A 72,089-nucleotide genomic window follows, 5' to 3' on the forward strand; every position below is an offset into this window, starting at 1 on the left:
AGAGCAGCAACAAGGAAGCTGAGGACAGTGTCTGGGACATCAGGAAGACACAAAGGCCTTGGTGCAATTTTGTTGCCTCACATAGGGAGCCCACTTTAGGGGTCCTCAAACAAAAAAGCTGGTTAAGGGCATACAGGCATAGAGCTCTCCATTTTTCACATGGAAAAAAAGCTGAAATCACATGAAGGGTGTGTGTGCTTAGCCATCCTGAGAATACAGAGAGGGAATTACCAATTACCCGTGCCACCATTTTGTCCCTCCTCTGGGCATGGTTTCCCTCTGGGCCATCCATGCACTGACGGGCAACAAAGGCATGTTCTTAGGTATATGCTTCTATTACTGTAAAGGTTCTCATAATTTGGCCTGGCCATCCTGAATTTCTGGGAGCTTGCAACGGGTCTCTGGGACTACTTCCCTCCGACTTGTGTTGCACTGACCTTTCTATTGGAGGGTGCCTTGAGGCATAAAATGAATCTGGGATTGTGGATACAGCCCTCGATATTTTACTGGTTACCGCACCGGAAACGCTCTGTCAGGAATTCCGTCTCATCCTCAACGACATCCACTTTAGGAAGACAGGGTCCAAAGGTTGGCGCTGTGGGCAATCATCAAGCTTGATGCATTCGGGAGGAGTTGGGGAGCCTTGGAAAAAGGATGTAATGCAGGGAGTATTCAATTTATTGCTCCCACCACCCTGTGGTTCTATGGTTCTTCCATGGATTCTTTTTATTACTTTCTTGCAACAGACAGGATACTGTGAAAAGAAAACTGAAAAGAAAATATGGCAGACCGCAAGATGCCTTGAAAAGTTAGTAATGCCACAAGACAACGTGCAGTTCCATTTGCACATGAATTTCAAAGGATGATCTAATAGAGAAGAGGTGTGTTTTTTACTTTTAGTGTATTAAAACTACCAGGATAAACCAAACTTTAGATTTTGCTGCCTGAAAAACTGCAACAAGGATACATTTAATATACATCTTATAAAGAATGTTCTTACTAGATATGGGGGAATTTGTCTTCGTCGACAAACATGAATCCTGCCAGCACATGTGACTGGCCAATTAACACCTACCCCCAGAACCTGCCGCACCACTTACTGTGCGGCACATGGCACACGCGGCCAGCATCACTGACAGTAGACCAATTGCAGCAGTAGCCTAGCTGGCACAGCCCCACCTCCCTGCTTTGGCTGGCTACTCAGGGCTGTGCTAGCCAGGCTACTGCCATGACTGGTGCGCTGTCAATGACATCAGTCACGTGTGCCATGCACCATGTGGTCAGTGGTCTGGTGGGTTCTGGGGGGCGAATGTTAATTGGGCCAGCCACCTGTGCCCGCAGGATTCATCTTCATCAATAAAGACTAGTTCCCCCATGTCTACTGCTTAGACAGGACACAGGTTAGGCACTACCAATTGTGCTTTCCCATTCCAGAACTCCCTTTACATGTCATGTGTGAAACCCATGGTATCACACGGTGACAGGGCAGTGAAGCAAATTTTTTTTAGATATCCCATGACATCTGAAGAGGAAGTCCTGCGTGTGAACTGAGTCATTACACAATTCCTTTTCATTAAAGTAACCTGCGAAATGCACGGTTGCGTATCACAGAAAATATTTAAATTTGTTCCTAGTTTCATTGCACTTTGTGAGTGAAGATGAAACAGAGAAAAGTTGATGGGTGCACAGTTGAGAAAGAAGACAAGGTGATCATTTGGATGACATATGTCTACATCTACTTCTTAAATGACCCACAGTCATTTGTTTTGACAGTGAATGATTTGGGCTCCCTTCTCTGCATTTCAGGTTTGCTTGTGAAAGGCAGAGTACCAGACAACAGTGAGGCTCGAACACATCATCTGTAACTATGACCTCACATAGGATTGTGTTGGTAAGACTAGTATGAACTGCATCATATCCAAAGACAATAAGGGGTGTATGTGTAAGTATTTCAACTTCTCACTTGGCCTCTTTGGATTGCAAACCTGTCTTCTTCATTAGCTTTTTGAAAATAAAACCTGCCTTCTTTGTTACGAACTCACAAAGCAGGTTCTGGCCACCAGTGCTGAGAGTGGGTGCAGAAGAGACTAGGAAATCCCATGAGTCTTGGAAAGGTAAGCAATGGTTCCTGAGTCCAAATATTCTGGAATAAAAGCTTTATTTCACACCTGCCTTCTGATCTGGAGAGGAACTGAAGCCCCCCTCCACTAAAGATAGCAAAAAAACAGCTCTCAGGAAGATCAGGAAAAACATGGCATCAGAACCACGGACACTCCACATGTAAACTCTTTCTATTGCAGGGAGTGTATTTTAGTAACAATCTGGGAAAAAAAAACAGGATGTCTTCCCAGAAGCTCAACAATTCTTTTTGCCTTGGTCCACTTTGCAGGTAATCCAGGCCATTCTGTTTGTACAGCTGCTATTTGCTTCCCACTGTTGGACATGCCAGTTTGTGATGGACCCACAATAGCTATCATAACACTCCAATTCAGAGTGCAATTACTCGGCAAGGGATATGTGAATCTACTCACATTCACTCGCTGTGAACTCACACCAGGGAATTCGGATCTGTTTAAGTAGCTATACAGGAGAGACAGAAGAAATGCTTTGTTTGGTCCTTGCTTGCAGCCCCGTTGAAGCTCTGTAAGAGGTATAGTTCAAAAGAACTGCCTAACAAGCTGTCTCCTTTCCTCCTCTTGTTAGTTTTGTATGTGTGTGTGTGTGTTCAAGTGCCTTAGTACAGTGGTGCCTCGCCTAACGACGATAATCCGTTCCAGGAAAATCGCCATTAAGTGAAAAAATCATAAAGCGAAAATAAAAACCCCATTGAAACACATTGAAACCCATTCAATGCGTTCCAATGGGGTAAAAACTCACCGTCCAGTGAAGATCCTCCATACGACGGCCATTTTCACTGCCTGTATAGCGAGGAATCCCTAAACACAGCGGGGAGCCATTTTAATCACCTGGCGGCATTTTGAAACCGCCGATCAGCTGTTCAAAAAAGTCGTTTTGCGAAGAATCGGTTCCTGAAGCAGGGAACCAATCATCACAAAGCGAAATTCCCCCATTAAGACAATCGCAAAAAGATCGTCGTTCCCCCATTGCGACAATCGCAAAAAGATCAGCGTTAAGCAGTTTCATCGTAATGTGGGGCAATCGTAAAGCGAGGCACCACTGTACATCAGTGCTGGCACTTTAAAAATAGTCTTGCCAGCTTTGCAAACTGTTTCTAGGCTGCAAAAAAAAAAAGCTTCCTGAGAGAGGTTTGCTTGCCCTTAGATGTTAGAAAGAAAAAAAGAGTGCCAAGACTTTCCAAGAGAAGCTTTGCTTTCCCCTTAGCTGTAAAAAACAGGAATACAATGTCTTGTTGATGGCCTTTGTTTGCTGTCCCTGACTGTGAGCCAGCACAATGGCTATTCTGCATTGGTTCAAGCAATCACATGCATGAACCACTGTGAATTGATCCATTTTTAAAAGAAGCTTCAGCAGTGGAGAGAAAAATTAAGATTTTTGGGGGGACCCCCCCCCCAGGCTGATTCACATTTCCTTTTGCATTGGGTAGTCAACATGAAAAAATGCAAATACCTACTGCTGCCCCAAATCCATAGCATAGAGAACATGGGCTCTCTTAAAGGATAGCCATGGAACTGAGCGTGCAGATGCACCTGTTGGAAGAGAATGTGCTGGTACTAGAAGTAAAGAGATCGTGGTTTAGCTGAGGTAACTGCCAACTGATTGGAAGGTTCTGGCCCTTGCTGCCATACCCAGGGTAATACTGATCGCCATTTCTGGGGTCGGGAAGGAATTTTCCTCCAGGACAGATTGGTCAAAAACCCTGGAGGTTTTTCACCTTCTGGGCATCCAACAGCAGTCATTGCACATTAACTTTTTTGAAAATCTAAATGAATTTTACAGTCGCAAAATATTTGACAACTGAACTCATTTTAAAAAATAGTCTTAATTAAAAAAATAGAATCCACAAATCAGATTTTTGCCTCTTTTTTGTTTTTTCTGTTCTTATCGTAAATTGGTGGTTAACATCTTTCTCTCTCTTTTGATGGAACTACACATTACTTTAGGAGACAGGAGATCCTCAGTCTTTGATGCTTAAATTACAGTATGTGCATTCATGAGGAGTCATTCCCAGGAGAGAAGCAATAGGATGGGAATAGATTAGAAATGTTATCTCTATGGATTACAAATCCCACAATCCTCCAGTCCACATGGTGGCCATGCTGGCTATTGGATTTTGTAGTCCAAAAGGTAACTTTCAAAAAATCTGGATTGGGAGGAAGGTGTTGAATATCTTCTCCTCAAGGCCATTTCGTCTCCAGCCTCCCTGTGGAAACAGAAATAAATTTGCCCAGAGAGGAATTATCTTGGAGGAGAATCTACAGAGGAAAGTGTTGGGTGAGGGAAAAGTTAAATACCCAGCTTCATTTCAAGCAGGTGCCGGGAAGAATCCAAGCTGAAACAAGGAACCTTTATCTCCTGATGTTATGGTCGAGACTACCCTTCAACCTATGGACCTAGCCAAAGCAACTTCAGTCAGGAGCTGTGTTAGGAGAGCTACAACACATCGCAGAAATTCCACAACTTGGACAGCTGTCCTCTCTCACAGCCTTGTGTTTGACGCCTTGAGTAACAGCAAAAATAGTTTGTTCCTTTGTTCCTCGTGCTGGTTGGCCTTGCCAGTGTTCTGCATTTCTCTTAAACCTGGATTGTAATTCTTGTTTTGCACAAGAGACCATTAGTGCTGAGAAATTCTTAAAGGTGAGACTGCAGGATTGTCTATGGAGGGAAAAATTTATTCACCACTTTTCTTCATACTTTTCAAAGTGGCACACAAAATACTGTATTTAAAAAATCAAGCAGAATTAACAAATTTTAAACTTTAATAATCCTTACAGAACTTTCGGTGTTCAAGCATTTTCCCCACCTATTTCCCCCTACTCCCATTTGAATCCACCTCTTTCCCAGGTAGGAGCTAAAAGGGGAGATGAAAACTCTCCAAAGCCACCAATGATGATTTTTCCTCCCTTAAGGAAGGATATACTGGCTGACTGGATTTATACCTTGGGGGGCATCGAAGCACTTCAGGTTTTCAGAGGGGCATCATACACAGGAATTAAAATACATGGCAAATCACCAAATTTACACATCAAAGTATATTAATTGCATGTCATTAGTAATTATACATACATAGAAAGGTTAAATGAATTACGTATTGTAAAACCCTTGCCAGGGCCAGGAAGCTTATGTAGGAGTGCTGTCGCTCCCGTCACAATCTAACACAACTCAGACCTCCCCCCCACCTTCCCCACCTAGAAAAGAGAACAAGCAGGTGGACACCAAGGAGTTGGAGGAGATGAGAGAAAGAGAGGGTCACAGACATCAAGGGGTGGATACCCGGGATCTGTTACAAGTGATGAAAGGGTTAAATGTATCGGGACAAGCCGGTGGAAAATTGGCTGGAAAAGAGGGAGGTTGGATAGAGGCGGGGGTGGGGGATATAAGAGAGAAACGGGAAGAGATCCCGGGCGGTTGGGAGTTGATATGGGTCCAAGATCCCTGAACAGGGAAATGGGAACAAGTGAAGGTTCCCCATGAGGAGGCGGAAAGAAGGAGACATAAAGGACAACAACCCCATCCATCTTATTGGGGAGAGACCAAGATGAAAGAGTGGAGGCGTCGCCTGAGAGCGAGAGGCTGTGGTGAGAGAAATTGAAGCCAAGAAAACATGGCATCTCACAGAGCTCCAGAAGATGGGGGTCTTCCCGGACCGTGGATGGACAGTCCGAGAGAGGGGTCCCCATTCTGGGGCTGGAGCGGAGATGAAGAGACCCTACCACTACTAGGTCCTGAAGGCAACAACGGTGAACCACCGGTCACAGAGAAGGTTATATCTGGACCGTGGAACTTTGATGAAACCAATCCCTTTGTTAATAATGTTTGGACACCCTTGCAGTCGAAGTTCAGACAGCCAGAGACTTGAAACCCCGCTCAAAGTAATGTTAGTGTTAATGTTGGACTGTTAATAAATGAAGACAATGTTGAAGAGCTAAAACCGTCTCATGCTTTATTGAGTGGGACCGAAGTCCATAATACCGAACCCTCACATCTGAAGTAAATACATGTATACATTTAAATACATGCCAACAAAACTCCAAATATATATTTTAGGTAAGACAAATGACAACATAACCCTAAGAATATGCTGAATTTGCTTAATTGTTAATCCAAAGCTGAGTAGGGCCATGTACTGGCACAGGGAAAGCCCTGCTAGAAAAGGGAGATCTCTAACGTAGGACGAACTTACAATGAACATTCTTCGAAGTCCTCTCCTTCCTGAGGACCAGCGTCCCTGGTGCAGTGCCTTTGCCTTGAGATACTCCCACGTGGTTTGCAAGAGACCACCTATTTGCTCTCCTTGGCTGAAGGAAAGCTTTGCAGCGGATCTTCTGTTCCTTTCAGGTAAGCAGAAGGAAGCAAGAGATCTGTTCCCACCAAATGGAAGGAAGCAGGAAATCTGCTCCCGATCTTTGCTTCTATTCTTACTGATTGTCAGGGGTGCTGGTAAGTCTTTGGACCTCAAGTCCAAGTCCTTGGTACCAAATCCCAAGTCCGAAACCCAGCCTTTGGTACCAAGTCCTGAGTCCCAGGCCTCAAGTCCCCAGTCTCAGGCAGCAGCTGGGAGGGGACATGTTCATGCACTTGGCTTCTCTTTCTGGAGAAGAGCATGCCTCTGTGTGTGCTTAGAAGCAGTGGGCCTGGATCCTGTTCCCCCACTGCACTGCCTACCTGCTTCTGCCACTGCCCCCCCCCTTCCATCACCCCACTCTCCTGTGCTGCTGCCACACATCACTGTCCTCAGAAGCAAGCTGTAGACTCAGCTTCCCTTCCAAGAGCAAGACCTGCCGCTTACGGCGATGGCCAGAAGCAAGTGCCAAGCCTGCCACTTCTGGGCATGCTCAGGAGCAACGGGCCTGCTCCTGAAAGGAAAATGAAGCCTGCTGCTTGTTTCTGAGGACAGTGCCATGTGGTAGTGGCCGCAGGAGCAGAGAGGCGCGAGAGGGGTGGCAAATCATGGGGGGGGGGGAGAGTCAAGTGCAAGTCTCAAGCTGCAAGTCCACATCCCTGCTGTTTTTCGCCTTAAATATTGTATTTTAATGATGTAAGCCACTTTGGGTCCTTCTTAAGGAAAAAGGCGAGGCAAAAATATGTTAAACAAACAAATAAATAAACTTCAGCAAGCAGTTCTTGAATCATTAGAACTAACTTAGATCACAGAAGAACTTGAGGTGAAGGAAATTGGTTATACAGTCCCTATTCCCAATTGCCAATCTTCCTTTCTTGGTTTATGTCAGAAGCACCACAGCACAATAAATAAACATCGCACACATTTTTCACCCAAAAACAAGCAACATCAAAAGCATCAAAACATTCACGGTACACTTCAGGGACTTTAAGTACACTGGCGAAGGTGTGGGATTGCTTGATTTTCTATGCGCTCCCCAAGATCTATGTTGGTGCAAAAGCCCAATTTTCTTAGGTTTATTTTGGTTCTGCCAACTCCAGTTGGTCACCTATTAACTGACTTCTGTCCTCTCTGTGACCAGAAGCTAGGCTTTCCCGGGTTTCCATCTATTTTAAAAGGGGAGGAATTGTTTCTTTCCACATTATGGTCTTCACATCTCTGCTGTTTCTTCAATATTTATAGATGTTCTGAAAAAAAACTTTTTCTCAATTTTAATCTGAGAGGAAGGTATTTATTCATTGCAGAGAGCTTTTACTTTTTATTATGGCAGTGTTTCTCACAGACCTGCATAGGTTCCAAAGTACAGTACTGTAACACCTAGATATTTGGTGTGGCAAAACAGTGATGAACTATGAAGAATTGGCACGAAGGTTAGGGAAATATTAGACACTGTAGTACACAGTTACAGGATTCATTCCTGAAATCTGAAAACATTCCTGAACACTGGATTAATAAGATTTAATAGGAACCATCACTGAAATGCTGCTGAAACACACCTTCATTACATTATCAAAAAAGGAAAATGTCAAAGCTTCAGGATAGATTTAATGAGCTATTTGTTTAAGGTCTTCTTAAAGATAATAAATAGCAGGATTTGTAAGAAGCATCAAGAAGGAAAAGGTGACATCCCAAAGCCCCACACCATGACTTCACCAAGATCCACCCCAGGCATTAGGCCCCAGATACAATGAGGGGATGGGGAAGATAATCCCGTGACAGCCCCTGACAAACAAGACAACACTTCAAAACCATTCTGGAAAAATTCTTTTATTGGTTTTGGAAAAGAGACTAAACCGGTATCCTCAGCAGAGACAAAGGCCTGGTTCAGCTCCAGCAGAATACCTGCTTTTTGCTCCCTCACATCCCCCTGGGGAAGAGGAAGCTTCCGGCCCTGCAAGAGAAAGAGAAAAAAAACAACTAAGGGGCGAGCTCGTCCACTGCCGTCAACTGGCTTCAACCCAGGCGTATCCACTGACCAATGTTCTGGCAACTTCATCCCGAAGTTCTGCCTGCTAGCATCCACCAGGAATATCCACCCGTTCATCTCTTCCACTCCTTTTCTGAAGCCAGCCTCTGCCAGCTCCCAAATGCTTGGGTCACACTCAGCCCCGGCGACATCCCCACAGAACGCCAGCCAGCCCATTCATACACACACAGGCACAAACCAACCCCCCCCAACACACACACCCCTTCACTCCACCAGCCATTCACACACAGGCTCAGGCTTCCATCCACCGATATCCACCAAGCTTCCCCAAGCTGGTTTCAGGAGGCTAACATCCACCACTGGCTTCATTAGCCAACCTCTGCCAGCCTCCGCCTTGCGGTCCCAGCCAGCTTCTGCAAACAGATTCCATCAGCTTCTGTCTGCCAATGTCCATCAGCTCCCCCCCCCTCCGGTCCATCGCCGACATCAGCCAGCTTCAAGCAACGGATCTCCGCCAGGCTCGAGCTGTTAACTCGCCAGCCCACTTAGCAAGTTCCTCTGCTTTCAGGAGAGAACTTGCCTTGGGCAGAAGGGCTGGGTCCCCTTCAGCTGCTGCTGCTCCCTCTGCCAGACTGCCCTCTGGCCTCCCTTCTGGTCTCCTTCTCTACCCAGAAAGCACCTTTTATCTGTCAGCAGAGAGGTGTGGCCCCTGTGAGGTCACAAAGACATAGGAGAAAATGGGTTGGGTTGCCAAGGCAGCAGCAGCAGCACCCTTGGGATTGGCTGAGTCCTGAAGATGATCTCAACAGTCCCTATGATCATGTGATTCACCCACTAAAGCCTGCATTTTGCATGATTTTTTTAAAAATATATTTTTTATTAGTGCCCTATAAATGTATCCCCTGTCACCAATCCCTCTGATTGTTAAATCCTCCGTGTTAAATCCTCTTGACAGGATTCTAGGCTGGTGTTCCAAAAAGTTATCTTCCAGCATTTGCACCAAAAGGAACTTTCCTAAGCCCTGAGTGGGGGGGTGGGGAGAATGAAAGTAATAAAAGAATAAGGATGGGCACAGTCACACGATGCAGCCTTTGACCCTTTTGGGTTTGTTTTTTGTTGTTATTGTTTGCCTCTTTTTGGACATGTTTTTCTTGCCCTTGCCATGAAAAAGCTATTATAAGGAGCCCATTAAGAAAAAAAAACATAGTACAGTGGTGCCTCGTATAACGAGTGCACCGTTGAACGATGAATCCGCATTGCGATGCGGATTTCCCCATCGCTAATGCGAGGGCACGCTCGCATTATGATGGGGGAACAGCTCTTCTGCGGCCCCAAAATGGCCGCCGGAACACAAAAAATGGCCGCCGGTACACCCAAGATGGCCGCCGGAACAAAAAATGGCCACTGGAACACCCAAGATGGCCGCTGGAACAAAAAATGGCCACTGGTACACCCAAGATGGCCGCCAGAACACAAAAAAATGGGCACCGGTACACCCAAAATGGCCGCCGGGACACTCAAAATGGCCGCCGATACACCCAAGATGGCCGCCGGAACAAGGGAAAACATTGGAGAACGGTGAGTTTTGGGCCCAATTGGGGTTTTTGATCCGTTTTACAATGTTTTCCCATAGTGAAGGTTAATCCGGAACGGATTAACCTCGCTATGCGGGGCACCACTTGTACAGTGGGGTCTTGACTTAAGAACGGCTTGAGTTAAGAACATTTTGACTTAAGAACCGCTCTCATAGGAAAATATTGACTTGACTTAAGTACTTAGATTTGAGTTAAGAACTGAAAAAAACCCACGTGGGAGGCAGGGAAAGTGCAAAAAGTGAACTTTCAGTGAACTGTTGGCCAGTGAAAAGGGTGCCTGTCTGCTTCCTCACTCCTCCCAGCATTTAGAGAGTGGATTGGGAGACAGTCTTCGGACTGCCTGGTACTGGACTGCCTGGACTGTATTTTCCCTGCCTTCCCTGAACCTTTCTTGACCTAAGAAAAAAAGGAACAAAATATCCCCCTCTAGTGGTCGAAGGCGGAATAGCAGCTTCCCATTAGTTTCTATGGACGGAAAAGAGCAGATACGGATCAAATGGTTTTTAATGCATTCCTATGGGAAATGCAGATTTGACTTGAGAACGTTTTGACTTGAGAACCGCCTTCCAATACGGATTAAGTTCTCAAGTCAAGACCCCACTGTATTTGAAACACATACCAGTGTTTTAACACCATCCCTGCACTATCAAAGATGCAGCTGTGTTTCAAAGGCTCTCCCAGCCTTTGGAACTCCCTCCCACTGGAAGGCAGATTTGCCCCATCTTTGCTGTCGAGGACGTTCCTCTTCAGTCAAGTTTTCCCTTATGGATGGGCTGCCTGGGTTGGGATCTTGAATGGACTGTTTTGCCTTATTGCTTTGAACGCGTTTTTGGTGTTGCTTTTGTTTACTGTTTTTAGTGTGGTATTTGTTCCTGTTCTCCCCTCAATTTTAGCCTTCCAGTGGACAAGCTAAATCCCTACACAACACTACTCTTTGTGACTCTTAGTAGATCATGATTAAGTTTGGAAAGTAAGGAAAAAAACTACCAATGATTACTAAGAGTCTGGACAATAAATTAATAACAGTGGCTGTGCTTTGCATGCCTGTGTTTTCATTATAGCTGATGTTGTAGGCAGCTGGCCCAACTGTCTTGTTCCCGGGGCTCTATATTTTAGGTAAATTCACATTGACCCATTTGCTGGAAGAACTTGCTTTGTAGCTAGACATTTGCGAACCTAAACATGTCTCCTTAGAGTCCAACTGAACTGAATGGAACACGCTGCTGGGTAAGCAGACACAGGACTGCCTCCCCCCGCCGCCCCCAGAGTGTGCTTCTGGATCAGGCCTTTAGTACCACTGCAAACAGCAGTCATAGAAAGATGTATTCTCAGTATAACAGTTATGACTGGCACACTAGAAAGAGATCTTGTGAATGACAACACCACATGCAAATCTTAGCACAGGTCAGACTTTTGCCCATCAAAGCAAGAATACAGGAAGCTTCTCTGTATGACTAGTAAGTCGGCAGAAAATTCAGTGCCTTAGGCCCCAATGAAAATGAAAGAACACAATTACGGCTCTCTCTAAACTGAGAGAAATCAAGGCTTGCATTCATAGGCACCTGAACCACAGCCTAGAGGTTGTGAGGAGTCCTTTGCTAGCATAATGGGTTCAGCTAGTTCAAGCCAACTGGTAGCATAATTCTTGTTGCTGCAGATGCATTTTGAGTACTTTGAAGAAGGAAGTCATAAGAGTTTGAAGCAGGCAACTAAAGGATGGGGTGGATCTGGGATCCATGTGAAGAGCTGGCATATTTGAGTTCAAAGATGAGTATCTGCCAGAAGAATCTTGAAATTCTCTTTATTCCTTACATTAAATCTTATGACCCAGGTGTCATATGAAATAAAATGAATTAGTTTGAAGCTCTACACATTTTACAATTTCATGGTAGTTTAAAAAAAAACAACAACAATACACCCTCATTCTCCAGCTCCAAGCCATACAATGTAGTAGAGATTTAGTAGAAATATTCAGAATCTTTAACCAAAACCTATTCCAAAAAGGATCACATTTTACACTCAGTCTTCCAAAACATTTCAGAACATGCAAAAAGGGAAAAAAAACTCGTATCCATTAAAACAAAATATTGTAAGGTGTGTTTAAATCTGGTGTTAGAATGATAGTCAAGCTTTAAGTATTCATTTACCGTGGCCCAACTCTGTTTTTGAAGGCTCTCAGCGATTTCCTCATAATCGGAGCAATTTCTGTGACAGAGATGGCACAAACAGTTTATTTAGAACCACTATCGTTAATATTAGAAGCAGGCCAACAACAAACTGAAAATGTTAGGGAAATACTTGGCGGGTCAGATACAAGAACAGCCTCCAGACTTATCCTCCCACTTTGGCAGAATGCCAGCACTCCAGAAACATCTCTGCTGACTGAGATGTTGACCTTCCGGCTAAATGGAGTGGCCGGTGATGCAGAGGGCCAAAGAGATCACTCAAAGTCATGCTAATGCTATTTTCAATCCATTATTACAACTGTAATAATGGATTGAAAAGACTGGAAAAACGGAAGTAAACGGAGAAGAAAAATACTGTAACCCAACTCTATTAATTGGGAAGACCCTATTTAGGTTAAAGAAAGAGAACAGTTAAATGAAGGGATGAGGACTCAGGTTGAAGGACTCGCTGTCAAGTCGGACTTAACATTGCTTAACGTTGTGCCAGACCATGGCTCCATGGTCTAACGTTGTGTCAGGCCAGTGACTCAACTCAGATTCGACCTGGGTGTAGTTTTTCCCCCCCAATGACTCTGACTCAACTGATGACTTTGAACCCAGCTACTCAATTGCTTTCTTCTGGGGGAAACAAAAGCTTGTTTTAATAGGGACCCAGACTTGGGGTTTGGGACTCGGGACTTGGTACCAAAGACTCCGACATGGACCTCGGACCCAAAGACTTGCTAACACCCCCGATTAAAAACCCTTCCCATTACCTGCCATTCTGCCTTGAACTCAGCAAGCTCTTCTCATTTCAGCAGCTCAGCAGATTCAGGCCTGGTTAGTGTTTGGATGGGAAGTCAGAATAAAACTAAAAATATGAGGAATTTCCTCTTAGGAGTAGGACAGAATCCTGCCTGAAACCACAGAGAGCCTGTTGAAATGGGCAGTGCTGCGCTAGATGGAGCCATGGTCTGACACAACTTCCAATGGTCCCACTAAAAAGTGCACAACCAGATGATTTCTGATCAGAAGGTGTACTGCCCTAAGAAAAGCCACACACGCAAAGAATCAAACAGATTTGGAAAAAGAGAAGGCAATGTTTCTCAAAGTGGTGGGCCACCACCAGCAGTCCATGGAGTGTGTTTTCAAATGATCTGCAAACCTAAGGAAAAGGACCCACTGCAGGGAACAGCCAAGGTGCAGGGGGGTAATGTTAGGTTCAGCTAGATGCCATGTCACTAAGGGAACAAACTAGAAGTGAAATAAATTGCATGAATGTAATTAATTTGTATGGTTTTTTAAAAGTGTGTTTTTGAGACAACAGGGAAGGGGAAAGGGGGATAATAAGGACTTGGCAAGAAAAGGTTAAACACTCTCACCTTCTTACGGTCTTTCTGCTTCATACCTTGGGGGATGCATATCTTAAAATGTACACACTGAGTCCATTCACTAAATTAATGTGCACGTTTCATTTAGTCAGGATGGTTTTCGTGCTGAAAGCAGCCTCAAACGTGAACAATCTAGGATGGAAATCCCTTTTTTGGGGGTCTACCTTAACTGAATGGATATACTGTACAAGCCTTTTTGAAAATTGACCAAGTAGAACCAAGTAATATTTGGGACACTTAATACTATCAGTTAGGGCACTGTCAGATGCTTAATAATTGCATTTTGTCAAGTAATTTTGACTTTTGGTGACCCTTTTCAGGATTTTTGTAGGTCGAGTATAAAGAAAAGTGTTTTACCGTTCCCTCCTTCTGAGGGCGCCCCGGGACTGTGCAACTTGCCCAAGGCTACACAGGATGGGCACAGTGGGGAATCAGACTGCCAACCTCAGAACCTAGGTTGCTCACTAATAATTTACAGTAATATTTATGGTATGACTTCAACAGCAGCCTTGCTTACTTTTGGGAGGTTTCTTCACATGGTGACCTGGTCCACTCCTGAAAATGCAAGACCTAGCAGATGCTACCTTGATGCATTTATTGGAGTCTGAAGATGTCTCACTTCTCTCTTTGTTTTCTGAATTCTTTGATCTAGCCAACAGCAATGATATAGACAATTTATAGACATATAAAAAGGGATCAAGTCTCAAAGATATGTAATAAGTCCTAATCACCTGCTTTTGCCAAGTGCAAAGAAAACAAGGATAGGCTAAATTATCTCTGTCCTAGAGAGCCCAAAAGCTATGTGGTCTGGCAACTTCTTTTCATTTAAAACTAGAGGAGTTACAGAATTAGGACATTGACAGAATCTATGCTTATTCTACTATCTGAAGAGGCCCCATGCTCACCCTGTCCTTCAAGTTTCTGCAGCACTACTAGTCATTTAATTCATTTAATTAGACCAGGCCTCAGTCATCTAGAAGACTTTACACCAGAATATTTTGAAATGCTGTGAGGGGATCACTACCAGTGCCCCAGGTGGGCCATCTGCCCTCGGCCCTGCAGCCCTTTGGAAGGCCACAGTGAGGATGACAATTCCTGGACACCAGGAAGGCACGGGGAAGGGAAGACAGGGTCCACCGAGGAGCTCAGTGACAATGGACTAGGGCAGCCATTTTCAGTGGGGGTTGTGTTGCCCCTTAGGGGGACCTGGTGCAATTGAAAAATGTGAGAAGGGAATCATCTATTCATCTTTTTGTGTTGTATCCTTGTTTACGGGGGGGGGGCACCTGGAACCTGAGAAGAGCTCAAAAAAGGCCTACGGCCAAAAAACAAAAACAAAAAAAGCTTGATAATGGCTGCACTAGAGTACTGTACTGTATGTTGATTAAACCAGAGGGGATTTAGTGAGTCCACTCCTCTGTAAGTTCCATTGATTCAATAGGCCTATTCTAGTACAATATATTATGCTAAGCAACAGGATTTTGGCCATTAGGCATTTAATGTATAGATACATCAAGAGAGGGAACATACACTTGGTTCGTAACACTGAAATGTCAGGATGACCATTTCCCCTCAGTTTTAGGGAGAGCTTAACAGGACAGCAGCAGATCTATTCCAGTACATGGGAGTAGGGTGAGGTGCCCGGAAGCATAGCTACTAACCTTCTTTTTCCGTTTTACCATCTACAAAACTTCCTTCTACCTAGCTTTCCCATACACAGACTCTGAAACCAGGCTCCAAGAAGACAGGTAAGGAGAACATCAAGAGAATAGGGTTGAGGTGGGAAAATCCAGCCCCATACAGATTTCCCCCATCTGCTTGAAAAACATCCTATGTCTCATAACCAACTCTAAAATTGAAGCCATGCACACACTATCACAAAGTCTAGCTCTATCCTAATTAGACTTATTAGTGGCACTTACTTAGACTGAAGTTGAATAAGAGGCCCTGAGGTGCCATAGATGTCTTGCTGACCACGAAGACTTCTGGGTGACTTTGCCATGCCATGTACGAAAGCCATTTTGACTTGGCGGCCTAGTATAAAACAGCAAAGCCTTCTTCAGAGGCTGGTCTGGACCAACCTAAAGTATTTTGCTCAGAAAAATGCAACCATAGCTAATAGTCGTTAGAATCTTAGTTTTCAGAGGAATTAGAGGTTGAAATAGACAATAAAATGACACAGATTTAATGCCAGACTGTGGTTTGCAAGAATGTTTTAGGCTGACTCTAGACAAACCATGGATTGTAAGTAGCAGCCGAATCAGTTGCTGAAGTCACTACAGTACTTTAATGCTGACTTCAACAAGCAGTTTGAGACAAACCAATTTGGCACTGCATCCAAAATAACAAAATTGATTTTGGATATTGCTCCACCCTCAGAAATCACTGCTAGAAAAAAAATTGGGAAATCTTAGGTTAGCTAAGGGAAGCAGAAAACTTCATGTAACCATAACTGTCCTGTACAGCTGGAACATAAGTTATGGCCAGGCATCTGAATTTCATTTGCCTCCAATCATACTGTGGTGATATGTCTAAACCAGCCAAGGGGCTTCAGTTTATTATCTGGTTAGCAAATTAGTGCCTCCATACCACACCTTTAGATTTGTCAGACTGAGCTGAAAGAATGTTTTTGGTGAGAGACTTCAGTTTTTCTTCTCTTTGATTGAAGAGTCTCAGGTACATTTCACGCCATGATTCATATTCCAAAGGCTGCTCATTTCTGAAGTATTTTTGACAATGTATCTTCCATAAGAGGTCAGATTCATCCACAAATTTCTATTTTAGGCCAAAAACAAAGTCCATTAAGATATTTTAGTTTAGGATTAGAGGAGGGTAGGACATCAGTTACTACAGAGAAGTGGGAATTTCAACAGATGCAGCTTTGCACCTTGTATGACAAAGTGTACCACCACCACCACATACCCTATTCTACACAATGTCAGAAATTGTTTCCTTCTTTGCACCCAAGCATCCTGATTTATGCCACAGTCACTTTAAGGAACTGCTATAAACATCCTTTTTGAACACCATCATCATGTGCCATCACGTCAATTATACTTTAGGGCAGCTCTTTCCAGGGTTTTCCAGGTAGCGAATACCTTGAAGTTATTTCCCATGCTCTCTTTCTGGGGGTGTCCTGAAACTGTGCACCTCACCAAAGGCCACACAGGTTGGCTGTACTCACAGGAGGCACAGTGGAGAATCAAACTCCCGACCTCTGATTCTACAGCCAGATACTTAAACCAATGAGCTATTAAGTCAGCTCTTTGGAACACAGGCACAACCAATAACAGATAATTCACCTCACTTGTATTTTTGTTTACTTTAAAAATTTGCTTAGAATTTTCATCCAGTTTCCCAGTTTAGGGTACACATACCATTGGCCAAAATCCTATTAGTTATGCCCACAAGCATAATGCAAACAGTGTAACTATCATAGTCAAATTACCTCCAGTTATGAAATCAGTGTAGCCCTCATCAGTTGTGCAGCCAGTAGAATAACTCAGCGCACACAACAAATAATGACTTGGGACTTCTTGATTTGAGTCAATCTGCCTCCGAAAGTCATGTCATTTGCATTATATCAGCGTAAAACCACAACAAGATTTTGGCCATTATAAATAGAATGAACCAACAGTGTTTCTAGGGTAGAATTCAAAACAGTTATTGAAAGGACCCCTCTGCTATAGAATGAAACTATTTTTTTCTTTGTTGGTTAATGTTTCATTCTGTAGCTGAGGAGTTTGGAGTTTTTTCAAAGCTGTTGCATCTGTTTGGAGCTTTTGTCAATCACATGTGAATTCTGACATTTATGGTAGAGGAAAACCAGCGCGATGTGTGGTTACAGTCTGAGACTGGGACTTGGGAGACCCAGGCTCAAATCCTGGAACCACTGGGTGTTCTTGGGCCGGTCTCTTCCTCTCTCTTCCACCCTCTCTCTCCCTCATGCCTGAGCAACAGGGCTGTTGTGAACATAAACATGAAAAAGAAGAGAGTGTGCTGCCTTAGGGTCAATGGAGGTAAAGCAGGACATAAATGTAACCATTAAACAACTAAAGCCATGACATTCTTGTGTCCCATGCTGAGTAACATGGATTATCTCCTCTAGAGTTCATGACATCTCCCCACCCCCATGTTGATCTACGGAAGAGAAAACTGAGTCCTATTCACACCCAGACAGTGTGGAAGAGATGCACAGATGGGATGGGGGGAAACCCCATCAATACTGCGTGGCCTCCTGACATGTAAAAAAGCAAAAATAGATGTATCATTTACTGGATTGCAGTCCTCTATCCGAAGCAACTGTTCTGGTGTACAACAAGTCAAAACAGGTTCTAGCATTTCAAAGGGGACTCCTCCGACTTCATGAAGCACTAGAAAGAAAGAATACCTCCACAGTTATTTCGTTGTGTCAGAGCGCCACCCCACACCTGCCACAGTACCAACCCAGTTTTCACAATGCAGTCACTCCGGAGGAGAAGTAGCAGCAAGGAGAAAGAGGAAGAATACCAGGTGCTTCCAGCAGGACCAACACAAACCGATTGTGCAGCTATTTCACCTTCCCCCCCCCCCCATGGGTTTTTCATAGCAAGGAAGAAAAAGAAGGAAGGAGTGGTTAGATGTAATTGTGATTTGTGAAAACAAGGCAGCAGCCTGGCCATACAAGGAAGTTTTGTTGGCCCTTCAGTCACAGGTTTCTCATTTCCCCCTCTATTGGTATATTTATAAGTAAAGTAAACAAAACAAACACGGCATATGCTTCCGTTGCTGTCGAATGGGAAGGAAACCTGATGCAGGTAAGACCGCCTTGGGCTATCCTCACCATTAGAAGCATGCAATCTTTTACAAGGCTGAAAACCAAGATGGTATGATGCACCCAACCTAAATCCCAAGTCAAGGGTACCGGCATCTCCACTACTTACAGTCAATGTTATTTTGAAGCACACGGATGCATTGTTCATAGAGAGTCAGCATTTTTGAAAGATAGATTGTTTTTGATCCAGAGTTCATTTGCACTTTGGAGTTCCTCCTCTGTCCTAAGAATTGAACACTTTCACCTTTTGGCCTGGGTGTTTCTGTGACTGGTGGAGCTGCAGAAGGGATACAATGGCAGGACAAGCTTGTTTCTAAAGGGCTATTGTCTCTCTAAAGGGCTTCGGGGAAATAAAGGAAGGATAATCTGTCATCTCTCTCTCTCTGTCTCTCTCTCTCTCTCACACACACACACACACACACACACACACAGAGAGACAGAGACAGAGAGAGAGAACTTCATTTGAGATACAACACAGATTAGCTTCATATTAACTTTTCATTCAATATATTTACATTTGTTTGTTTGTTTATTTGTTTAATAGATCTTGACTTTTCCATTCCTGAGTGTCCTAATTTTTCATAGTGTCAATGAGCCTCTTTTTTGTGTCTGCCCTTTCCTCCAGAAGAAATCTAATATTTGTCAAACAAACATATAAACACCTTCTTGCCACATCTCCAGCCATATCTCTATTCTATCTCTTCTTCACTTCCTCTTCCCGAAAATTGTGAAGAAACTATGAGAGTTACATACAAGTGGAACAGTGGAATGTTACCTCTCTGTCATTTTACTCTGAACAATCTTGTGCCATAAACATATTCTAGATCACCTGGGGGGGCATCCATGAAATCAGTTGTCTAGAACAGAGGCAGGTAACTGGTGCTTTCTGAATGTTTATCACAACAGCTTCCATCAGCTCTAGCCAGTATGGGCAGCAGGTGGGGATTACAGAAGTGGTTGGCCAAACCCTCTTGACCTGCATCTGATCTAGGGGTGTTGTGTGGCAAGCAGTGTCACAGATTTATGAAAGGGATGGGCAACTTTAGTGGGCTCTGGGCATTAAATTTGTGTCCCAAACATTCATTAGGCCTATAAGAAGCCAGAAAGTAAGTGAATGGCTGAGTGAGTGAGTGGCTGTCTGTCTGTCTAGACCACCACTTCCAATTTGTTGAGTTTTTGGAAGAGCTTTGGAAAGTATATCTCCTCAATTAAGCTAAAGGAAAACCTTGAAGGCAGTTAGATCCTTATCTACAAGGAAGCTAGAATATAGGAAGCTGGCCATGCTGATTTTAAAGAAAGAAAATGAAGATGTTGGAGGTGAATCTAGGGCCATACCACATGCGAAACACTACTGAGTAGCAGCCTTCCCCTTATTAGAGCAGTGGTTCCCAACCTTGGGCCTCCAGATGTTCTTGGACTTCCAATCCCAGAAGCCTTCATCACCACCTTTGCTGGCCAAGATTTCTGGGAGTTAAAGTCCAAGAACATCTGGAGGCCCAAGGTTGGGGACCACTGTATTAGAGGATTCAGCACGATCCTAATAGCTAAAAGCAGCTTTTTGCCATTCATTTCTCTCTGGAGCAAAGCTGATCCCCTGAGGAATGCGAAGTTCTAGTCCATTAGATTTTGCTGCCTGAAGCAAAGGAGAAAATGACACCTCCATCTTGAGCCACCTATAGAAGCCAACAAGACGGGCAGCTTAATTTTGCTGCAAGGATGGTAACAATGAAAGTGTCCTTCACTGCACTTGTGAGCCACAGATTAGCTTAATAGGTGCCCATCAGAGGAGAACGGCCTGGACATTTAGTTGAAAGAAGATTGGGAGATGGCTACCACAAGCATGCCTCTTACCTGCCCCCACTTTCTGCTGCCTGAGGCTGCCCCTTCACTCTGCCAAATGCAAAGAAGGGCAGTGACCTGTGGTCAGACACATGGTGTTGATTCACAGCTCCCATCATCACTTACCATTGGCCATGTTGGCTGAGGCTGATGGGAACTGAAGTTCAACAATATCTGGAGGACCACAAGCTCCCTCCCCTCATGGTGATCCACAGGGTCCCTTCCAGCTCTGCAGTTCTAAGATTATGATGGCGGTGGTGGTGGAGGAGGAAGATCAGCCATTGTATAACCCTGGGTGTAGACTTTTTGTCTAACATATCTCATGAGCTGGTGAAATAAATCCCTATTCTTAGAAATACAAAACCAAACTTGCAAACTACTTTTTGGGAGCGCCAGTAAGGAGGGGGTGGAGACTGTCAGGACTGCTCCCAGATTTGTTCCACCTGGAGATGATTGCGGCGTTCCCAAAATGGGTGGTGGCCAGACGCCAAGATTCACAGTAAATCCAAAACACTGTGATCGTTGCATAAACAGCAGCTGGGAGAAACAGGCAGGAGGGAGGCAATGAAGAGCAAAAGCTGGAAGGCCATGGTGTGAGGAACGCCAAGGACCAAGGCAAGCTATGATTCCTGGGGAGTGTGGGGAAGGTTGATTCATGGAGCAGAGGGAGTGTTGTCTCTGTCCTGAGCTAGCCCCTGGTGGGCGAAGGTCAAGTCTGGGAGATCTTTCGCTTTCCCACAGACACTAATTGGTTCTCAGGGGGCTTATCAGTCAGGGAGGTTTTCACATTATTATTATTATTGCCATCCAGCCTTACCAGCACTCTGCAGTTACCTTTGAATTCTGCCGCATAGGGAGGAGAGGATATCCATAACTCTGGCAAAGCCTTGGGAAGTGGTGTATTCAGTAGGTCTTGGAGGGATGTCTTGGCCTGTGCAGGATCATAGCAGCACCGTTAGCAAAAACGTGCGTTCACAGAGAATAGCACAGAATTTTCATAATTTGGTTCATGATCATTCTGTACAACTAAATATAAGAATACAGTTAATTTCAACCAATGTTCAATATGTTAATTGTCACTGGATATGGCCTCTCATTCTAACCTTTCATTTCTAAAGAAAAAAAAAAGGTGGCTCTGAAGAATGTAGTTCTGTGCCAATTTTCTCCAACCCAGCACTACAACCCAGCCCAAGGTGTCTCAGACGACAATAACTACTGTACAGTAATAGTGCTGGTAAGTTGCACTCCGACACATTTGGAATGCCTTGGGCAGGGAGGCCATTCCATGCTTTCCTTCTTTAAGAAGAGTTCCCTGTTCTCTTTGTAGATTTAAGTTGTAGTTCAAATCCTGCAATTTCCCCAGGGAGTTCTAAGATTGCAACATAAGCATGGCTCCACTGGCCGTGGTATATGGGCTTTTTGTTTTATGAATGCAGCATAGTATCACCAATTGTTGCTAGCCAGCTGCCTTTATCAATACAAATTCAACCATCCACTCCATCCCAGCTTTAAAATGTTACTTTTCTGAACTAACGCCAAGGGAGGCCCAGAGAGAAAGAACAAGAAACCGGGCCTTCTCGGCAGTGGCTCCTTGCCTTTGGAACAGTCTCCTCTCAGAGATCTGCCTGGCTCCCTCGCTGGGTGTTTTTAAGAGCCAACTTAAGACTTGGCTCTTTAGGCAGGCTTTGCCTCCTGTCATCACTTGATTATTATTTTTTCCCATCTTGAACTATGTTATTATTGTTGCTTTTGATTTTATTATACTGTTTTCATTCTATTTTTATTGTTAGCCGCCTAGAGAGTAGACATGTGTCTAGATAGACGGGGTATAAATTTAATAAATAAATAAATAAATAAATAAATAAATAAATACATAAAGAAAGAAAGAAAGAAAGAAAGAAAGAAAGAAAGAAAGAAAGAAAGAAAGAAAGAAAGAAAGAAAGAAAGAAAGAAAGAAAGAAACTAACTGACTGACTGACTGACTGACTGACTGACTAACTAACTAACTAACTAACTAACTAACTAACTAACTAACTAACTAACTACAAATCCACAAATTCTAGATGCTGGCCAGAGGATTATGGAAGTGGTTGCTTAAAAAGTAACTTTTCTAAGCCCTGACTTTTTCTTCTTTCTGAGACAGAGACCACGTATGTACAAGCAAGTTCCATTCAGCTCATATGGGCTACCAACAGATTCATCTTCCAGAAAATTGTTTAACACTTTAAAAAAAGTGCCCACCCAAGCTGGTGCTCATTACTAATTCTTGTACTTGACACAGGAGTTGTGTACTAGCCAATACTAGTAGCCAGATCCATTCCACTGCACGTGTAGTTCCAGCACTGCACATCCTCACCAGGCATATCCGGTGTACATCCAATACCAATAAGCATCCATGCATGGCATGTTTCACTTAGAAAATATTCCAGATAAAATCCAGTGATCAATGAAGAATTTGGATCTCTCTGTGCTAGATTTTATACATATTTTTGAGAATACACCCGCTTATGAATGTTCTGAAGCACAAGAGACAGAAAACAGATCTGCTGGGGAAGGAAGCTACCATTCTTAGGTCCCATTGGGAACAAGGGAACAAATCCAGGTTAGAGATTGTTCAGTCCAGCTCAAAGACAAATTTGTAGATAGACGTTCACCTTTCCCAGTTACTTGTCTTTAAAAGGAACTTATTTGCACAAAGGCAGAACACTTAGAATGATTTCTATTTAAAGTCAGTGGCTGAAACTCTGTTGCATAGTAAGTCACAAGAGTAGGCCCATTGCATCAGTATGGATTTGGTGAGTCAGCCCCTGTGTAAACTCCATTGATTCAATTTTTCTACTCTAGTTGCAACTTACTATGCTAGGCAACAGAATTTCAGCCAATGTTTCCCAGCATTACTTTTCAAAACATGAATGAATCCAAATGCGCACTTCACATCTGGCTACTACAGACTGTATAACAGTTTACCTTTTTCCTGGGAGCTTCCCATTGATCATCCAGTTTTAATTGTTTCCTTTCTCCTTCCTCAGGGGTTGTGGTTGAACTCTTCCGAGATGCAGTGCTCCTGTTTCCCTTCACCGGCTGTCTGTCACAAGACTTCCTCTTTCTTCTGCACAAAGGCTGGTCATAGTTCAGGTAGGATTCGAAAGATATAGCAGGGGGTCCAGAAACATTCCTAGAGCATGGCTTCACTGGACTTTTGCATTTAGAGCTTGGTTTTAGCAATACTTTCACCTCTGTGCCCACTTGCTTAGTCGATGGTTCCTTGCCAGGTTTCCCTCCTTCTAAGGTTAAGAAATCTTCCCTGCTGCCTGGAGCCCATTTGCTCCCCTTTTTCATTGCTAGAGAGAAGCCATTTTCTTCTGAAGTTTTTTCTTTGCGATCAATTCCTTGGCGTGTGTATTTTAAATTAATTTTCTCTTGGCTACCAGATGAAGCCTCACATGTGTCCTTGCACCTTGCTTTACTTTCATGTCCAGAAAAAGAGCCACAATCTTTACTTCTTTGCTCATTTTCTGAACCCTGTACTTGATTCCGCTTATCAGATGATGAAGAAATATTGCTTGATCTCCTTGATGGTTTGACCTCCTTTGATCCCAGCATTCTTATCTTGCCATTTGAAGTTCCTTTTTCCTTTTTGGTGGTATGTTTCAGGTGTCTAGGTTTGCTACAATGCAAAGAACAAAAATTGCAACCAATTTTGACAGCGAGCAAGACTCGTCTCTCCCTCCCCCCCCCCAAGTTCCTTTTCACATTTTTCAACATGTGCAAACAGTGGAGCATTTGTTTAAAACATGCTAAGCAATACATCATTTTCAGAATACATGCAACAGGACAACCAGCATAGGGGACTTGTTTGCCCTACGAATGATGGTCAAGTCCTCCAGCTGTGACATCAACATGCATCTACTTCCTCCATTGCCTCTGAGCAGACAAACATGTGGATATCCACAAGACTGTAGATGCGGAAGGCATCCACAGGTATTTGACAAGGTGCTGGTCACATGACAGGAAAGGGCTCAGGGAGTCAGAACAACGTTCGGGTTTTTTTAGGTCTTTCAACACATGCCACCTTTCTGAACAGGGACAGACTCAAAGGAAAAGATAGATGCAACCACCACTGAAAATTTTCAACTATAGAGTGGGGTATAAACCTTTCAGATAGCTAAATAAATTCAATGTTCAAACTGAGTGCCTGTTTTCACTCCCACTCCCTCCTTCATTCTCTGACGGAGGAAGTGTGAAGAATGGGATAGAACAATATCAAGATTCAACCATTGTTATGAAAAAAAACCAAAGCTTAAATACAGCTTGTCCTAATAATCTCTTAGTGTACATTCTCAACTGAGGTCAAATGAACAGCATGCGTGATGTCCAAATGTTCAATTTACACCTTACTCTGTGTTTGGCATGCACATATTTAGCTGTGTTTTACATAAAAGGGGAAAGTTATGCAAAGCATCCCAGCTGATCGACTTAGCAGACCAATTGTGATTTCTTGAACTTCTGTGACGGTTATCTCCCATACAGAGATCCCCGAATGCATAAGGCAGAGCATGTTGTTTTAAGCAGAGCATGACTATGCATTTCCAGCAGAGGGCAGCAGTGGCTGAATTACATGATATCTGATGTTCATCACAGCTGCAGCCCGGTTGGGTTAAGGGAGATGGGTTCCTTCTATTCCTTGGTTCAAGATCAGTGCACATGGTAACTCTTGCACAGGTGTAGAGATCAATTCTTAGGCCCTCAACAAAGAACTACTTTAGGGAACACAGTTCTAGCATGCTTAACTTCAGTTTAACCTGTTTTAAATAGGTAATCAAACCTCATGTGCTCTTTTAATAACAAAACAGAAGAGAAAACCACTAGTTCCTTATAGCCTTGGTTACAACTTATTCAGAGACAGATCAAATGGAAGGAATATGGTGACTAAACTGATTGGGATGTCCCAATCCAGAATATTCCTTGAAGGGTTAGTACAGAAAACACTTGTACAATTATTTGTGCAAATGTATTTTAATTTTTAAAAAAACACAATAGATGACATCCCCCCCCCATCACTTCTTTCTCTTGAAATGATCTTGTCACCTGGGAAAAAAATATCAAACAAAAAGTAGAAGGTATCTGTGTTGGCCATAAGAAAAATTTAAAAATCTATATTAGAAGCTTGTTAAAGGTACTGTGCTAATATAAAATATGGGATATAAAGAATCAGGCTTTATAATAAAAGAGAGAAATTAATAAGGTATAGCTCTCTATCTTGATCAGTAAGGAGAATCAGAAAACAAGGTTTTCCTTAGCGTTTCTTAGTGAACTGTTGTGCTCAGAAATATTTACTATAATTTTAATGGCCCTTGTTTTCCATTGAATGATTGTTTGTTTATTTGCTCCTTCCAGCCAGCTTCTGCTTAATGCAGAGACAGAACTGACATCCTCTTGTGGTCACTAGGTGAGCTCCATGTAAGGGAGGGTATCCTAGATTTATTAGTGAAAATGTATAAGATATATAAGTTTAACCCACCCTCTGATCCAAACCCTTCTGCTGACCCTCAAAATATTCAAATCCAGGTCAGAAAACACCCCAGAACTCACTCACTCACATGTTTTAAATTTTATTTTAATCTTTGTGGAGGACGGTTAGTATCAAACATAAACGAAGAGCATACTTAACCTGAAACAGACAACTGCTAAATTTTTAGTTTTGGCTTCCACTTACCTTCCATTTTCTTGAGGAATGAGTTTTTTCCAATGACTTATTAGAGACTGTGCTAGACCACCCACAGTGGCATGTTTTCTAAAACTGTTCACCGTTTTCCCCACTCCTGTTTCCTAGATAAAAACAATGAAAAAAAAAACAGAAAAGAAAACACACCTGCTTCAGCATCCCACTTCCTTAACTGAAGTCGATAAAGATTTTCTACTCCAGATTCCTTGCAAGATATAGTAACCAAGGGCAAGCAAGGAATATTCCCCTGAGGTATCACTCTGCCATCAACATTTTCATGCCAGTGACATCTGAGCTCTTTCCATGAGCTAAACCCAAGATTTAATCATCAGCAACTACATTTTTCATTAACACAGTAGTGCGCCAATAGCTTTGACAGCAATGTGGAGTCCTTTTAAATTAAATAAATAAATAAATTAGGGAGAAAGACAACCCTGCCATGCCCCTGGGAAGAAAAATAAGTGCTTCTCCATTGGTCTAGTGTCACATTTGAACCAGACCGAAACCTGGATCCCTATTGAAGGTTAGGGTGAGTGCTGAATTAGAACCCACACCTCAACAACAAAGCTGGTAGTCCTATAGGATACAATGGTATAAAAATGTGTCCCCCATTGTTTCCTTTGTCTATGCAGAGAGAGAGAGAATGAAACAACTAGCTAAAGAAACATACACGGTGTGATGTAATGGAGAGGGTGATGGACCTGGATTCAAATCCTTGCTCAGTCACAGAAACTCGTAGCGAGAGGAAGGTGGCACTGATAAAACTACTTTTTAAATATCTCACTTCCCTTGAAAACCCTACTAGACTTGCTGTAACTGGGAGGCAAATTGGTGGCACATTTTTTAAAAAGCTGAAGAAATACATGTCAGACATTCAAATGGGGTGTACGACACATCTTGTGTGCTCTGTTTTGATACCAGAGTGAAAAAGCTTGCGTGTGAAGTGATTTTAAGAAGTGTGGGAACTCGTACCTTACCCTCTATTCAGGGAAAGCCACTTAGAGAGGAGAGACTACGAAAGGTGCGGAACCCTTTTCTTGCTTGTCATCTCTCTGCTATACCTAATGCACACAGTTAGGGATGGGTCCTAACTAAATCCTTCAGGGATCCAAGTGGCCACACACCCTTGTTTAATCACTTACCACTAAGACGTCTAGGGATACTTCCAAATCCTGAAGTCCCTCAAGTGCTTCCATGATCTGAAAACAGAAATAATCCACTTAATGTGCTTTACTAGTGGATTGTGCTGGTGTTTCTCTGCAGAACAGGAGGAGGTCTGCTTCCTTTTTAAGGAGAGAGAACCACAATGGCTTAAGTGGTATTTAACAGGGGCGCTTCACAAAATGACACATGGAACAAGTTGTGGACACTGTTGGTCCAATACGAGGGAGTAAGGTAAAGGCAAAAGTAAAGGTTTCCCCTTGACAATTTTTGTCCAGTCGTGTCCGACTCTAGGGGGTGGTGCTCATCTCCGTTTCCAACCCATAGAGTTAGCATTTGTCCGAAGGCAATCTTCCGTGGTCACGTGGCCAGCGGAACTAGACACGGAACACCATTTAACTTCTCACCATGGTGGTACCTATTTATCTACTCGCATTTTGCAATTTGCATGCTTTCAAACGGCTAGGTTGGCAGGAGCTGGGACAAGTGACGGGGGCTCACTCCGTTGCATGGATTCAATCTTACGATTGCAGGTCTTCTGACTTTGCAGCACAGAGGCTTCTGCAGTTTAACCTGTAGCGCCACCACGTCCCTAATACGTGTAAATCTGTCAGTTTTGTTCATGTTTACTCTTTCTGTTTCCTGTTCCATCCTGCTAGGTTGAGGTACTTCCCCTGGCAAATAAAGGAGTTTATTTTCACACTTATCCCCACCCCTGTCCCCCAGCTCAACCAAGTAATGGTGCACTATACCCTAAGCCAGCCAAGTTGTTTTGGTACAGAAAGCCAAAAACCTGTACCAAACACACCTCTTCCTACTCCTGGCAATAGACAGAAAACATCAAAGTAACTAATAATTTGCTGCCGTTTTACACCATCTCATACTTGCCACCTGAGACAGCCACATCACTCGATACACATAGCACAGCTGACCTTGTGCCACACATTCCTTTCCTGTTCCTTCTGTGCTTGGGAACTTTTCATTTTTAATGTACAACAATACTGCACACTTTATAATAAGCAATGTAGGCTTGATTGACTGCATTTTTGAAGTGTGATGAACACCAGGGCAGCTAGACAGCGCCATGCAGAGCCACATAGAAAGATGCTACTACATCTAGAAAGGCCCACCATGAACCACCAAAGGACCATTTTCTAGAAGCTGTCTTGTGTGTTATGTATCATTTTTTTAAAGCCAGGTTGAGCTAAAGTGGCCACATACACATGTGTAATACAGATTACTTAAGAAAACAGGAAGGCATCACAGATACTGTATACACCCAAAATCAGATGCCACAGATTGACTTGAAATTTGCATGTACTGATCTATATCCAAAATCCTGTTGCATAGTGTAACTGACTCACCAAATCATTGTGGATTTAGTGAGTCAACTCCTCCATAAATTCCACTGATTCAAATGGATCTACTCGAATTATAACTTACTTTAACACAGTAAGTTGCAATGAAAGGAGGGCCATTTGAATCAACATAAGCCAGAGAAGAGCTGACTCACTAAATCTCCCTTGATTCAATATGCCCATTCAACTACAATTTAGTATACTGTACAAAGAAATGGGATTTTATGGCCATTATGTGCACATTTGGAACAAATACTATAAACAACTGGAGATGCCTTCAAATATAGGATTGTCCTCTGTGAAACTGGACACTTGGTAATTCTGTATCAAGAGCAATGTTCTGAAACATTGACAACAACATGTTGAAATTAAATCTGTTTACAAAATTTAAAGAGATCAGACTGAATAATCTCAGGAGAACTATTGTTCTGCTATTCAGAGTCAGCTTCTAAACAGAATTATAAGGAAACCTTCTCCCTTGTTGCTTAGTATTTCAGTCAGAAAGTATTTTGACATTTTAAAAAAAGTGTAAACAAGTTAATTACAGAACAAACATTTGGCATAATTTTTTTTTAAAGGCTAGGAAGATGAAGAAAAGCAGAGAGGAGTTTTTCTCCCCCTGGTGGGCAACTTCAGAAAGAAGTGAAATGCCTATTACAGTATTTCAAGAACTAACAACCATTTTTGGAGAGCAACACTATTTCCTAACTGTGTGGCAGCTTTTGCAGTGACTGCAGTATCAAAGCTGATATTCGAATTAGCTCCAGTATATAGATAAGATATTGTACAGCCAGCAAGAGTGCCAGATATATAGTTGTCACTTTAATTTTAGAGCAGAAAAGTATTAAATTTGCATCCTAAAAAAATTCATGTCAGACCCACTCTGCAAATAAATTTGTTCTACTGTTAGTCGAGCACTTGGGAAGAATAGCATTAGCCAGATTTGTCCAAAAGCACTTCCCTGTTTCTGTACAGGGAATACACACAGGGTCAACAACTGGTGGCCCTTAGGCTCAACGTTCATTCTTTCCTACTCTTATATCAAAGGACTCACTGACAGGTACACCGGGTCCCAAACTATCAATACAAGAGGAAGAATAAGAGGAATTGACTCTCATTGTTTTGTTATTATCTGTTTTGTTGTAACTTATAGTGGTTGGTTACCTTTTTGTGTATTTAAAGAAATTAGCTGGGAACCGATAGATTAAATTTTGGGTAATAGTGGCACTAGACACACATACAGAGAGAACACCTTTGGTCTCTACTGTATTCTTCCTTATCAGACCAGTCTTTTAGCAAAGCCAATTGCTAACTGGAGAAGAGGGAGGCAGGAAACACATTCTGAAAACACAGAAAAAGAAAGGCCACTATATCTGTATTCTGTTTTTATCACAATATTAAATCAGGAATGCTGTTCAGTCATTGCCTTTCAATAAGAACTCCCAAAGCAAATCTCCTTAGATCCAATGAGAATCACACTACTATTTATCTTCCTATTAAATCTAAGAAATACCAGGGAGAACCTTCCCACTATTAACACCGCTGGTTAGTTACCCACAGTGATCTGTTATCTGATTTAGCAAGTCCCCAACACACACATAGAATAAACCCAGATTTTGTAGCCATCCTTTTATGGGAAGTGCCTCTGGGCTCCCTCGCTCCCTCTCTCTAGAAAGCATGGAATAGCTGAGTCGGCAATGACATCAGCGCTATGTATGGGAATAGCGCAGGACAGACAGCTCCATTTACTTTGTACTATAAATGGGCAGTCTAAATGCCAGTAGCTAGACTGGGCCAAAAGAGAGAGAAAGAAAAACACTCCTGAATGCAGAAAAAGCCGATACCTGAGAACTATTAAGAGGTAATTCAAAGGTTGCTCCCAGCATAGAAAACCACTTTGACACAGAGAATTGTTCACAATCAGATGTCATCCAAGCACACCTTGGGAAAGTTGCTTTTCTGAACTATAACTTTGAGACTTTCCCAGCCTGCATGGCCTCTGCCAGCCAATACGGTTAGCCCTCTGCCCCATCCCTGAATATTTTGGGAGCTCATTCCATGAGTAGCTGTCTAGATAATGGTGGACCACTTCCAAGTACTCTATACCTAGTAAACCTTGGAAAGGGCCACCATGAATTTGAATTGAATTGATGACATATTATGTAAAAACTCCAGGAACAGTCAATCACAATTATAAAAACATTGACTGGTGTTACATAATAACAGATAAAAGTTTTAATCAAAAATCTAAGTATTAGCACAGTACATATGCTCTTCTAATATTGCCAATTTTTTGTATCTCTGATGATGTTATTTCTGGAATCTGCAACTGCTTGTACTACTGTTTAAAATTTCTTGATATTGTTCCCAAAGCCCCAATGATGATGGGGACCATTGTGGTATATCTCAACCACAAGCGAGATATTTCATCTGGCAGATCTCTGTAGTTTTGTTAGTTTTTTCCCTACTGTTACTGTGTTTATTATTACATTCATAAGCAGGAAATTTGTTACAAATAATTTTCACATCTGTGAAAACAGCAGAGTGCTCAAGTGAACTTTAGTTGACCTTGCCTTTGGCTTTTAAACTTTAGTTGGCCTTGTCTTTGATGCACGCCTTTTTAGAAATAACCCCCACTGCGTTCAGCAGGCCATACTTCTAGTAAGTCTGTAGAGGATTTGGCCCTCTGAAACAGTGATCAGCTGCAGGAATGTTTCCAGCTTGGTGTCCTCCCATCATCCCCAGACACCACAGTCATCCTAGCATGTTTCCAAATTTAAATGTAAATAGAGTTCAGTTCCCCACTGTGTTTCCTGTGAGTAGAGCCAGCCTGTGTGGTCTTGGGTAAGCTGCACAGTCCCAGGGCGCCCCCAGAAGAAGGGAAGGGCAAACCAGGTTTTCCAGGTATGCTCTACCTGGCAAACCCTGGAAAAGGCCGCCATATGTCAAAATTGATTTGACAGCACACTTGTTGTTGTTGTTGTTGTTGTTGTTGATACCACACTAGAGAAAGTACCAGCTTCAGCTGAAACCTTTAATTCCCCTCCTGCACTGTTCTCTCTCCTCCATCTCTTGTCCTTCTTTCCCCCTTGTTTCTTCTCTTCCCTCCATACCACACATTATACACCTTAGTGCTCACTGAGGTGTCTCCTCTCCACACCTCTCTTCCTTCCCCCAATATACCAGGGAGCAGAAACATTTCCTTCTCCCACTTCTGAATCTTTGGAAGAGCTCTGGGGCCTGCAGAGGAAAAAGAGAACATGCAGTTGGCTCAACAGAGGCCCTAGCATGTGAAGGAGTGGGGTTTTTTTAGGGCTGCTTCCTGTCTTGTTATTATTAAAAAAAAGAAGAGGATCAGGTAGTGCCTGAAGACGGCACTGCAAGCTATAGACACACGTTGATTTAAATGAATTCATTTCTTTTAAAAGACAAAATAACCCTGAAACGCCCACCCTTAAAATAACTTTAGCACCCTGCCGACTAGTTTGGTCAGTCGAACTGCAGGCCTGTGTTTTCAGAAGAATGTCGCCCCATCAAGCACAGTTCAAGGTTCATAGCACACTCTATCCAAACAGTGTCTTTGCCTGTAACGTTTCCTCCCCAGAGCTCGCTGGTTTTTCTAAGCTCCCACTTCAGCCTTCTCAAGTCGGTCAGGGGGACAAGGCAGGCATAACATCCAAGTCCACCTAAAACAATGGTTCCAAACTTTGGGTGCCCTTGGACTGCAACTCCCAGAAACACTAGCCTGCCCTAGCCTGGCTTCTGGGAGTTGCAATCCAAGAACACCTGAGTGGGGAAGCCAAGGTTGGGAACCACTAACCGAAAACATTTCTCAGAGGAGCAAATCACTGAAATTTGCATTTCTTCCTCCCAAAGCCACCTGTGCAGCTACTTCAGCACAATGGCTCTGACATTCCTTTGCTTGGATCCCAAGAGGTTATTTCCTAATTTGACTGAACAGTGAGAGAAACATGCAGAAGCCCATTTTAATGTTGTTTCATCTCAGCCACCCAAAGGTTCAGGTTGGAAACCTTGCTTGAACCTGCACCTCGCTCAAGGTTTGCTTGACTGCAAGCCACGGCCACAGAAAATAAGCTTACCTTCAAAACTAAATAAAGATTCCTGTACTTTCTTGAAATATCAAATGGATTTGGAAATGGCCGGAGAAGGAGAAAAAGAACATCATCATTAAATGCAGTTTCTATGACTAGCTGGTTGGTTCAAAAATTTGCTGAGACATATGACATATTAGCCTTTAAGAAGAACTAAAAAAATAAATTCTTACCAGGATAGCACCTTCTGCATTGAGCAAATGAAACATTTTTATTATAGATAAAAGTTCTCTTGGCTTTCCAGCACACATCACTTGAATACAACTGATAACTGTTTTTTTATATGTTTGCAATGGTCTCCCTTCCTACACAGCAGGAAAAAAACCCTACACAATATGATTCCAAAACATGAAAATAAAATGACAATAGCAAATAGTAATAATAAGAAGAATACCTTTTGAGGATTTTGAGTATGGCTGAGATCTTCTTTCAGCGCTAAAACTCTCTGTACCACACTCCCAGTCTCTGCCATGTTGACAGAGTTCCCAGGTCCTACCTAGAGGTCAGCTCACACAGCTAGTGCAGTGAGAAGAACCCGGGAAACCTCCATGGTTTAGCTTCCTTCCAGCTGCCACTTTTTAAAGCGGATTGTTTAATACCATAGGTGTTGCCTTAACTTTTTCCAGCCTCCCTTCAATGAATCAAGGAGAATTTAAGCATTTCTCTGTATTAAAATCAGGTAAGCAAGAGTTTTGACCAAACTCCAGGAGGCAGTGGAAGGCAGGAGGGCCTGGCGTGCTCTGGTCCATGGGGCCACGAAGAGTCGGACACGACTAAACAACAAGAAGCAAGAGTTACAGGTTACTCTTGCTTGTCCACTTCATGATGTATCACTCTGAGAATGAAATGTTTATGTTACTCTGTGGACTTTGGAGTGGTTAAATTTTGCTCCTGCTGCCTCTTCTTACCCTTGACTATGCCTGGTGAGGCCCATAAGAGTTAAAGGCCAAAATAACTGGATGCCAAACATTTTTCATGCCTGGTATAGAGAAAATGGTCAAATAAGGATCAGTAATACTTACAAACATTCCTCTCTTTTTTTCAGACTTCAGCTCCCAGAATTCTCCAGCCAACATGACCACAGATCATACTGACTGAAGAACTGTAGGAGTTATGTAGGTGTACTTTAAAATGTTGATCAGTCTATGACAAACATACGGTACTAAAGCTTCAAACTCCTCTGATATCTTTAAAAATGGAATACAGTTTTTCAGGTCATAATCTTCCAAATAAATTTTTGGTACATGATGAACTGCATATGTTTCCTAAGAGTTTTTTCAGAACCAGAGCCTCTCTCTATTGCCACAGCAGTGGGCTCCATGGCTCTTAAATTGCCCACAGACGTATTTTTTTCCTGGTTCTACTGAACCTCCCATTCTATTGTAGATATAATTTGACATCGTGACATGGGAAGAAGAAGACTCCGCCATTTGTATTTTCCAGGACAGAATGTTTCAAGGTTGCTGCTGTATTACAGAAATGATGCACACTTCCTCAGATAAGCACATTTATAGCAAATCATTTCCTTGGTGAAATGTCTACAGAGCTATGGAGCCAGTCTGGAAAGATATGTGCCAAGGTATGACCAACAGGGCAAGAAACAAGCCAAGATAGACCATACACATGACACAGGGTGTGGTGGTGATGATGGTGATGGCAGTTGCAAAATTAGAAGGTAGGAGATTCTGGACTGTTCTGCCTGGGGAAAATGATTATTTGCCTGGAATCCTGGAAGAAGGGATCAGAGATTGGCAAAATTACTTTTATGCACTATAAGAACTAGAATCTGCTAGCTACTGGCCTTGCTGGCTGGGGGAATTCTTAAAGCTGGTATTCAAAAAAGGAATTTAATGAAGCTCTGGGGAACACAGAACAGGAATTATTGTTGTTGTTGTAATTTAGAAGGTCTTACTTGTAAATTATATTTATGAAGCTAAGGAGATAGTAACTCTATGATTAGACAAGAGATTGAAACCTTTGTAAATTGCCTGAAGAAAACATATGATACAAAAGCAATAAAATTAAACTACGGTTGTGTTCTGTACAATGTGTTCTCTCTCTGTGTGTGTGTTTTTAAATAATATGTTATATGATCTTATTCACTAAATGTTTGGAGCATAGGTGGACAATGTAGCTTCCCAAACAAAGTTTGAAAATAACTAGTTCTTGTAACTAGTTACTTCTTGTGCTATTATTAACTTCCTTATGACTTTCAGATGTTACTTTTAAAGGGGACTTTAAAGTATTTGTAGGGGCATTTTATCTTCATGTTTTCCAGTTTCATGCCATTTCTGATCAATTTTGTGACATATACTATTTTGCTGTGGAGCCAGAGGTTGCAAGTTCAATTCCCCACCATGCCTCCTGCAAATAGAGCCAGCCTGTGTGGCCTTGGGCAAGCTGCACAGTCCGGAAAAAGGGAAGGGTAAACCACTTCTGAGTATTCTGAACTGAGTTGCCATAAGTCAGAAGTGACTTGACAGCGTCTGATTATTATTAGGCCAAGGATTTTTATGATATTTCTTAAATCTTTATTTATTTATTTATTTATTTATTTATTTATTTATTTATTTATTTACAATATTTTTTAGCCGCACCATTGCCAGTGGCTTCTGGGCGGCGTACAACATTAAAACCTAAAAACATTAAAAACATTTTAAGAAACAGTATAAAATACCATATATTAAAATATTTCTTAAAACAATTAAAACATTAAAATTAATGTAAATTAAAATGTTTATGAGTAATCTGATGAGAATTATGTGGGTTTTATTTTGCCTGAAATGTCATATTTTGATCTTTTTAAAAATGTGCTTGTCAATTTTCTGCTTAATTTTGTAATAAATGTTTTATTTTTAATCATATTTTGGTCATCGGCAACCCTCCCAATGAATTCAACATGCCGAAAAGTAGATGTTCAGCAAGTGTAAAATTATGGCGTTTTGCTCAAGAGTTTGGGGAGCAGATTTTCAGTCGTGATGGTGATATTTTGTTTTGTAAATTGTGTGAAGTTAACGTGTCAGCCCAAAAGCATTTTCATATTCAACAACTTTGTGATACCATGAAACACAGGAGTTGTTTAGCAAGATTTATCTTTGCTGAGAACAGGCAACATCTCATTTTTGAGAGAGTTTCTTCTTCAACTGCAGATTCATCCAGTACCCATTCAGAATTTTGTAAGAATCTCTATACAATTATGGTTATGCAAATATTCCTTTAAAGAAATTAGATAGTGTTAGCCTCGGACACTTCTTGGAGAAGTACACCAGTCACCCAATTCCAAAGGAATCAGCTGTAAGGAAAAATGCATTCTCTGCTTGCTATGAAGATGCATTAGGAAATATAAGACCTGCCATTGACAACAATAGGATATGGGTTTCAAAAGATGAAACAAGCGATGTGAATGGAAAATTTGTAGCTGATGTTATTATTGGCACTCTGAAATGTAACAAGCCTGGTGAAATATTTCTTCTAACATATGATACTTTCCAAAAAGTAAACAATCCCACTATTGCCAAAGAGCCCCCAAAAAACCCACAACAACCAATTCCACTATTGCTATGCTGCTGTTAATCTTCCTTCATCAAGATTGTACAAGATTCCTTTTCTGAAACCTTTGCTGGAAACTTGGCCTATATAAACAATAACTTCAGTGGATTACCAAGAGCAATCGGCTGGCTTGAAAGTGTAGGGATGGAACTTAGTGATACATCAAAAATTGTGAAACAAACAGGGTGATTTAACACTTTGCAAAATAAGTAACATTATAAACAGACTTGAAGCAAAATTTGATGACTTCAAGACAGAATTTTCTCCAGCTGAGTTGGCTTTTTCAGATTTGTTCCTATAACCTCCTGTGATGTTGAACGGACTTTCTCCAGATACAAGAATATGCTGATGGACAACAGAAAGGGTTTTGAGTGTGATAACCTCAAGATGCATGTGATCATTCAATGCAGTTCTGCTGTCGACAGAAACTATGACCATTTTACACTCACGTTCGTTTGATTCCTTCAATACTGGCCCTTCTGTACTGGAAGTGAAGAAGAACAAAACTTTCAGTTTTTAACTGTGTGTATAGGAACAGATTTTAAAAAAATTGGACACTAATTTCAGCAAAATGTAAAGTCATATTTTTTTAACTGGCCATAATAGAACGATTTTAAGGTCATAAATGCTTGCATATTTCTGACATTGTTAAGTCATAGAAATCCTCACCTGTACTATGTATTTTCATGGTGCAATATCAGATGTGGCCACTAGAGTATTTCCCTCTATTATTCTGGCTCACAGAAGGCACAGCGAGGAACAAAACTTCCAACCTCTGGCCCTGAAGCTGGATACCTAACTTACTGAGCTATCCAGCCAAAGCATTACTTAAGGACTATAAATTACAGGCCTTTTTGTCTTCTGAAAGTGCTCTTAAACAACATGTCTATCTTTATTTCCATGGCAGGAACATTCTGCTCGTGTATTATATGCTAATATTTCCTTATATACATCATGTTGACTTGTTAGTATTGCTGCATTTTCCCTTTTTATATTTCCTATGCTTTATTCAAGCTCTATGCTGGACTTAGATTCCCTGGGGTGAAGATTCCTTACTAGAAAAACCTGCCTACTTTGAATTCCCTGCCCCTGGAAAGGAGACAAAACTGCTATGGAAAGAGCCTATCTGTGACAGTAAATTCCCCACCCCCACCCCGATGCGAATGTAGTGCCTCTTGGACAAAGCATGAATGGGAGATTAGCATAATTAACCCACTCTCATCGCACACTGCCCCTTACATGGAAGAGGCAAGCATGTTGTTGTTGTTTAGTCAATAAGTTGTGTCCGACTCTTTGTGACTCCATGGACCAGAGCGCGCCAGGCCCTCCTGTCTTCCACTGCCTCCCGGAGTTGGGTCAAATTCATGTTGGTGGCTTTGATTACACTGTCCAGCCATCTCGTCCTCTGTCGTCCCCTTCTCCTTTTGCCTTCACACTTTCCCAACATCGAAGTCTTTCCCAAGGAGTCTTCTCTTCTCATGAGATGGCCAAAGTACTGGAGCCTCAGCTTCAGGATCTGTCTTTCCAGTGAGCACTCAGGGTTGATTTCCTTCAGGTTTGTTCTCCTTGCAGTCCAGGGGACTCTCAAGAGCCTCCTCCAGTACCACAATTCAAAAGCATCAATTCTTCGATGGTCAACCTTCTTTATGGTCCAGCTCTCACTCCCATACATCACGACAGGAAAAACCATAGCTTTGACTATGTGGACCTTTGTTGGCAAGGTGATGTCTCTGCTTTTTAAGATGCTGTCTAGGTGTGTCATCACTTTCCTGCCATGAAGCAAGCGTCTTTTAATTTTGGGGCTGCTGTCTGCATCTGCAATGATCATGCCTCCATATCTTTCCCTTCTACGTGCTAGGAGGTGATGGGACCAGCCTTATCCTCCAATCTTCTTTTAAGCCCCATGTTTTGTTCTCCAGTTCCCCTCAGTCCCAGCCAGGGATGGAAAAGAATGTCAAAGCTATACTTTGGAGGACTAACATTTCCCCAGCCCTGTTTTAAAGTCACCTAAGGATGTGATACCACAGCAGGACAAATATGGATTGATCTGCTGCAATTTGCAGCCATGGAAATCAGGCTTCCTGGGTGAATTCTCTTTAGCCGTCCAGATGTGCATGGGACAAAAGGAGCAGAAGCGGAATCATGTTGAAAACCTATTATCTCCAGGCTGACTCCCCTATCTCCTCATCACTATCCCATTACTCCCCACTACTATCCTGCTGTGGTGCCACTTTTGACTGTACCCCATTCCTCCTTCCTGAAGAGGGAGAATGCTTCACATTTTTTCCTAACTGGCTGGCAGGGAAGGCTGGATGATCTCTTGAGTTTACTGCTTGTCCTTTTCCACCTGGGTGTGTGTGTGGGGCAGACAGGTGGGTAGGCAGCTGCTCACAACCTCGGGAAGGGGAAATGATGGGTCCCCTGTATGCATCTGCCCCTGCTTCTGTTGTCTCCTGCAGTTCTGGACCGCTACAGTAGATGCTGCATGAACAAAGTCCTAACTGTTAGAGTTTTGTTTGCAATCTCACATGCTGTCTGTGGTTTGTGTGATCGGGAGACTTTTCTGGGCTGGGGCGATTGTTTATCCAGCACTAACTGATAGTTCCTTCCAGCCTTTGATTTCAAAAATAGCCCCTGTGTGCTGCTTGTGCATACCAAAAAGGAATTTTATCAGAAATTCAAAGCTCTGCAACACTAACAAGTACAGTACTGATTGGCATTCTCTCCCCCTCTCCCTCCCCCCCCCCCCCCGCTGCATGCTTTAACATTTGGATTGCCCTTTTTTCACAAGCACTTTTGGGTGATTTCACTGGTATTTGTCCCACTGTTTGGTCTGCTGGGGGGGGGCAGGAGAGAGAGATAGGCTAGGGCACTGCTTTTTCCAGTGCCAGAGTGACCCAGCTTGTCCTCGGAGCCTTCCTACCTGCACCTTACTGGCTCTCTGGCAGGGGCTTCTCTTTTTCATTGCTCCATTTTGGTTGGTTTCCAGGATGTGCAATCACTGGGATTGAATCAAAGTGGAAATTCCTGCTTTAAATAGCCCATCCGGTTTCAGTTTTCTGATATTGTTAAGCTTAGCCACTTAATGATACTGGGAAATTAAAAACTTCCTTTGCTCCTCTGTGGAGGTCAGACCAGGGGGGGGGGGGACGACAAAGTTTTTTAAAAAGCACAAATGTACCCTACCTTTTTTGGGGGGGGCACATTTAAATTAAAAGCTTCCTTCCAGAAGGAGATAGGAGGGGGTTCGGGTGTGTGTGTGCTTTCTTTCTTTTCTTCTTTTTTTTAAAGGGAGGCAGACCAAATAAGGTCACTTGAGATGTGTATGCCGTATGGATACAAGTATCACACCAAATGGTACACTGGACCTTTGCTTGACTTTAAGAAACCCTGTTCAACCCAATCCAGTGGGCTCCACTTGGGTCATCTAAGCCAAGCCCTTTCTCTGTGAAATATTTCTGGAAGCACAGCTGCCTCCAGAATGATAGATCATATCTCCTGTGTCATTCAATGAGTAAACACAAGACAGGAAGAAGACGGCAAGGCAGAAAAATACTGTATAACAAATCTAGTTCTGTGAAGGTAGGAGGGTCCCTTCCCCCCCCCCCCCATGCATACGTGTGCAAGAAATACTGCAGCCAAACTGTGATCTCTCTGCCAAGCTGTATATTTCTTACTTACTCTTCTGACACACCTTACAGACTGTGAAAGGATCCTCTGTCTGTCCCGTCTGAGGTGCTGTCAACTGATGGCCACTTGAAAGGTATTTTGTTTGTTTGGGTTCGGTCTGCTGAAGATTAAATTCAGTTTACAGTAGTGGAGGATACAGTAAACAGTGTTTAGTAGCTTGCAAAGGAATGGCCACAGTCAGAGTCAAAATGCGCTCGACCTGCATTGACCTTACGGAAGACAAGGCCTTGCCAGGACCTACTTAACTGCTGGCTCACACCCTTTGCCATCAAGGGAACTCATGATCCTTCCTCAGTTGGTATGTGTTAGCTGCTCACAAGGTCTCTGCTCAGGCCCCAGACATTTCTAACAACACAAACAAGGAAACCTCTTTAGGGCTGCTCTGCAGAACACTTTTGTCCGGAGCTACAGAGGTTCAACGGCCCCGATTTTTCTACAGAAATCTGACCACTGAAGAAATGGAGAATGATAGGTGCTGTGGAAAAGGACCACACTTCGTTTGGTGAAAGGGAATACAGGATTCTGAGGATTTTATTAAACACAGCTTCTACAGGTTTCTTGTTCCGTGGCATCAAGTCAGAACTGACTTATAGCGACCTTAGTAGGGCTTTCAAGGTACTGTACGTGAGGTATTTAAAGAGTAGTTTTACCAGCTTCTGTTTCCCCACCCCCCCACCCCCTCGAGTTTCCATGGTCAGTGGAGATTCAAATCCTGTTCTCCAGAGTACTAGTCTGTCACTCGACCCACTACATCATACTGGGAATGGACAATTTACCCCAGCATATTTAGAAAGCCTGTGGCATCCTGACCTTACAAACATTTGCTGTGCATGCTGAGCATTCAGGAAGAGAATTAATTGGCCTTCTTAGTTACTTTGCTCACACTACAGAATTACTTTCCAAACAAAGCTCATTCAGTCCATTCCTCAATACACAAATTAAGAGGTTAATATAGAAAGAAAATGGAAAGGAGCTCTTGCTATTGTTGCTGTTTATTGCTGTAGTCTTATTTTATGGTGCTCCTGCTATTAAAAGGGACGTGGTGGCGCTGCGGGCTAAACCGCAGAAGCCTGTGCAGCAGGGTCAGAAGACCAAGCAGTCGTAAGATCGAATCCACGCGACGGAGTGAGCTCCCGTCGCTTTGTCCCACCTCCCGCCAACCTAGCGGTTCGAAAGCATGCAAATGTGAGTAGATAAATAGGGACCACTTCGGTGGGAAGGTAACACCGTTCTGTGTCTAAGTCGCACTGGCCATGTGATCACAGGAGATTGTCTTCGGACAAAAACACTGGCTCTATGGCTTGGAAACGGGGATGAGCACCGCCCCCTAGAGTCGAACACGACTGGACAAAAATTGTTAAGGGGAACCTTTACCTTTACCTTTACCTGCTATTATTGGGTTGTTAGAGGAACAGTGGGGAAATCTTGGCAAGGGTCTTCTGAATTTGCTTTCATGCCAGCTTCCAGAAGAGCAAGGGGCAAAGAAATCCAACCTTCTGTCATGGGTGGAAAGCCTGTCTTCCTCCAGATGTCCTCGGGCTGTATATCCCAGCATATAATATCATAATTGGCCATGGAGACTGCGATTCAATGTCTAGATGACAGCCTGTCCATTATTGACAGGTAGGTCAGTTGGTGAATAAATCAATAGATACAGTCACACATGTCATGTACTTGCTGTAGCAGGTTGCAGCTTCTAGATGCCACAAGTCCCTTCACTGGTTTTGCTGGAACAGACTAACACAGATGCTCCTTAAAAAATACATACGATCATCAGAGGAGGCCCTCCTCTCCATCCCATTGCCAGCACAGGCACAGCCGATGGAGACACAAGAGAGGGCCTTCTCTGTGGCTGCTCCGAGGATATGGAAGGCTCTCCCTCAGGAGGTCAGGTTGCCCCCCCCATTCCCTTTTCTCCTTCTGCCCACAGCTGAGCCCCATCTTTTCAGGCAGACTTTCAGCAATCATGAGTGAGTCCTTGAGTGCCATTTTTTTTTCAGTTTAGGTGGTTTTAAATATTTTACATGTTTTTCATTGTCCACTGTATTTTAATCAGCTGCATAGTTTAATTGTTTTTAATGTATAACATATTGTACTACCAGATAGGCGGGGTATAAATCAAATAAATAAATAAATAAATAAATAAATAAATAAATAAATAAATAAATAAATAAATAAATAAATAAATAAATAAATAAATATCGACCCATTAATGCAATACACTATTCTGGGTGTTTTTCGGTAGTTAAAATCAAACAAACAGACAAAAACAAAATGGCAAAAGTGTATAAAGCTCACACACATCACTGTATTTGTAATAGTTCCTAGTAAAGGCACTGCCTATTTATGGGTATTGGATTTTGGATTGATGTACAGTATCATTTTGCATCCCTTATTCTACTGCTTTTATCCACACGTATGGCTCCTTACATTTACATGAAATTCAAAGACCAGTTAACACAGGAAACATAAACCCACTGGGTGACAGGGCAGCCGGAGAGGAGAGGAGGGGTCTCTTTGGAGTGCCCCAGAGCGCAGGCTCCACTCTCCCTCTCTCCCTCCCTCCCTCCCTCCTTCTCTGTCTCTCTCTCTCTCTGTCAACCCACAGTGGCAGCAGCAGGTTCACACTGGAAACTTCATTGCTAGGACTTCCCAGGTGAAATTTCCAATCCCCCCCTGCCTTTTCTCATTTTCACGAGACATTTTGCTGGGGATCCTGGGAAGATTATTTCCTGAGAAGGGTAAGGCAATTCTAATGCTGTTTGTACTGAATCTGATTTCTTTCTCATGTTCCTAAGAAGTGGCTTTGATTTTTGGTTTGGTCTCTTCCCCCCCCCCCCCCACATCCCCTGCACTTTGTATTTAAGACCTGAAATGTCCTTTGAAATTTGCTTACTTGAATTACTGCTAAGCTATAAAATCTGCTATGTCTGTCAAAAGGCCATAGACACTCGAGTTAGAGGAGACCTTTCTTTCACTGTGTTTTGCTGAGCCGTTGATGCAGCTTAACTTGGTGGGTGTTTTATGTAAGGAAGCCCCCCCTCATGAGTCTGAACCAGATTTCACGGGACTGCCATTTTCCCCATGAGCATATCCTGACTTTTACAAAGTTATGAATGAAGGACGGTGCTCAGAAATCTTGATGAAATCATTATATGAAAAACGGAACAGCAAACTCTTAAACAGACCCCAGGCTAGGTATCCGGCTATATTTAAAAGCTTGTTTTCCTTGGCAAAGAGCCTCCAGTTTAGACAGCTGAGACCATTTAAATGTATCTGAAGTACCTTAACTATTCTGGACTTGTGGCAGTGAAATTTAAATGGAACTGATCCTAACCACCATGTGGAAGTGGCTGCGAATATTGGGGGTGGGGGGGCAGGGTTAGGGGGCAAAGAAGGAGATCCCAAAGAAAGAAACACACTTTAAACTGGCTGTGTCTTAAAATGGTAAGTGGCGTTAGGGCTGGAGAGGACTGCTATTATTGGAAATCTCTGATAGGTTTCAACAGATGCAGCAGGAGGAATGCAGCTGGGCGGGGAGGAGCAGCTGATCCACCACGCTGGCAAAGCAACCTTCTGGGGTCTCGGCTGTTCGCTCTGGCGTGCTGGCAACACCGATGCTGGTAACGCGCACAGTTCTCCAGCAGGAGAGGGAGTAGTGGGAACCAGGCTCCCTCTCAGAGACATACTCACCATACCTGTCTGTCCTTAAAACGCTGAAGAGTGCATTTTCTAAAAACCTGACATGACGTCCTTCAGCAAGAAAGCAATAACCTCTTTACTCACCAGTTTAGAGAAAATTATATCCTTGTTTATTTTTTTAAAAAAAATTATTTAGATTCATGCTTCCTTTAAAGCCTACTGGCACTTATTTGAGGGTGCATATACTTTCATCTTGTTTTTGAACGTATACATGAAATTCAACAAATCACATCCAACATAAATATATTTATTTTATTTAACATGGGTTTTTTTTTTCATATTTCTCTCACCCATCCTCTAGAGATCTTGTAAGGCATGTCATTGTCATGAAGTTGAACTTCATGGGTGAATGGGAATTACAACCCAGACCCTAGACCTACTTCTTAACTCTTATTAAGAGCCTCGTGGCGCAGTGGTTAAACAACTGTACTGCAGCCAAAACTGTGCTCATGACCTGGGGTTCAATCCCAGGTAGCCGGCTCAAGGTTGACTCAGCCTTCTATCCTTCCGAGGTCGGTAAAATGAATAAACAGCTTGCTGGGGGGGGGGGGCAATGTGTAGCCTGCATAATTAACTTGTAAACTGCCCAGAGAGTGCTTGAAGTGCTATGGGGTGGTATATAAGGAGCACACGTTGCCTTTGGCTTTTTTCCCCCTTATACAAAGGCAGAAGTTGGAAAAATTATCTTGTCTGACAACATCTTCCACAATCCCCCAGCCAGCTCAGCTGATGGCCATGTTGACTCAGAGATTTTGGAAGCTGTTGTCCAAAAGAGTAATGTGTTCCAGCTCTGTTTGCAGAACATCACATCCTGTGGTTCACACATATGGGCATTGCAATGTGCGGTCCTTTACCACTCCAGTATCCCTGATAAGGCAACAGAGAAACCCATATGGACTGTGCAGAGGTTGCATACCTGGATCCTTGTCCAATGGAGAAAAAGCAGCTGTTTTTTCACGGAATGTTCCCCATGGTTCTGATTGCTTAGCAGAACATCCAACTATGGTCAAGTCAGGCCACACGGATACATTATACATTTTGAGAGAACTGGGAATCAACCCTGTATTAATTACTCAGGACTGCCTTTGGCTGATTTTAAGGTGGTATAAAACAGACAAAACAAGATCAACTGCACGTAGCTTGCCGAAGGAGTAGGCATGGGACTGGGTTTTGTGAAGGAGTTCAATGTTCTTTCAAATCCTCGATTGCTACATAGTTTGTGAGCATAAAATAAGAAAGTAGTTCATTTCCACCAAGTAGAAACACAGCGTGTGTTGAAATGTGTGCATGGCTCTGGCACAGGCAAATTGTAGAAGTATTATAGATGTGAGGAGCAGTTATCTGAACCTGTTCTTAGAGATCTGTTTTCTCATGCTTACTTCTTTACTTGCATTGCAATAAACTTATGGGAGGGGAAGCGAAAGCAAATCTTTTGCTTACAATTGTTATTTAAAAGACCTGTTCCACCCAGTCTAATAAATTAAATTTAAGAGAGAACATCCATGTACACAGTTTTAATTATTATTACAAATGTTGTATGCTGCTTTTTCTGGCATTCAAGATGGTCAAAGTCATTTGATCAATGTAATAGAAAACCAGATTAAAAAAATAAAGGCAACTTAAAACAAATAGTTTTAAAAAGCAACTAAGAATCCTTAAACATTCAACCAATACAGTACAATGATGTCTCGACTTATGAACGTCCCGACTTACGACCATTTCGAGTTACAACCAGCTCCGGCTGCAAAATTTTGCTTCAGCTTGCAGCCAGAGCTTTGAGTTGCGACCAGAAAAAGGCAGGGGGAAAAGGCGGGGAATTCAAATTTGCTAACCATTGGTAGGCGAAGAAGCTGCTTCTTTGTAGCTCTTTCGCCCCAACGGTTAGAGTGAGTGCGTCGGAGGAGGCTTGGGACTGCCTGGTAAGGTAAGGTGCTGCTTTCTGCTTTTTAAAAACTGTTCTGGGTGGGTTTTGCAGGGCGGGTTTGGTCTGGAGGGGTTATGTTTCTGTGCTGTGTTGTTGTTTTGTGTTTTTTTGGTGATTTTTTTTTTTTGCCGCCCCAGCGCCTTCTGATGCGGCTTGCTCTGTTGTTTATTTTTGGTTTGGTTTTGTTTTTAAGCCCCAGCGCCTTCAGGGCTTGCTCTGTTGCTATTTTTTGTTTTTTGTTTTTCAGCCCCAGCGCCTTATTTTTGTTTTTTTGTTTTGTGTTTTGTTTTGTTTTGTTTTTTGTTTTTAAGCCCCAGAACCTGCTCCGTTTTTTTTCAGCCCCAGTGCTATGGGTCTTGCAGTGTTTTATTTTTATTTTATTTTTGGGGGGTATTTTTTTCCTTCTGGGATGAATGAATTGCATTCCAATGCATTTCAATAGGAAATGGTGCTTCAACTTACGACCATTCGAGTTATGACCATCTTCTGGAATGGATTATGGTTGTAAGTCGAGGCACCACTGTATAATAAAACAACCAACCAGTACAAAGACATCAGGGGATATCAATAAAATATTGGTATTCATTCAGCATTATATGAAGCTAAGATAAAGCCACCACAGATTCACTGTGGAAGGTGGGGTCAGAAACAAGCACCCAGGTCTGTATTTTCCACTATCTAGAATCCATATTCCAAAATTATTTGAATACATACATAGTTCAGTGGAGGTAGAGCGAGAAGTTTGTACAGAATTGAGATGTAGCAAAATCTTACGTAATAGAATTGAAAATAATCACATACCATACTCTTATCAAACTTGAAATTCTGGGCTACACCAAAGCTCTGGATATTTAAAGGCTGTAAAATAATCTGGTATAACCTCAGGCAGCTCAAAAAAATTGCAGCCTGATATAATCCAGCTATTCCTAACAGGTATAATCTAGACACATAATTAGTTCACATATTTAGATTATGATTAAATTTATAATCCCACCTTTCCCCCCAAAATAGTGTTCATAAATCAAATCGAATAAAACTCTAATATAGCACCCAAGTGATATCCAAGCTGCATAAATGCCGTTTACCCAAGGGCAAGTATTAATAATAGAACAATATGCACGCTAGAGGTACATGTAAGCCTGCTACAGCAGGTATTACAATGGAAAATTAAGAACACTCTAGGACAAGCCAGTGTGTCATGGAGGAATAATATTTCCATGACCTCTAAGAGGATGATCAAATTTTGAATAGATAGGCAAAGTCTGCAAATGAGTATCTACCCAGAAACTCCATCCTGGCTGTGTGGTTTTTGGAAAGAAAATAGTAGTTCCCTCTCAGTAAATGACTTTGTCCACCACAATAGGAAGAAGAAAAGCAGTATCTGTTTTTATTCATGAAGCACAGGAACATCTCCAGACTGAACTGACTAAATAGGCATACTACAGTTCTAAACATCCTGAGACCTTTGAATTCAGTGGGACTTACTTCTGAAGAAATGGAATTAGGACTAGCTGGTCATGTTTATTTTTAAGTTGTTCCACATCATCACAAAGACTACTATAACGTTATTTCACATTACATGCACTTGATGTGAAGTAGAAATGTTTAGAACATAGTCACTTACAACAGGTCATCTATCCAGTGAATTTCATAACTGAACAGGAGTGAAAAGACTGACATGAGATAACTACTACATCTGTGCATCACGATCAACTGTAGTGTGCTTTAGTGAAATCTGTCTTGCTCTGATATAAAAAGATACCTCTTCCAATAAATCACAGTTTGTTAACCAACCACAAACCACAGTCTGAAATCATGGTTTGTTGTTGATTTCTTTAAATCATGACCTTCAAACCTACAAGCACAGCTTACAAATGGCTTCTTTTCCCACCTGCCCTTCTAAAGACAGGCACATGGAAGAAAAATAGATGAGAAATGCGGAAGACAAGCCAGTTAGTATAACAATCTCTCGTGCAGTTCACAGCTTGATCAACAAACCATGATAACCTCAGTCTTATTCAGGCATTACAGTACTTCTATTTGTCTTCAGCTCGCAAGTAGGTAAACACCTAGCTCTGCCTTTCCCCCACTGTCACTTTCCTCAGTTGGAAAACAACAGGCCTGAAGGGAACATTGGGAAATCAGAGTTCTTGCTCATGTAGAGCGTCTCTATGCAAACAGGAACATCTCCAGATTCAGTGCTTTCCATGTGATGAGGTTTCATGCTATGCACTTCTCTGTTTATATATTGAATACAGGTGGGTAATTACTGCTCAGATTAGGTTTATGCCTTATTGTGATGTGCAGATACTGTATGTCCACCGTCATAATGCAAACTACTAGAAGTGTGCTGAATTGTCTACAGCCACTGGGAGGGATTCTGAAAATAGCAGTCCAGCACCACAGATCTGCACACCTTGTAAACTAGCATTTACCAAGGAATAATTAACCAGGCACAAGAAGTGATGGAGTACAGAAGTATTCTATATCCTCTTATTCTCATGTTTTCTTCTCATTCTTGGTTCTGGTCGCTAGACACAAGGATCCGTTCTGATCTTTTCGAGTGAGATCTTTAAACGGCAGTACAGGTCTAAAAATGTTGTTGTTGTTGTTCTGTCTTGTTTGGTGTTTAGCACGCTCTTGGCTGTGATATTATTATTGCAGTCATGGCGCCCAAGAAGAAGAACGTCAAAAAGAGCAAGACAGACATCAATGAACTGACCATCATCGTGGAGGATGGGCCCCTCAACAAACTGAATGGTCTGAATGGCCTTCTGGAAGGAGGGAATGGCTTCAGCTGTGTTTCAACAGAGGTTTCTGATTCCCTCTATAGTCCCAATCTCCTGGAAGGATTATGCAGAATGAGGCTGGAAAACTTTCTCTGCGATTTAATCATTGGTACCAAAACCAAGTCCTTTGATGTTCACAAAGTGGTGATGGCTTCATGTAGCGATTACTTCCACAATATTTTAAAGAAAGATCCATCTACTCAAAGAGTGGATCTCAATGATGTGTCCCCACTAGGTCTAGCTACTGTAATTGCATACGCCTACACTGGGAAGCTCACACTGTCACTGTACACTATTGGTAGTATTATCTCAACTGCCATTTATCTTCAGATTCATACCCTTGTGAAGATGTGCAGTGATTTTTTGATGCAAGAAATCAATGTGGAGAATAGCATGTACATTGCCAACATTGCAGAAACATACGGACTAAAGAACACCAAGGAAGCAGCTCAGAAATTCATTCGAGATAACTTCATTGAATTTTCTGAATCAGATCAGTTCTTGAAACTTACTTTTGACCAGATCAATGAACTACTTGCAGATGATAATTTGCAGTTGCCTTCTGAACTTGTTGCATTCCAGATTGCAATGAGATGGCTAGAATTTGACCAAAAAAGAACAAAATATGCTGCTGATCTTTTAAGCAACATTCGGTTTGGCACCATCTCAGCACAAGACCTGGTGAATTATGTCCAGACTATACCTAGAATGATGGAAGATGCAGATTGCCATAAACTTCTGGTGGATGCCATGAATTATCACTTACTTCCATACCACCAGAATACACTGCAATCTAGAAGAACAAGGATTCGTGGAGGATTACGAATCATAGTTACAGTTGGGGGACGCCCAGCTTTAACGGAGAAATCCCTTAGTAGAGACATTTTGTACAGAGATCCTGACAATGGGTGGAAGAGGCTTACGGAGATGCCAGCCAAAAGCTTCAACCAATGTGTCGCTGTGATGGATGGATTTCTCTACGTGGCAGGTGGAGAAGACCAGAATGATGCCAGGAATCAAGCTAAGCATGCAGTCAGCAATTTTTGCAGGTAACTGATTATTTATAGGGATGGAGAAACATTGCATTCTGTGCAGAACAGTTCTGCAGAAAGAAAGTGGGAGGGAAGGAAGGAGAGAGAGAGAGAGAATGGATTGAATGCATACAGAATGCAGAACTGGAGAACAATCTTTACTAAGGGTGGTTATATATATATATCAATTGCCAGCATTTATATACTGTATATATTATTAGATACCAAGAAGACTTTCTGTTATAAACAAACAGAATCAAAATGGTTGTCACATCAAACCTGTTCAGTTGGCTTGCCTAATCCACAAGCTGAGAGAGAAGTGATTAGCCCACCCCATCATGACATTCTTCACGTGGCGAGTGTCATGTCTGAAGAGATTTCTGCTCACATGTGAGCTCTCTATAGGAACCAAAACCCTTGTTTTATTGTGCTTGTGCTCACCTATAGAGCCTAATGTAAGCAGGAGTTGCTTTTCCAGTAAATTGCTCTCCCTTTGAAGAAAGCAGTGATGGAGAGAAGAGGGACTTAGTTGCTGTTCTCTACACATGTGGATCACAGTCAGGGAAGTCATAACTAAATACGTGTTATGCTCCTGGAAAATCTAGAACACTCAGAAAGGACAGAGTACTGTAGTTTGGTTAAGAGTCTTGCATGCCATCCAATCTCTGTCTTCCCCTGTCCTCATGGAGGAAAAAAGAGTACATGCTTTTGGAAGCAGGATGTATTTGCTGCACAAAGACCTGGTAACAGGTCAGACTGGGAAGGAGTTGTTTGTCTTGGTTGGCCACAGCACCACATCCCTTTCAAAATGGCTTGCAGTTATAAAAGTAACTTACCATAGATGCTTCACAGTTCTCATTCCAACAGAAAATGGCATAACTGAAATCCCAAGTGTATTCTCTCCAGGCCAATGGAGATTCCAGCATGTGCCTATCACAGGAGACCTTCCCTCACAAGACATCTTTTTGTTTGAAATGTCCAAGCACCCGAAAAGGAAAATATTTGATTGCTGGCATAATACTTCCACATAAGAAAAAATGATGTAGACTGTGTGTATCTATCAATGTATTACATTTCTATCACACCCAAGGAGAAGGATCTCTGGGTAGAATTTTTCTAGGCAGGGGGAGACTTCTGTTTCTCCTTCAGGCGGAATTCTGAGAAATACAGCCCAAAACGGAAGGTTACAGAGCAGTTTTCAAGACTGACGCAAGGGCCTCTGTCACCATCCTTTGCTTTTGTCCTGATGCTACCTGGGAGTTGCAAGGCCCCATGGGACATTAGCCTCTTTTCCCATGGGACTCTAGGGAAGGCTCCTCTCAAAGAATTATCTGTCTCATGAACCCTGGCAGCCGCCATGGAGCTTTGCCACTCCCTGACAACACCAAAGCACTTTCCCTCTTGAACGGTGAACAATCGTGACAGAGGCCCATACTGTAGGTCGATCATGAGATTTGCTCTGTAAATTTCTGTTTGGGGCTGCATCTCCCATAATTCTTCCTGGGCCAATTCTGAGAGTCATAGCCCCAAAACTCTGAAAGTCCCATCCCTATACTGTTTTCTACTCTACTCTTGCAGCAATAGTGTGAGGTAGGCTTGGCTGATAGTGACAGATTGTGGAAGATCAGAGCCCTCCCTAACTTATGTGAAGAGTTTCCATGGATAGTGGAGGATTTCCCCTTCAAATGTATTACTTTCCATGCAAGGCTTTTGATAAAACTGTGGGGGTGAGACTAGAGCGCTCCCTTCTACTTGTGATGTGTACACATGGGAGTCCTAACACTGAATAGATCTAACACTGAATCATCAAGACATTTTGTTGAGGATGGCCACTGAAATAATCTGACATACCCATCAGGTTTCCCTGCTCCTTCTATGGTCATCTGCAGCTCAGCTCCCACAGCAGCTGGCTGGAGTGGAAGAACTGGATTCCCCCAGTGACAACATAAGGTGATGGGTGTTCTCCATTGCACTGCCAAATATTTTGGGAAGGCTTCCTCTCGAATGGTCAGTTAAGACCACCTGCAGTTGCTCCTAACAGACATTAAAATTGCCATACTATTCTATTCTATTTAATTGTTGTAAGCTGTCTTGGGTCCTTTTTAAGGAGAAAGGTGGGTTAAAATAGTTTAAATAAATAAATAAATAAATAAATAAATAAATTAATTAATAAATTAATAAATAAATAAATAAATAAATAAATAAATAAATAAATAAATAAATAAGTCATTCCCTAGAATGGGGTAGGGAACTAGAAAATCCACAGCTGATCGTCTTATACTGCTTTGGGCCAGGCAGGGGCATGTTCTCTTTCTCTCTCACTCTTTTTGTGCAGTCTTAGGTCTCTTCAGCCCATGCCCAATATGCTAACTGCTGTGCTCCTGTTTGGCCGCTCATTACTGTGTGCCACGTGACCAAAACAACTACAGTTGGGTATCATCATCATGCTGTGTACAAAATGTGCATACAAATAGGTACCCATTTAGTTTTGTGAGCAACCTCTCTCTCTCTCTTAGATCCTGAACATAATCCCAAATTACTAACTACTTATAATTTATTTTATTTTCTCAGTAACAAATATATAACTTAGTGCTGTGCCAGAAACGGTTTCTGCAAGTGGCACTGAAAAAAAACTCTTTGGGGGAGGGGATAAAACCATGCTAAAAGTGAGATCCACCTCTGAGAATCCCTGCCCACTAGAATTTTAAAAAGCCATTTATACACTGTTCTAATATAATGGCATTAAAATACATTTGTAATATAGTGGGAGCTTCATTCCTTTTATGTTGCAATTACAGCTTTTTCTGTTACTCTTAGGGATGTGCCATTTTTCTTCTTCTTCTTTTTAAACTTACAGATCCCAGAATTCTCAATCCTAGGAGTCCCATCTGACAACCAGACATCTAAATATGGCTCACCTGGGGAAAAGGCCTTAGCTTGGAAGGCTTTGTGACCTAGCACAGGGCTAGCTCTGCCTAGCTTCCTGTTCAAAAAAGGAAGCGGCCCCACTGTTTGCTGAGAGCTTTCTATTTGAACAAGAAGCTTGGAAAAGCTGGGCCTGTGCTAAGCCATGAGAGCCTTCGTCTGAGGTGAGTCACCTTCACGTTCTTGTAGGCATCCATCTCTTGGGTGGGACTCCCAGAATGGAGAATCTGTAGTCCAAAGAAGGAAAGAAAAAAGGAAAGAGGGGGGCTGGAGGCGGGAGACAGGGAGGGACACTAGCCCATCCCTGGTTATTTTTTATAATTATTGGGAGGGGGTGATCTCACTAGATGGTAGAAGAGGAATATCACATGTTTCAAGGGCTGGCTTGTGTTATGCTTGTTTACACTCATAAAGCACCCCGACTATTAACCTCAGCAGCTACAACAATGAATGTCAGGGCTGAAATCATTACAGTGGGGTCTTGACTTAAGAACGGCCCGAGTTAAGAACATTTTGACTTACGAACCACTCTCATAGGAAAATATTGACTTGACTTACATACTTAGATTTGAGTTAAGAACTGAAAAAACCACGTGGGAGGCAGGGAAAGTGCAAACTTTGAACTTTCAGTTAACTGTTGGCCAGGGAAAAGGGTGCCTGTCTGCTTCCTCACTCCTCCCAGCGTTTAGAGAGTGGATTGGGAGACAGTCTTCAGACTGCCTGGTACTGCCTGGACTGTATTTTCCCTGCCTTCCCTGAACCTTTCTTGACCTAAGGAAAAAAAAATATCCCCCTCTAGTGGTCGAAGGTGGAATAGCAGCTTCCCATTAGTTTCTATGGACGGAAAAGAGCAGATACGGATCAAATGGTTTTTAATGCATTCCTATGGGAAATGCAGATTTGACCTGAGAACCTTTTGACTTGAGAACCACCTTCCAATACAGATTAAGTTCTCAGGTCAAGACCCCACTGTATCTCTGTCAAAGTCAGGAGAAATAATCACTGCTGTGAATGCGTTTCATATTGCAAAGAGAATGTAATAAAGAAGCCAAGCTAATCATTCTTAACATTTCCAATATTACATTTTGAGTTACCTAATTTTGCCCTCCCCACAGAACAGGAAGAACATTCTTCTGGGTGTAAATGTCTTGCTCATTTTTGAGGGGGAGGAAAGAGGCCATATCTATATGCATACATTATGTCTAAGCATCCATGCATCGCAGTCAATGGCTGTTTTTCATGATAGGAAAATTCTGGCAAGTACCATTCAGAGACAAATAAAATCAACTTACTCAGAATGGTCAGGTTTTACTAACTGCCAATTCAGTCTGTGATTTAAACCACAATGGTAATGTAAGTTTCTACATATCTTCATTAATAGAGTAGGTAACTGCGGATTAGAAACTCAGAATCTGAGTGAATGACTGTTTTTTTTTAAAGTAGTGAATTACATCATGTGTAAACAGTCTACAAGGTGCATTTGATTAATGCAACTATCTGTTTTTATAAACAGACAGTGGTTGCCAAGAGAGGTTCAGGTTTCTTACTCAGCCCTAGTTTTGCATATATCTTAACTGGCCACAACAAAATAATTTAATACCACTAGAGTCAAAAGGAAGGTCATTGCCTGATGCACTGTGCAATAAACACACAACACCTATTTTGATTTTTTTTTTTGGTCAAACCTCAGAAAAGTTACCTTTTTTGAACTACCACTCAGAAAATCTTTGAGCCAATAACCATAGTGAATGAGAATATCAGGGTCTGTGGTAACTTTCCTAAGCTCTTTACTTGAGACTGCTTTTCCATGTGAAGACTTTTGACAGATCTTCACACATCCCTGCCTTGGAATAAAGTACTGCTAGCCAGTTGAGATATAAAAAAATACGAGTAGTGTTTAGAGAGGCATGATCTATTACAAAAAGATATGGATATGAACTAGTAAGATCTGTTTCCTCCCATAAAGTAAAGCAGCAGTGGGGCAGGTCAGACTACTTGATACAGATCATTAGAAATGGAACTGCCATGGGAGGTAGAAAACATTTGTTCATCATAACATGAAGTTTCTATGACTCAACAAGTTGCAAATCAGCTTCTCTTTGCATTTCATGTCTGATTGTTCAGGCATGGGAGCTTAGAAGGAATTTGACACTTTAGGAATAGTGTTTTATCACCTTCTAATTATGAACCTATATAGTTTACCACTGAAGAGAGAGGTGGAGGAGAGTGAGAGAGAAATAATTCTCTCATCAAAGCCATATTCCAGATCTGTTAATTTCTACCCTGAAGCTGCTGTTCTTGGCTTCATAAGGTAAACCTATACTATAGCCCAAAGAGAAGCTTTAGAGAGCTTATCACCAATGTTCTGTATGTTCTGTTGCTGGGAAAGGCTGAGAAAATGTTTCTCTTCTCTTTTTCAAACAAATGAAGGTTGTTCATGAGAAAAGTATTTATTTATTTATTTATTTATTTATTTATTTATTTATTTATTTATTTATTGATTTGATTTGATTTGATTTGATTTGATTTGATTTGATTTGATTTGATTTGATTTGATTTGATTTGATTTATACCCCACCTATCTGGACTATCAGACCACTCTAGGCGGTAAACAGAATATTTACATTTTTAAAAAAAATTCTAGGAAAGAGATGGCGAAAAGCATTCCATACTTCATCCATTTTTAAATCAGATGCTAAGGCATGACTTTTTGGAGTTTCAAGAACTGCAAGAACTAAATTGATTCGGTGCCCAAAATGTTCTAAGCAATAGTTTGTGCTTGATGTCAGAACTGAACTTGATATAATATAACAAATATAACAAATAAGGAGTTTTTAGTAATTCCTTGACATAAGTGCCACTGTTGCAATTAAAGTTTCCGGCTACTTGTGCACATGCTCTCCAGAGAAAAGGGCATTTCCCCGCAGCAAACCAAACGTACCTCAAAATGTGGCATTTTAGAACTTAGAAACGTCACTTTGAACTGCAGCTCTGATGATCCTCAAACAGCAATAGAAGTTGCAGTCAAAGGATATTATTTTCCCAGCAATGGGCACTGCAAGCTAATTGTGTTTGGTACTTCTTTAGCAATAGAAATCTTGTAACTGAAATTAGTATTTTAATGATTGATTTCTCTTTCCTCCCCTCCCTGATTCTTACAGGTACGATCCCCGCTTCAATGCCTGGATCCATCTGGCCAATATGAATCAAAAGCGTACTCATTTTAGTCTGAACGTGTTCAATGGCTTCCTTTTTGCCATCGGTGGCCGTAACTCCGAAGGGTGTCTGTCTTCCGTGGAATGTTATGTTCCTGTAATTAACCAGTGGCACATAAAGGCCCCGCTGGAGGTGGCTCGGTGCTGTCATGCTAGTGCGGTAATAGATGGCAGGATCCTGGTCACTGGAGGGTACATCAATAATGCTTATTCCCGGTCTGTTTGCATGTACGATCCTGGTAGCGACTGCTGGCAAGACAAGCCCAGCCTTAGCACCCCAAGAGGATGGCACTGTGCAGTTTCCCTGGGGGAGAGGGTCTACGTCATGGGGGGGTCCCAACTTGGAGGTCGAGGGGAGCGAGTAGATGTGCTTCCCGTGGAGTGTTACAGTCCTTATCCTGGCCAGTGGAATTACGTTGCTCCTCTTCCAACTGGCGTGAGCACTGCTGGGGCTTCCATCCTGGATGGGAAAATTTACCTAGTGGGAGGCTGGAATGAAGTAGAGAAGAAGTACAAGAAATGTATTCAATGCTACAGCCCTGATCGGAATGAATGGACCGAGGAAGACGAGTTACCTGAAGCCACTGTAGGAGTGTCCTGTTGCACCATTGCCATGCCCAACGCTAAGACTAGGGAATCCAGAGCTAGCTCCGTATCATCAGTGCCAGTTAGCATTTAAGGATTTCCGAAGGGCAGGTTTAGAAGAGTTAGGCCAAACCCTTAACAAACAAATGAAAAGTTTAGTTCACACAACTGTGTTGTGATCCTTTTAAAAGAGCCAGAGCTGCCTTTCAGGAAGGGAGCAGAGGAAGGGCAACATTTGCTGGCCAATGGCTTCAAATTTCAGTTTTCAGAATTGGCCAATTTTCATTGTATTGTAATTAAAGTACGGTAAATAGTATGATCTAAGAAATTTAAAGGCATAAAGACAAAGGGTCCCAATTTATCTCTGGACTGTAAATGTTATTTAACTCTAGCTACTCTCAAGATCTGTTCTCCAGGTTGCATAAATTATTTGGATCCAACACCTGAGACGTGGACCTTCAACAGACACCCAAATATTTCAGATAGATATTTCACTGGATACTACCCAGAGTTCCTACTGATGTTAATATCTTCAGATTACTCAATCCTAGATGAGTCTATTCAGCACTAAGATCTACTGAGTTGAGTGGAGCTTACTTCTAGGCTAGTTTCCACTGGAGCCTAGCAGCACAATCCTACTGTCTACTCAGAAATAAGCACCATTGAGTTTATTGAGCTTATTCCTAGGTAAATATGAATAAGATGGAAGTCTATGTCTGCGTTTAAATTTATCTAGATCATACCATATACAGTAGCAATATTTTTGAAGAAAAACTCATAAATATTGCAGTGTTTACCTAATTACTGCATTGCACCAATAATAAAAATTGCTTATACATTAATTTGTTACAATCATCACCTTCCACATGGTATAATTATAATATTACCCTAATGATTCACAACAACAATAAGTAAGTTGAAACTGGAAATGTTCTTTGGTCCAATAAGTAATTTAACATGAAGTATTTATTTTTGGGGTAGAATGAAAGAACTTTAGGGAACCAACAGCTTAATTTAATAAAGCATCACCACTTGAATTGCTTATATTATGCAGTATGGAAGAAGAAGAAGAACCAGGTGCAATGGGATGAGTCTGGTTAACTTGCGTTTGTTTATATACTTGAATAGTCCCTCTCGCTGTCACTGGGTCACTGCTTCAAACCAATCCTGTAAAAATAGAACTAATGTCTGTCACTTCGCCATCTGCTAGAAAAGTGTTATTTGGGGACTTTTGTTTATTTATATTGATGTGGGTGTGGGTGTGAGTGAGAGGTTAAACCAGATAGCTGAATGTTTCCAGGCCTATAACAGGTCTTCTCAAATTGTAAGTACCACAGCAGGCATGGGATGGCATGCTCTGATGCATTTGAAAGGAGGGGTGTTGGAAGGTACCACATGGTTCACTAGTGGGCCATTTGCCAACTCCAGAGGGACCTTTTAGTGGCTGAGATTCTTCAACATTGAACAATATCATTGATCAAACACAAGCTGCCTATGAAACAAGCCTCCAGTGTGACATCAGCAGGATGCAGGTTCACACTGCTTTCCGTTTCCCTGCACTGCTAACGCCATTGTCCAGGGCCTCTTTTCCAATGCTGTGGTGAGTGCTGGGCAGCCCGAATCATAACTGGAATTCAAAGTGACTACCTTGGTACCTGCTTAGTGCCCGTAAATGAGGTACCACTTACATCTTCCACCAGCAGTAAGCCCATTGACCTGTCACTCTCTCCAGGAAGAATCAACTAAGAGGAGAAGGAGGTGGAGAAGGGAGGGTAGCCCTCCAACCTATGGAAAGGGATTCTGGCACAAGGGTGTCCCCAGTGACTTAGACTGTGGGTCTTGGCGAGAATGCCTGCTTTGGGGATCAAGTGAGCCAAATGATTTGTGCCTGCACTGTTAAAAGATATCTAGAGTAATGTACAACACTTGGTGTGAAGAACATGGAAAAGTGATTCCCCCTCCCCATGCTGGCTGCAGGAATCTGGGACTTCTAGTCCAAAAAAGGAACTTTCCCCATTGTCATTGGTGGGCGACCACATTTATAGTAAGGATCAAACAGAAACTGTACAAGCTAGCCTGATCCTAACCAAAGTGGAATGTATGTGCAAACAGCCTGCAGCAGAGAGGGAGAGCAGGTAGCCCTCCAGATGTGAAGGGAAAAGGAATGTTTAATGTACGTCTTGAATTGAGTGAGGCCTTTAGTCATTTTTATTCCTCATTTCTATACATTTCACAGTTCAAACCCCATGAAATGTACTGTACTCACAAGGTTTCTGTTGTGTTAGGAATCCAGTAGGGTAAGAAAGGCACATGTCCAGTAAAGTCCTGTTGCCAGTGCAGAATTGGAAGTGGAGCTTTTGAAAGAAGGGCAATCTGGCTGGTAGCAAGGCTATGTCGTCTTGCAGGACTGTCTTTTTGCTTGTTTGCTACAAAGCCATATCAGAAAGAGAGAGAAGAGTCCTGGGAAAACGTGTATCCTTAGCATTTATATGGCCTACAATGCTTTTTATCCAGTGTGAACGTTTATTAGGGTTGTGGCTTCTTTCCTTGGGATGAGATTCAGATATCATGTCTAAGCAATTACAGTACAACAGAGAGACATTTGGTCTTCTTTGAGTGTAAAATGATGAGATTCAGGGCAGACAAAAGGAAGTGCTTTTCAATAAAAAGCATAATTGGTTGCATTTGTTTTGTTGCCCCAGCATGTGGCAACGACCACTGGCTTAGATGTCTTTAAAGGGTGGGGGTGTGGAGTAGGCAAATTCATGGATGATAGTTATTGAAGGTCACCAGCTTTGATAACTATATAGATACTCCAAAGTTAAAAGCTGTATATGCTGAATAATCGGTGGTTGAAGAGTTAAAAGCATTAGAGGACTGTGACCTTTAAGGTTGTGTGTGGGCTAATGAAAAAGAATCATCCAGATTTTTTGGTAAGTAGGAAGCCGAAGTAAATGGACCAGCAGTATGATCCATCAAGTATCTCTTTATGCTCTTGGGAGCACTTGGTATCATCAGTGCTACATAGCAAGTGGCTCTAAGACTCCAAACCTGCCTTCTACAGTGCTGTGCTAATAGGTTGGATGCCAAGTACCATCATTCCCACATAGCAAGCCCACGGGCTGTGTTGGCTGAGGGTGATGGGAACTGCAGTCCAACATGTCACAAACACAACAAGTTGTGGAAGACTTCTCCAAATCACCCAAGTGTCCTAGTGAAAGATTTTGGAAAACAGTTTGTGGCAAACCATCTGACTGTCACATTGAGAATAGATTCTACTGGTTTCCATATTGATAGTTTTGCTAAAGCCTTACCTTTTGAGCCACTTCTAATGTGCCCATATTTAAGTTATGTGCTGCCCTTGGAACCATAGTTGTAGTAGTTCCGATCCATTGAATACTCACTGGTGCAAAATTATGTTCTGGAGAAAAACTTCTAAATCTGCAGCTTGCTGTCCAGGTACCTCTGAGCCATATCATTGGAATTACTTTTTTTCTAATGAAATTAGCTGAGCTGTGTAACTTAAAGAATTATTGCAAAACTTTCTAAGGTTTCCCATCTTTTATACTGACCCTGTTCTCTGTATAAACTGAATATTTATACTGGTTTAAATCCAGCAGCAAATTGTCAGTAGTTAAGAAGCTGACATTTGTATTACCTGTCGCAAGTCAAATCACAACAAGCCTCAAATGGCTGTGATACCACATGACTGGTATGTGGAAGTAATACAAGTGCTGATTTCTTAACTAGCACCCATTTGCTACCAGTATTTGTGCTACTGGACTTCATGTCAGCAGGTATAAGTAATAGGATTCTGACTCGAGATGGGGGTATTCGTATACAAATACCCCTGCAGAGGTGGACATAACGAGGGTCCAGCCCCCTGGGGCCAGACCATACACTCACCTTCCATAGTTGTTGCGAGCTCCGCGCTCCCTTCCAATCACTCCACAGCTCGTAGCCTGCAAGCCACTCTTTGACCTGGCAGCAGAAGGTGAGTAGACAGTCGTTATGTTCACTTGTGTGGGGGTATTCATATATGAATACTCCCATCTCTAATTCTGAGCTTAATTTGGGGAGCAGGTTAAACGTTTCTAGGCATGGAGTAAAAGCTTTACTATGGAATCTCTATAGGTCAGGCTATTGTTTAAAAAAAACAGGCATTGGAATAGTAAAGGTGACAACCCTTAGTCATGAGAAGAAGGTAAATTGATGCTACTCATATGACAGTTTTATTTATACTGTTTGTGTGATTAGATCTAGCTGATATATTCAGAGAATAAGGATAAATGAATGTTGGATAAAGTACCTCTACAGTTCAAATTGTATAAGAGTGGGTTCATCTCTCTGTAATTTGAAAGTTAACACCAATAAACTTATTGATGAATGAGTTATTTGTGATGTATTAAATTGTAAGGAATAAATGAAGGCAGGTTTCTAATACTGCAAATGAGAAAATGGAAAACTAGATTGTGTACACTGGATTCTTTTTCGCATGTATAACTGTAACACATAGAAATGGAAATTAGCTGTTCTTAGCACTGTTCCATATTATGGCATGCCTTTAAAAGATTATATATGTTTTTAATCACTTTAAATCCAGAATGAAATATCTACATACTGTTCTCATAGGAAGATATAAAAATATTAAGTTATTATTGTACTACAAAGTGTGAAGGGCTGTAGCATGAGCACATGCTAGTGGAAATACAGTGATGCCTCGCTTAACGACGATAATCCGTTCTAGGTAAATCAGTTAAGCGAAAACATTGTAAAGCGAAATAAAAAACCCAATTGAAACACATTGAAACCCGTTCAGTGTGTTCCAGTGGGGTAAAAACTCACCGTCCAGCGAAGATCCTCCATACGGCGGCCATTTTTGCTGCCTGTATAGCGAGGAATCTGTCCCTAAACACAACGGGGAGCCATTTTAATTACCCGGTGGCCATTTTGAAACCGCCAATCAGCCAATTAGCTGTTAGAAAAACATCATTTTGCAAAGAATCAGTTCCTGAAGCAGGGAACCAATCATCGCAAGCGAAATCCCCCCATTTAGACCATTGTTTTGCGATCGCAATTGCGATTGCAAAAAGATCATTGTGAAGCGGATTCGTCGTAATGCGGGGCAATCATACAGTGAGGCACCACTGTACAGTAAACCATACTGTAAATTCACTATTTATCCATTAAATCTTCAGTGCAATTTCTAGTTTTCTTTTCTTCCATACTTCTTTTATTTAAATAAAAGAATGTGAAGCTAGAGTAATGTTATATGGAACATTCATTTGCCACATAAAATAAACATATCTAGAATCTACTTAATATGGTAACTAGCATGGTTGTTTGTTTTTTGAAAATATTTTTGGACTACAAACCTCATAATTCTGTATTCTGGGTGTTCCAAGCCAATGTAGACGTCTGCATTGGCTTGGACATGTTGTAAGAATGGCTGGTGGTTGGATTCCAAAAGGTTTCCTGTATGGAGAATTAGTGCAGGGACATCGCCCCAGAGGGAGACCACAGCTCTGATACAAGGATATCTGCAAGTGGGATCTGAAGGCCTTAGGAATGGATCTCAACAGATGGGAAACCTTGACATCTGAGCGTTCAGCCTGGAGGCAGGCAGTGCATCACGGCCTCTCCCAATTTGAAGAGACCCTTGTCCAGCAGGTCGAGGCAAAGAAGCAGTCCTGAAAGCAGCCAAATCAGGGAGCTTGACAGGGGACAGATTGTATTTGTCTGCAGTGTGGAAGGGATTGTCACTCTCGAATTGGCCTTCTCAGCCACACTAGATGCCGTTCCAAGTCCTCCATACAGAGCATATTACCATAGTCTCTCGAGACTGAGGGATGCCTAATCTAAGGGTGTTCCACTTGACAGACTTTAACCTGCGGATGCTGAATATGGTTCACCTAGAGGAAAAGCCTAGCTGTTCAGGAAAGACATTCCCTGCTAGCAGTGGGGCAGTTTCCTTTCTGAAGAGGAAGCGAGGGCACAGCTAGGCCTCTAAGCCTTCCTGGTTATGCCTTTTATCCAAATGAGCCACATTTAGGTTTCCGTGCCTGTGGGCTTGTCAAGTGGAACTTCCAGAATGGAATATTATTAGATTTGTAGTCCAAAAAAATCCCAAATCAGCATGGGCTGAAATCCAGTAGTAGGTCACAACTGGAGTAGGCCTGTGGAATTAGTGGGAATTTGATGAGTCAGCACCTGTATAAATTCCATTGACTCAATACCCCTACTGTTGTTGTGACTTATTATTCAATCTCAGCCGTGGGTTGACAAATCCTTAATTTTCTCATTACATCCAGGACAAGTCTCCTCCTGTCTCTTTTGTGGGTCACACTTGCAAAACATGCTTTTGTTTTTGTTTGGTTGTTTTGGAGCAAAAAATAACAGCCCAACAGTCTCTTTGCAAGATAAACCTAACTTGATTAGCATGGACAAGCCCATCAAAAATTCTCTGTCCATTGGATGGAGAAGAAACTCCAGCCTGTTGTTGAAGGCCTGCCTCTTCTGGCCTGGTTCGTACTAATGAGGGCTGCAAAACCACCTGTTGTAATAAAATGAAACGCTAATAAATGCAGTGATTAAAAATGTTTCTTAAACCCTTAATTTTTAATTCAGTCTTTTATCTGACCCATAATGCTGTTCTGATGCAGTTTAAAAAAAGAGAAACTTTTTATAGATAGCTTCATAGAACTAAATAACTCAAAACAATTCTTTACCCTGTACAGTAAATTATTTAATTGTTTTTATTGCTGATTTTGCCCCTAATCCTCAGAAGCTTGGTTCTCTCTCTTAATTAGCCTTTCCTCCCCACCTACTAATCATGATGTAGACTCATGCCAAGGCAGAAAGTAGCCATTTGACTTCTCTTTCTCCAATCATCTTTGAGGAGGCCACAGCTTTCCCACATCCATCATCATCTCATCCTCCTCTAACATGACTCAAGACTATGAGGCAGGCAAAATTTCTCTCTCTCTCTCTCTCTCTCTCTCTCTCTTTTTTTTACTGCATCCTGTGTCTATATTCTGACCTAGCTTAGAACAGCTAGTTACACATTAAATAAAACATTAAATTAAATATGAGCCTTAAATATTAAAGGTACGTGAAGGTGGAAGGCAGAGGGGGCGTGTGATTGCCTAAAGGGAGCTGCATGGCTACATAAAGGCTGCAACCGTGGTCTTTTCAGACAAAGGCATTCTAACTGCTTCACATCTTGCTTTTTTGGAAAAACATGTATTATCATCCATGACAATTTTGGGGAAATGAACCAATTCTGATCCCTCACTGAAGGCTTTTGTGGAATCTGCTTCATCATCGGAGAGCCATTGGAAGCCATGGGATGGGGTGGTGGTCCATAACTGAAAACTGCTGACATCAAGAGAGCTTTGATTTGAATGAATTGAATAACATTTGTCCAGTTTATTTCATTCAATTTGTTTTGTCATTTCATTTAATTTAAAGGATAATTACTATTTGATAAATTAAAAATAAAATATTATTTGCAAATAACCAGTCTTCAGTGAGGAGTGGTAGGTGTTTATAGCTCAATACTCAATACATTTATTTAATTGTTAATTTTAAAAATCTAAATTTCAAAAATAAAGCATTCCCTAGACCAGTGGTCCTCAACCTTGGGCCTCCAGATGTTCTTGGACTACAACTCCCAGAAGCCTTCGCTGCCACCTCTGCTGGCCAGGATTTCTGGGAGTTGAAATCCAAGAACATCTGGAGACCCAAGGTTGGGGACCACTGCCCTAGACACTTGGGTTTTTGTTTTTTTGAAAGCATGCCTGAAAAGGACAAGAGGGAGGGGGCCAACCTGGCTTCTCAGGGGAAAGCATTTCAAAGCCTGGGAGCAGCCACTGAGGTGGCCCTCTCTCATCTCCTCACCAAGCAAGGTTGGGAAGGTGGCGGAACTGAAAGAAGGGCCACCCCAGAAGCCAGGAAGGCTCCTATGGAGTGATATGATCCTTCAAATAGTCTGGACACCAGCCATATAGAGCCTTAAAGGCAATAACCAGCACTTTGTATTGAGCCTGGAAATAGATTGGCAAGCCAGTGAGGGTGTTGTAATGAAGGAGTTAAATGTTCCTTGTAACCTGTGATAGCCAGCAGCCTGTCTGCCGCAATCTGAACCAGCTGAAGTTTCTGAACACCCTTCAAAGGCAGCCCCATGCAGAGCACGTTGCAGTAATCCAGATGACATGTAATTAAGGCATGTGTCATCACGGCCAGATCAGACCTCTCCAGGTATGGGAAATTTATTTCAATGGAATGATAAGATTAAAACAGACATTCTTTCCCCAGCATATTCACAGTTAGTGAAATGTAGAAAAATAGTCATGTTGGTAGCAGTATCATCGAAGCTACCAACATGAATTTGTCCAAACTCTGGGAGGCAGTGGAAGACAAGAGGGCCTGGCGTGCTTGGTCCATGGGCTCACGAAGAGTTGCACACAACGACTAAACAACAACAACAAAGAAAAATATTAGTAGGTTATTAAGCACCATGCGTTATTGATTTAATTTACATTCCACCTTTCTCCCAATACTAGGACTTAAAGCAGTCAGCTGGACAGTATTCTAATCAGTGGTGACCTGCATACTGTAATTGTAGTTAAAGTATGGCAGAGATATCTAACTATGATTATAACATATTTGCATATATTACTTAAATCAGCATATACAATTTTAAAATAAAAACATCCTCTCTTTTGGTGATGTGGCAAAGACCAAGCGGGACAACATGGACTCCCTGCATTGGCTCTTAAACCAATATTATTTGTGCAACACGTTTACATTGAGTTGGTGAGTGCTGGTGCCAGTTGAGAGCACAGATGGGATGGGAAGCCGCCACAGACAATAAACCAAGCTTTGCCCCCTCTTCCAGTATGTTTGGCCCTCAGAGATGTCTTTTTGCCGAGGGACCTAGGGAAGCCCAGCAATTCCTTGAGCTTTCCACTGGCCCCCTGAGGCCTAGCAACTCTGTATTTATTTATTTATTTATTTATTTATTTATTTATTTATTTATTTATTTATTTATTTATTTATTTATTTATTTATTTATTTATTTATTTATTTATAGGCTGCCTTTCACAAACACACAATGCAGTGCCAGCAGCACACACTCATGGTGAGCAAAGTCCCTGCATGAATAAGACTCCTCCTTTTTTTAACAGCCTTTCTTCCATGAGTAACATGCCTGGATCTTTCTTTTTTCTTTTTAAACAGCTTAAGAAGGCAAAGCTGGCTGGATAGCTCAGTGGCTTAGGTATTAGGTAGTGATCAGAATTGACTTGACAGCACACAATTATTACAGTATTGAGAAGACAGAACAAGGTTTCTCTCCAGAGTTGGCTTCTTCTTTTTTTAAGAACAAGAGGAAATTGAGGAAGTAAAAGTCTTTTTCCACCTTGTTAATACTGTACAGTTCTTTGTAACACCACCACCTGCAGGGCAATGGGTAGAACTGCCAGCAAGGAACTAACCAGTCTTTTCCTGCGTGGCCACTTAAGTTGAACTAGACCCAGATTCCCCAGTGCAACTTCACAGCAAGCAAATGTGAGTGGATTCATATTTCCCTCTCTATATATTCTCACCCTAAGATACATTTCCTTTGCAAGGAAATAAAACAATGGGAAATTATTAAAACTGTAAAAGATGGAAGTCTAAAATCAAGAATGTCTTTAATAACCTAAATTTTTAAAAGTTTGTTGTTGTTTAGTCATGCCCTGCTCTTCGTGATCACATGGACCAGAGCACGCCAGGCCCTCCTGTCTTCCACTGCCTCCCGGAGTTTGGTCAAAGTCATGTTGGTCGCTTCAGTGGCACTGTTCAACCATCTCATCCTCTGTCGTCCCCTTCTCCTCTTGCCCTCACACTTCCCCAACATCAGGGTCTTTTCCAGGGAGTCTTCTCTTCTCATGAGATGGCCGAAGTATTGGAGCCTCAGCTTCAGGATCTATCCTTCCAGTGAAAAAAGTTTAGTACGTCCCATATATTTTTAATGCTAACATGTATGCACACAGTCACCTAACCACTCACAGACACAATGTGGCAGAATGTAGATATCTGATGGCAAAAGAAAAAGGGGCAATGTGGCTCAACAGTCAATAAAAAAGTAATAAAATTCTCCTGTGTTGAATACCAAGCTTAAAAACACTGCCCAGGAAATTACAGTATTTCTCTTGAAACTCAACCATTAAATAATTATGAGCCATCGGTATGATGCAGCTGTTTAATAAACTGTACTCTTCTTAGGCTAGGTAGCATTCAGTTCTTTAAAAGTAATGGCTACAATCTATTTCTGGTTCCCTCTCTAGGGCATATTTGGAGAACGATGTCGATTTCTGGGCTCTGCATTTTAAGGCTAGAAAATATGGCCATAAAGTCAGGACTTTGGGCCTGACGTCTGGCATTGTTCTTGTAAAACAAGCCCTAATTTATGTATAAAACAATTCCCTTTTTAACTGCAATTTTCCCTGACTATCCTGCATGGACACCCTTCCGCCTTGATTCGAAGTGTATATTTTGTTTGCTCTCAACTTGCTACTACACCAGACCTGGGCAAAGTGCGGCCTGAGGGCCACATACGGCACACAAGCTGCTTCTGTCCGGCCTGCGGACAATTTTGAACATCAAAACCATTTATAGCTTTTTGTCTAAAGTTGATCAGTTGCTTATCTTTAACACAATGCAAAAAACCTCTTTAGTACTGTATTTGTGAAGATTAACACGTTTAAAATAAAAACAATCGTATCACTGTTTCATTTTATTTTTAAGTAAAGTTAGTTCGGCCCCCGAACACAGTTCAGATTTTTCATGTGCCCCCCCATAGGAATTAATTACCCATCCCTGAATTACACTATGGTATCTAAAAGGAGAGCTGTTGTCTTTGAGGGTTTTATCCATTTCTTGATTTTACTTATATTTTCCCTTCCTCCCAGAACTGAGACCTACAGCAGGTTCACTAGAAAAATAAATTGTTAAATGTAAAGTGTATGATGAATGCAAACTAACAATAGTTTTCACATGTTCAGGTGCACCGTGTCAATAGCTCTTCTTCTGCTGTCAAAGTACTGACCAGATGGCCACATTATTTGCTCAAAGCAACTCTTTAGTGCTTCTGGCCACTCCTTCCCCCACAAGTGCGCTGCCTAGTCACTCCTTGAACACTAGGAGACAGCAGGAGGACAGCCGACTGCACAGGGTATGTGAATGCTTCTGGCAGGGAATCCACTGAAACAGGTGTTTGTGCAGGTGATGCTACCATGGAACGTTAAGTTGTCCAGGAAACCAGACAGACTGTGAAAGTGGATTTTAATCCAGGAAATAAATCTGATAATCTTTAAGGTGCCACTGTGAGGGTTCGGTTTTAGGCTCCTCTTTCGGTTCAAAAAAATCAGTAGATTTTTGTTGCTTCAAAACAGGTGAAAGCTTTATTGATACATTTAACACTAAACAAGTGTCCGTGGCATGATTATGAATCTTTTCTCCTTCTGCCAATGGGTCTGGAAGGGGTCTCCAATCTTCTAAGAGGAACAGGTTGCCATAACTATTGTTCCACGGTCCCGGTAAATCAGCAGGGACCCAGTCTTTCACGGTCTGCCCCATCGAATCTCCCAGCAAGGGCACGGTCTCATCCTCCCAATCGATATTCCACAGGGTTCGTCCCTCGGGGTCTCAATCCTCCTAGGGTTCTCCATGTAGTTCCTCCTCATATCTCTTAATTCTCCATTCTAGCCTCTCTCTCTCCTTTCTCTCTCTACTCTTTCCTTCTCCTCTCTCAACCCCCTCCTCCACTCTCTCGCCTTGGCCTCTCCCCAATAAGAGGGTCTGGGGGGGCATCTCCCTTCTTCTTCTGTAATCCACCTCCCCTTTAGGCACTCTCCGCCTCTCCCAGCATCCTTGTCCAGGGATCCTCCATCCACACCCATTCCCAGCCTGGCAGCAATTGTCTCTCCTTCCTTTTTACCTCCCCTGTTCCTGCCTCAGACTCCACCCTCTCCTTCCTCTCTTTTCCCGCCTTTTCCTCCTGGACCTCTCTCGTTGTCACACCCTGCAAGTTCTCAGTCAACTCCCCTATTTCTGTCCCTTGCTGAGCTTCTGCTGCAGGTTCTGGTGCCAGCTGGGGACTCTCCCCCTTATTCATGTTGCAGGACAGGGATGGCTCTCCTGCGAGTGGGGCATCCCTCTCGCCTTCTGTCTCACAGCCACAATATTTTGTTTTTTGTTTCTTTTTCTCTTCTGATTTTACCAACACAGTGTCCTCTTTGGGAACAAACGAATCGAAATCTATCTTCCGGAAAGAGACTTGGTCATCATGGCTAGGATTTAAACCTCACACAGTGTAAATCGGGAAGAGTGAGAGTGTTTCCCTTCCCCTGTGGATTATATATCTCAAAACTGTATCGTCAGTTCGCCACTATATCCACACCAATGCTGGCAGTTGGATTCTGGAAGTTACCATCCAAAAAAACTATTTTCCCATCTTTGAAAGGAAGTAATTACAGGTAGGAGTATAGGAAAGTTAGCAAGCAGGGAGCCCTGGGGGATTGAACTGGGAGTAGGCAATGGACTGAGAAAAATGAAGAAAAGGAGAGGGCAGAAGGGAGGAGGAAAGAAGGCAAAATAAGACCAAGCAGAGAAGAAAGTGCCTCATGTTTAAGATCCAGAGGGACTGACTGTACACCATGGGAATCCTTAGGAAACAGTGGGCAAAATCTTGTTGCATGGATTTACATGGACATAAATGGGATCTGGTGTCAGAAATATCTAATTTAAATGAATTGAAAGGTTTTTTTACCCTACATTTTCAGGTCCCAAGGCTTCCTAGAGCCCCCTTTTGCCCTGGGAAGCCTTCAGGTTTGTCATGAGGTTAAAACACAGTTTCAAATTCTTTTTGGAATAAAGGGGAGTGTAGCAGATTTTAAAAAGGCAAGGCAAAAAGATGTATTTTATGCTTAATGATCTTGAAATTGGGAAGCTTTCCTTTTAAATAGTTCTTCGGAAGGGAGAGAAAATTTTGCACTTCTTTTTAATGGATGCTGACTGAAACACAATTTAGCCTAATTTTGCCTGCTCAAATCTGGCTGTCTAGCCAAGCCCTAAGGCAAAAAACAAAACAAAAACAAACAAAAAAACCAACACCTGTATTGTTCAGACAAGATATTCAAAGGAAGGCAAGGAACTAAAATAATAAAGATGCTATTAATATTTTCAGTGTCTGACAAAAATAATAAAAATAACATACACTATCAGGGAATTTGATCAGAATTCAAAGCATTTAATAGCTAAACTAGCTTGAAGACAAAAGAGGTAGAGGAAGAAAACTTGTATATCAAGTCGAAGAGGTTTCCTTGTTTTTTTTCCTCTCTCCTTCTTTCCTACACCTTTACTATATCTTTTCTTTCTTCCTTTCTTCCTTAAATTGAGGGCAAGAACATTTTTTATTGATGTGTAAGTTCCTCTAAGAAACTTTCCAGGGTACAAGTGCTATCTGTAGGAACTAGGGAAAAGCCAGTGTGGGGACTTAATGCCAAACACAGTGGGGTGCAATGACCAAACAGCAGAACAATATTTTAGACCTCAACTCTTTAAAAAAATACTTTTTCATTAACCCTTGATTGCCCCCCCAAACCCAATGGAATGGAAAACAATGGCCTAGAACCACAACTTTTGAGTAGATAATCAAACTACATTCATGACACATGTGTGACTTGAGGAAGCAGATGCAGCAAGTCATAAATCTTCTTCAGAAAAAACTTTCCAGTATCCATTCTGGGTAGAAAATCAACATTGTGAAAAACAACCCCAGAACAGTGACTTCAGAGTTGGACAGTCCAACTACATTCACCCTTCCCATTTGACTAGAGGAGACCGATGCAACCAGCCCCAAAACACCCCCAGGCACAACATTCCAGTACCTGTTCTGGGCAGGAAAACTGGTACTTGAAAGGAGAAAAGAAAAATAAAAGTCGGAAACAGTGACTTCCAGGGAGGCCAGCCCAAACAAATTCACCCTTCCCATCTGACTAGAGGGAACTGAAGCAACCAGCCCCTAAAGCGCCCCAGGAACGACATTCCAGTGTCCATTCCCGGCACAAAATCAATGTTGTGAAAAGCAGCCCAGAACAGCGCCTTCCGAGTAGGGCAGCCCGACCCAATTCACCTGATCAATTCAGCTAGAGGGGACTGATGCAATGGCCCTCAAAACACCCCCAGGAACAACATTCCAGTGCCTGTTGGCTTATCATTGTGGTCTGGCCTATTCAGAAGTCACTATTCCGGGCTGTTTTTCACAATTTCAATTTTCTACCCAGAACCAGTGGCAGACTTACATTTTGGGGGCCCTACAGCTTGAGCTGTTATAGGGCCCCCTTCACAACCAACAATGAGATCAGGGTAACCATTGTTATCATATTCAATTGGATTGTTCCATGACAAATCTCCACAGTTTTTTTTAAATTAAGCATCACTTCTCAGATTTTGATTAGAATTGGTGTACTAGATCTTACATGTCAAAGCCACTGGTATAAATAAAATTTTCCTGTGCCTTATAATTTTTTGAGTTATGGGGGGATGAAAATTAGGGAAATACATGATATCTCATAGAATAATGAAATAAAACACAGAAAAGACCACAGCCAATATAATATTTTATTTTAGACACCTATGAGAATACATACTATATAAAGCACATTTTACAAAATACTGCTTTTTTGTTTTGTTTTGTTCTAGCAATATTATACCGTATTTTTCCGTCTAAAATCATTACATTAAAAATTGAGGGGCATCTTTTACACAGAAGTAAGCTGAGTTAGCTGAGGAGAGAACAAAACAGCACATACCTTGCCTCTGTAAACAGGCTTCCTTCAGTCACAAGGCTTAGCTTCCTACAGTCAGGAGACTTAGCTTATTCCAATCACAAGCCTTATAGAACTGATGTGAGCTGATCCTGTGACAAACCAATTGTAACACACCTCCTTGACAGACTTTGTCAAGTACAGCTTAGGCTCATTACTAACATTGGAGGACACTTCAATTGGTGTTGCTCATAAATAAGCTGAAGAATTTCTGCACACTGCATTTTATATGGCATGTTTTCTTCTGTTCTGGGATTTCCAAAGGTCCAAATATTCTTTGAACTGATAATTCTCATTTACTAATGTGTGGTCCGTATCTTCTTTATAATACTATATTATGAATTTAATATAGTCTTCATTACCAATTCTGAGAGGAATGTGAACCTTTTTCAATCTGCTGATATGGATCAAGCCTCCTGCATAACTGGATTATCAAGCAGTCACAGAGTTGATATAGAACTTTTATCCTAAGTTTGTCAGCCCTTCTCAAAGATGCAATACCAGTTGTTCCCTCTGAAAATTTCCTCATAACAATGTGTTTGGAAGCATCAGAAGAATATGAGGTGATATCTTCACACAAACCTTCTGCTTCTGATTCATTGTGTGCAGTCCTATCAGCTGAATATTCTCTGGGAAGGAAATCTGACAGATCAAGTTGGGAATCACACGCAAAGCGGCACACATTTCTATGATTACGTATTTATCTGAATGTTTAAGTCCTGCCTTAAGTCAAAAGATCTTGAGGAGGTAGACAGCAAAGTAATTCCAAAGAGTTAGAACCATGCACATTGTATGAGAACTCCACATTTTAGTTAGACCACAACCCTAAACCCCAACACTTTTGGTAAAGCGCTTACGGCAGAAATGAGGCCAATGACCAGCTCAGTCAGGCATTTAAGGGGTTATCCCATAAATACAAAAAACAAAAACAAAACCGTAGTGGCACCTTAAGGATTGTTACATTTCCTTGTAAGCTTTCATGGTTCAAGTTCATTTCCTCAGACACAATTGAGGATATGTGACTGAAATATTTATACATAGCCTCATGACCATGTGAGGATAAAGATAGACAATGGTTCATTAGCATAGGAATTGGGCCATCAAAGCGTAAATTACTTCAATAAGTACATTTTTTTTACAGGGCAAGCACAGGAGATTATACAAATTGACAATAGAATT

General features: G+C 42.0%; 2 protein-coding genes across 4 annotated transcripts; one reads left to right on the top strand and one right to left on the bottom strand.

The window, feature by feature from the left end:
* Nucleotides 1–8,444: 8,444 nt before the first annotated feature.
* LOC110072998 (elongin-A) lies at nt 8,445–27,192 on the bottom strand. Its single transcript, XM_078386507.1, has 11 exons — nt 27,139–27,192; nt 25,988–26,100; nt 23,239–23,938; nt 21,106–21,202; nt 18,542–18,709; nt 17,895–17,992; nt 16,214–16,394; nt 15,542–15,653; nt 14,137–14,267; nt 12,211–12,268; nt 8,445–9,177 (listed from the first exon to the last, which is right to left on the bottom strand). Exons 1-11 carry the CDS (start codon nt 27,190–27,192, stop codon nt 9,033–9,035), a joined length of 1,857 nt encoding a protein of 618 aa, XP_078242633.1. The 3' UTR covers nt 8,445–9,032.
* KLHL31 (kelch like family member 31) lies at nt 20,671–60,427 on the top strand. 3 transcript variants are annotated; one of them, XM_073000441.2, is made up of 4 exons: nt 20,671–20,886; nt 23,301–23,406; nt 48,126–49,330; nt 55,399–60,427. In XM_073000441.2, the coding sequence occupies exons 3-4, from the start codon at nt 48,159–48,161 to the stop codon at nt 56,129–56,131; spliced, it is 1,905 nt and encodes a 634-aa protein (XP_072856542.1). In that variant the 5' UTR covers nt 20,671–20,886; nt 23,301–23,406; nt 48,126–48,158; the 3' UTR covers nt 56,132–60,427. The 3 variants fall into 3 exon arrangements, with proteins under 3 accessions (XP_072856542.1, XP_078242629.1, XP_020669492.2); XM_078386503.1 differs by lacking the exon at nt 20,671–20,886 and adding an exon at nt 21,397–21,505; XM_020813833.3 differs by lacking the exons at nt 20,671–20,886; nt 23,301–23,406 and adding an exon at nt 42,277–42,607.
* The last annotated feature ends 11,662 nt before the right edge of the window (nt 60,428–72,089 follow it).

This window comes from Pogona vitticeps, chromosome 1, assembly GCF_051106095.1.
Source record: "Pogona vitticeps strain Pit_001003342236 chromosome 1, PviZW2.1, whole genome shotgun sequence".
In the NCBI taxonomy this organism is placed as follows: Eukaryota; Metazoa; Chordata; class Lepidosauria; order Squamata; family Agamidae; genus Pogona; species Pogona vitticeps.

What these genes read in the sequence shown, in the direction of transcription:
- KLHL31 (XM_073000441.2), top strand. Translation starts at nt 48,159, where the DNA reads ATGGCGCCCAAGAAGAAGAACGTCAAAAAGAGCAAGACAGACATCAAT. An exon ending in GCAGTCAGCAATTTTTGCAG is followed by an intron (nt 49,331 to 55,398) that starts GTAACTGATTAT and finishes TGATTCTTACAG; the next exon opens with GTACGATCCCCGCTTCAATG.
- LOC110072998 (XM_078386507.1), bottom strand. Translation starts at nt 27,192, where the DNA reads ATGGAAGCACTTGAGGGACTTCAGGATTTGGAAGTATCCCTAGACGTC. An exon ending in GGATAGAGGACTGCAATCCA is followed by an intron (nt 16,395 to 17,894) that starts GTAAATGATACA and finishes GGCCTAAAATAG; the next exon opens with AAATTTGTGGATGAATCTGA. An exon ending in TCAGTCTGACAAATCTAAAG is followed by an intron (nt 15,654 to 16,213) that starts GTGTGGTATGGA and finishes GTTTTATACTAG; the next exon opens with GCCGCCAAGTCAAAATGGCT.